The sequence below is a fragment of the Sarcophilus harrisii genome, chromosome X (assembly GCF_902635505.1).
Source record: "Sarcophilus harrisii chromosome X, mSarHar1.11, whole genome shotgun sequence".
NCBI lineage: Eukaryota > Metazoa > Chordata > Mammalia > Dasyuromorphia > Dasyuridae > Sarcophilus > Sarcophilus harrisii.
In genome coordinates this window covers 74,266,261-74,337,393 of record NC_045432.1, presented here as the reverse complement: position 1 = coordinate 74,337,393, position 71,133 = coordinate 74,266,261, and the positions used below count along the sequence as shown (strand labels likewise).

General features: G+C 45.5%; 2 protein-coding genes across 2 annotated transcripts; one reads left to right on the top strand and one right to left on the bottom strand.

Annotated features, from left to right (window-relative positions):
• Positions 1-31,960: 31,960 nt before the first annotated feature.
• On the top strand, positions 31,961-58,077 carry SLC6A14 (solute carrier family 6 member 14). The gene is made up of 14 exons (XM_031944507.1): positions 31,961-32,152; positions 32,887-33,052; positions 37,243-37,374; positions 39,105-39,266; positions 40,155-40,293; positions 42,373-42,505; positions 44,897-45,037; positions 46,589-46,817; positions 50,139-50,264; positions 52,081-52,199; positions 52,924-53,023; positions 53,315-53,424; positions 56,491-56,658; positions 57,625-58,077. The coding sequence occupies exons 1-14, from the start codon at positions 32,111-32,113 to the stop codon at positions 57,769-57,771; spliced, it is 1,914 nt and encodes a 637-aa protein (XP_031800367.1). The 5' UTR covers positions 31,961-32,110; the 3' UTR covers positions 57,772-58,077.
• Positions 58,078-63,969: 5,892 nt separating this feature from the next.
• On the bottom strand, positions 63,970-64,788 carry CT83 (cancer/testis antigen 83). Its single transcript, XM_031944524.1, has 2 exons — positions 64,623-64,788; positions 63,970-64,279 (listed from the first exon to the last, which is right to left on the bottom strand). The coding sequence occupies exons 1-2, from the start codon at positions 64,674-64,676 to the stop codon at positions 63,989-63,991; spliced, it is 345 nt and encodes a 114-aa protein (XP_031800384.1). The 5' UTR covers positions 64,677-64,788; the 3' UTR covers positions 63,970-63,988.
• Between the last annotated feature and the right edge of the window lie 6,345 nt (positions 64,789-71,133).

The following is a 71,133-nucleotide window of genomic DNA, read 5'->3' as shown; positions in this document are numbered from 1 at the left end:
TGAGCTCCAATCATACTCTACCCTTCAGTTTTTTTCCAGGCCGTTGCTCTTGCACCAGTTATACTCTCCTCCATTCCCCATCTTGCCCCCTTGGGGAATCGGTTCCACTCCGTGGTCCCTCGCCCCTTTGTCCTATTTGGGATCATATCCCTTTGAGCCCCAACTTTGTATTCCTCCCATCACCCACTGGTCACTCACCCATGGCGCTGAATGAAGCTGGAGAAAATTCCCAAACCGCACTGACTGGATCCAGGGCAAATTTACATTGTATCATCCCAACTCAGGCCCTGGCTCCGCCGAGACAACTTTTCCCCCCTTCCAATTGACTCCTTCTCCTACTCTCCAATAGTGACTCTTCTAAACCTTTTTATCCCTTCAAGAACCTCTGATAGCTCCCTTCCCCTCCCTGGTCTGGCCCACTCCCCCCTCAACTGAGAACCTTGACTCATATTTCACTGATAAAATTGAGGTCATTCACCTTGAGCTCTTTCTCCTCCCCTCCTCTTCATCTCACATCACTCGGACGCCTCCGGCCTTGTCTCGTAACGAGTTGGCCCTTCCTCTGGACGAGGCCAACCCTTTGACATGCACCCTTGATCCCATGCCTTCTCCCCTCCAACAGATCATCCCCTCTGTCAGCCCTAACTCAATCACTTATCTTCAATCTCTCCTTGGCCGATGGCTCCTCCCGCACTATCAACAAACACATCAGTGTCTTCCCAATCCTAAACAAAACTCTCACTTGATTCATGGCCCCTTGCGGTCTGCCCACATCCCTCCTGCCTTCTGTGACAGAATTGCTCACACCGGGGGTCTTCCTCTGTCTTGGAAAGTCTCGGCAAAGACATGGTCTCACTTCATCATTCAAGTGAGACTGCTCTTGCCAAACTGACGGGTGGGCCCTTTATTGCCACATTTGCCATCCTCATCTCTCCTAACCTCGCAGCAGCTTTTGGGACTCTCCATCGCCCTCTTCTCCTGGATACCTCTCTCCCGGTCTCCCTTAATATCAGTGCCTTCCCTCTGGGACTACCTCATTTGCCCCAGATAGAGCTCGTTTGTCAGCAGGGGATTATGGGGTCTCTCTAGCATCGGAAGCACTTTGTCTTTCACTCTTCTGCTCATCCCCTAAGCTCCGTCCAGAGTCTGGCCCATACTGGGTGCTGAACAAAAGCTTGTCGATTGCCCGACTGCATAAACTGGTATATGGTGCCTTGGGATACACCTGTAAGAAGGCTGGTCGTCTTTTCTGAGAATTCTTGGGCTCGCAATGGCCAAATAAGTGGTCCAAGGGGGGAAATTGGAGAAGCTCCACCCTAAAGGTTGAGGCTCTTTGTGATAGTGGAGATTACCCGATAGACAGCTGAGAGCGAGTCCCTTAAGGAGCCACAGAGGCAGAAGAAAAGGGACTAAGAAGGGAGACCAGACTTGGCCTCCTTCGCAGTTCTGTTTAGGAGCAGCCCACATCACTGTCTGGTTTAGTTGTCACGCTCATTCCTGCATTATCCCCAGGTCAGGAAGGGCCCAGTTCGAATCTGTCCTTCAAGGTCCTTTTGTTCCCAAAAGCTTTCCCCATTAGTGTGGACCTTCATCCCTTTCCCTACACAACAGACACTTCTAAGACTGTTTAACATTTAATTATTTACTGTCCTGATTATTCACCACTCACAGAAGGGGGGAAAAACTCTGAATAGAGGGTGCCCATTGTCCAGATTGTGCTGTGCCATTGAATGCACACCCAACCCATAAAACTTGGTTACTAGTGGGCATGGGCATATGCACACATACACATGTATTGGCTGGGACTGAATTGACAAAAGGTGAAACTCACTTTTCCAGGAGTGGAGACTGAGGCCCCCCAGATATTAAATGACTCACCCAGAACTAAGCAGGAAATAAGGGGCAGTCAGAATTGGAAACTAGGTCTTAACTGTCGATCATTCCTTTACCCTCCTTCCAGGTCTTACCTCACAGCCTCTCTCTTCTCCTTCCCTCTCTCCGCTGCCTCAGGTGCTCTAGAACATGGCTCCTTTGTGAGAGAGAAAGAAGGGGTATGGTTAGTATTCTAACCTTGGTGCCCCCAGGGATCCCAACAAAGAAATACAAAAAAGCCAGGGGTCCATTCTGTTCATTGGACAAGGTATTGCAGTCGAGCCTCCGAAGACTTGACTAAAACAAATTCATTTATTCAAAATACCCACTTGAATAAAATCCTTGAAATCTGGAGAGGACAAAACTCAAGCCGGGGAAGCACAATTTGTGATCATCCTGGCTAAATGACCAGGGGGAAGAATGACCAAGAAGGGACCCAGCACAGCTATTTCTTTCTGGACAACTACTTTTCATTTTTGGCACAAAGGATGGGACCTGGACAGATGACTTCAACAGGATGGAGAATTCCCTAAAACTCCCTCCATGAGGGTAAGCTGACCCATTCTCTACAAGGTAGGAGCTTAGAAAATTCCCTGGGAGGACTGAAAGGAACCCTGCCCGAGGTATATGCCTGTATATGACACTGTCAACATTCAAACCCGACTCCTTCAGGCCTTCAGTCTGGTTCTCAACCTATTCTACCTTCCAAGGAAGACTTCCTTTCAATAAAAATAGCTTGTGGATGGACTCAATATTCAGTTCCCTTTCACACTGATATCCTTACAATGAAAAAATAACTTAGTGATTCACTAGCATTTTCTATTTTGTAGAGAGACTACCGCTTCTCATTGGTCTTACTGAGGCTTCACATTACACCTAGTTGGTCAATAAAGTTCCACGGGCTCCCGAACTAAGAATTTGCCACACACGTGAGAAGGAAAAGGTGACTCAGTCCCTGGGGAGAGTGGAAAACAATCAAAAAAATGGCCTTCTTGCAGCATTGCTTTCTTTACAACTCATTTGGAAAGTGGAAGACTAAGAAGCTATGTAAGATGACCTTTAAGGTCCCCTCCCTATCTAAAGTGATGTTTTTATGAACCACTTTCAGCTTAATTAGTGGCTTCAAGAGGTCAAAGTTCAACTCCACCAAGAGAAGGGGATTTTACATTTTTATCTCAATTCCTAAAGATTTATCTTCTCTCCTCCTGCCTTCCCTGTCACCCTGAAAAAAGAGAGAAAACCAGAAATTTTATAACAAATAGACCAACATTAGCCACATCTGAAAAGGTGGTTTTTCATTCTCCACCACTCTGGCAGGAGGCAGGGAGCCAAGCCTCTTCACCGGTTCTTTAACAAATGACAAAAGCAGGCTTTTTTGCTTTTGTACAAACCTACACGAGTATTGCTTTTGCCTGATTGAGGACCAGGACCTCATTTGTACTCTCCACTTAATTCATTAGATTACCTTCGTAGGTCAATTGCGGACCAACGTCAGAAATCCCCCCACAGCTAAAACTGACCCACAGTAGAATGGGTTGTCTGGGGAGGCCTGACAAGGGCCAGACAAGCCCCGGTCAGAGGGAACATTCTCTGTCAGATGCTACAAGTTGGCCTTCTGGGGCCCATTCTAATCCTGAGAGCAGATAATTCAAGAGAAACTAAGCTGACTAAAACACTGCCCGTGGGATAGGCCAAAATGCCATGATTGAGTTACGTTAAGTTGGCCACGGTTTGAGAGTGGCAAAAGAAAGCTACCGGTGCTTAAGGGTGATCAATAGTTTGGAAGTTGCCGGTGCTGCCCTGGTGCCCATTTGTGCCCCAGACTATTTAGTCAGGCCAGGAGAGGATGCTCGATCCATAGATTTCCTTGGGTACAAGAGGGATGGAGATTCAATCTGATTACCAATCAAATGGTTGCCCTGCCCCTGTTGACTTTTTCCATATTTGAAGAACTGACTTTTTACATCGTGCAGCAATCGCTTCCCAAGAAGCATTTCCTCAAAATATACACAGATCAGTCGGTTACACTGTTCTTTGTCCAAGACAAAGAGATTAGAGAGAAAAGAGCCTCTGGGAGGCTCAGCCCAAGTCAAGAGCTAGGAGACGGAGTGACTTGTTGGAGGAACAGCAAAGGGGGCCGTACCCCTGGACTGAAGAGTACACGGAAGAGGAGTAAGGTGACCCCGAACAAGTCACTTCGCCCTGCTTACCTCAGTTTCCTCATGTGTAAAATGAGCTGAAGAAGGGAATGGTAAACCACTCTGGTATCTCTCCCAAGAAAACCCACCAAAAAACCCACTCACAGAGAGTGTGGAGAAAGGAGACTGGAAAAATGGGGGAGGACACTGTAGGGAAGCCAAACAGAAAGTTGTATACTTGAGCCTTTTTATCTAAAGTACATTCTGAAGTCAAAGGAAGGAGGAATCAAGTGGACCTGATGTGGCATTCTATCACCCTCCTGGACTTCAAACAGGTCATTTATTGTAACAGGATATTAAACAATCATCGGCTGACGTAGGATATGGAACAAGGCAGGCTATGGCACTGATGTACTTTAGCCTTACAAAATCAATACCATTGATTCTTTTGTTTATTTTTAGGTGTTACATTTTTAAGGAAGATATTTCTAAGTCAGGGATCTCAAGGAACACAAAGAAGGCAGAGAAGGGCCTCACAATCCTGACCCAGGAGTCCCTGTGAGATGACCCGAGCGCATCTGCCCCCAGACCAGGAAGGCCAGTACTTTTTTGTTCAGGTCTGGGAAGGGCTGCTTAAGAGGTAGGGTTCTGCTTGTTGGGTCTGCCCCCCAAATAGCCAATTAGGTAGAAGTCGCAGAGAAGCAGGTTTTCGTTTGCTGTTAAGAAAATCTTAACAAGCAGGCAATAATAACAAATGATAACAAGGATGAAGATGACAAAAAATTAACAGTAATGACAAATAAAGATAACAGCAAGAAAAAATAGGAAGCAAGAATAACAAGTAACAGCAAATAATAACAATAAATAATAAGTAACTGGCAAACACCAAATAATAAGCAATAATAACAGATTTAAATAACAAAAAAACTAATAATGACAAATAACTGATAACAGTCATAAATAAAAGTAAGCAAGAATAAAAAGTAACAGCAAATAATAACAATAATAACAAATAATTGACAATAAACAACACCAAATAATACGCAGTGATAACAGATTTAGTAATAATAAGCAATTACAGATAATTGAAAATAAAGAATGACAAATAACAATAAGAGCAACAAATAATAACAATAAACAACACATGATAAACAATGACAAATAAATAATAATAATAATAAGCAAGAATAACAAATAACAGTAAACAATAACAGATAACCGATAATAAAAAATGACAAACAACAAGAATAACAGTGAAAATAATACATAATCGATAATAAACAGTGACAAATAAATCACAACAACAAATAATAAGGAAGAATAACAAGTAATGATAAATAATTAATAACAATGAATAATAACAAATATTTTATAATAAGCAAAGACAAATAAATAATAAGCAAGAATAATAACGATAAACAACAAAATAATAAAACCGTGACAAATAATAATAAGCAAGAATAGCAAATAACAAAGAAGTGATAACAGTAAACAATAAGAGATAATTGATAATAAAAAATGACAAATAAACAACAAACAAGCAAGAATAACAACAATGAAAACACTACATAATTGATAATAGACCATGACAAATAAATCACAATAACAAAGAATAAGGAAGAATAACAAGTAATGACAAATAATTAATAACAATGAATAATAACAAATAACTGATAATAAACAAGGACAAATAATGATAAGCAAGAATAACAACAATAACAACAATAAACAACACATAATTGATAATAAGCAATGACAAATAACAGGTAATAAGCAAGAATAACAACAAATAATTAATAGTAATAAATAATAACAGATAATATGACAAATAACAACAATTACTAATAAGCAAGAATAACAAAGAATATCAAATAATCAATAATAATGGAATAATTGATAATAAACAATAGCAAATAATTAAAATAATTTAGCAGGCATTTACAGAGTGCTTTAAGGTTTGCAAAGAACTTTGCTATGTAAACTCCTTTGATCCTTATGACAACCCTAGGAGTTATTATTCACATTTTACAGATGAGGAAAATGAGGAAGACAGAGGTTAAGTGACTTGTCCAGACTCAAGCATCAAGTGAGGAAGTGTCTGAGGCTGCATTTGAATTCAGAAACATGCTGATTCGGAGTCCTCTGTGACACCAGGCGCCACTAGCTGCCTTACTAATAATAGGACACTATGTAATAATATACAAAATAACATAATAAGATAGAAACCCTATAATAACACTATATTGCTAGCTTTCATTGATAGCACTGAAAGTGAACTTCATGGGAAGACAGAAGAGCAAGTCTCTCTTTTTTTGAGACACAGATCTCAGAGCAGACTTGCAGGGAGTAGGTTGTTAAGTCATTTCAGTCACGTCCAACTTTCCACGATCCCATTTAGGCTTTTCTTGGTAGAGACACTGGAGTGGTTGGCCATTTCCTTCTTCAACTCATTTTACAGATGAGGAAACTGAGGCAAACGGGGTGAAGTAACTTGCTCAGGGTCACACAGCAAGCAAGTGTCTGAGTCAGGATTTGAACTTGGATCCTTCTGACTCCAGGCCTGGCACTCTACCCGATGAGCTGTTCTTCGCACAGGGCATGGTAAGTCCTGATATGAATATTTATGCCTGGAGCTATCCAGACATACCGTTTTAAAGATCTTGAGAAGACATTGTCACAAATTGCAGCAGCATCTCCAATTCAACATGTCTCAAAAGAGAATTCATCTTTTCCCACAAACCCTCTCCTCTTCTGAACTTCTGCATTCCTGTTGCGAGTACTACCATCCCCCAAGCCCTCAGGCTCCAAGCCTAGGGGGTCATCCTCATTCTTTACTTGCTCCTATATCCAATCTGTTAATCTGTTGCCCAGTCCTGCCGATCTGCTCTCTGTGACATTTCTCGCATAGAGATCGGCCCCTTCTCTTCATTCCTACTGCCCTTACCCTATTTGGCTGTGCCTGACTGACTTTGAAAAGTTATGCTGGCCAATTCGAGGGGCGTTACAGCTAGGTCTTCCTACATTAGAAAGTTTCAGATATTTAAAGAACCAATCACCGTGCGTTTATCCTTAGCAGAATTATGAATGGCCAATATCTTTCTCATGTTGAAGGTTCTTTCTCATGTTGAAAGTAAAGTCGATGGGAAGGCGGATAAGTTTTAAGATACCTTCTGCACCAATGGTGTTAAACTCAACAAAAATGGGGGCTGGTCATAAAAACATATGGATCCCTGTAGGTAGCATATTGACATCATTTAAAAATGTAATGTTATTTCTATTTTATTCCATTTTCTATTACTATATATATACACTATAGTATATATATTACTCTATATTTTCTATTTTCTATTACTATATATATTCTATTACTATATATATATACTATAGTAATACTATATAATACTATATTAATTATACTATACTATACATAATACTATATTAATTATTTCTATTACTATATAAATTCTTTCTCAGGTACATTGTGATATGGTTTGGGTCACACATATTCGCTATCTCTGCTCTATACAACAGTGGGTCACTGGGGAGAGCAGCTTTGCCCATGTGAAAAGGAGGCTTTAGAACTCCACGGGAGTCAACATCCGTCACATCTCTCAGTTTGAGGTTATGGGACTGTGGAGATGGTCTATTCACTTCCATCGCTGAAGGTCTGTCTTAGGTGGCTTGGGGACTGCTGGGTCCTCCCCAGATCTGGTAGAATGGACCTGCATGAGCTCTATCAGTATCTCTCTTCAGAGAGTACCTCTATAGGATCTGATACCAAAACCTAAATCAGATTTCTCAAAAGCTCATGGGCCGAAAAGGCTCCATTTTTCAGATGAGGTTCTATCTTTATCTTCACTTCCAGAATCCATCTTGTTGATATCTGGGCCAGGGAAGGAAGTAAAAGATCCAGGAGTAAGCCAGCGTCTGGTCTTTGGCTTAAGGGAATGATCCTCTTTCAACCTTGAAGGAGACAGGACTGAAGTGATCTATCCTTTTAGTCAAATCTCCATTAGGCAACTTTACCAACGGTCTCTGTTACAGGATGTGATTTGTTTTCTTCTGCAACAAGGCCTTTGTGGGGAGTACATCCGGCATCACTCAGCCTTGTCTGTTGCTCAAAACGCTTGATGCTCTCTTGTGTCTGCTTTGTAATAAGAAAATTCACAATGACATCTGTAACCCCGTCCTTCACCACCGGGACGTATAGTTGTCGCAAGCCAAGGGGGTCATGGTAGGAGAGTACCAATTAATTTCTCCTTTCTCAACCTTGGAAAGCTGAGCTATGATGACTGCCTTTTTCCATAGAACCTCCATGTTAGATGGAAAAAAAGTCACTGGCTGCATGGAATCCTCCAAAATCATTCTAAATGAAGGCCCGGCGATGGTGCATTCCAGTTGACGGGGACGTCTTGCCGAGAAGCCCATTTGGGTCACGCTCAAGGATGGCTACATCCGGCTTCAGGACCGCCATACTATTTCTCTAGATAGTAATCCAGCACTCAGATTCCCACAGTGAAAATCTGTTGGAATTGTACAGATTCTGCAGCTGGTGCTGAAAGACCAAGAGTCCCAAGCATATTCTATACAGAGATTCTATTGACTGCTGGGGGCAGGGGGGGTCCCTGGGGAAGGGGAAGCAAGAAAAGAGAAAGGGGGAAGCGATAAGGCACGGTTCTGAGGCTCTGGTACTGATATGACAGGAAGCTAAGACTAGCAAGACTCAAGCCAATCTCAATAGAAAGATTTAGAGCCCAAAAAGGAGCCCACATTTTAATGGAGGCGGCGGCATGTAAGTTGGTTTATACATGATCAAAGGGACCCAACCTCTGACACATTCTTAATATGTGACCCTAGGGAAGTCCTTTAACCAATCTCAGTGTTCTGGGAGACTTGCTAGGATCCAAAGGTGCAGAGAAGATGCTGACTTGCCTTGGGAGAGGGAGTTTCAGCGTCTGGGATACCAGCAACCCACAAGTCCAGTCCATCTCCCTTCATAGCGGATGGATGGTGAAAGTAAAGGAGAAGGCTACTGCAGCTGGGAAGACTGGAAAAGGCCATCTGCAGAATGTGAGATTTGAGCTAGGTCTCAAAAGAACCCAGGGAAGTGGGGATGTGGAGATAAGGAAGGAAAGTATTCTGGGCATGGGGAAAAGCCAGTGCAAAAGCCTGGAGTCAGGAAATGGGACATTATACACAGGAATTGGTAAAGATCTGAAGAGCTTTAATCACTGGACAAAGGAGTTGATATTTGTTCCCAGGGACAACAAGGAGTCACCATGGCCATTCGTGTGCATTAAGATCGCTCTGGTGGCTCAGGAGAGGATAGACTGGAGCAGAGAGAATAGCTTGAGGCAATGAAGCTACCCAGCAGCCCGTGGGGGTCATCTGGGGAAGAAATGATGAGGGACTGGCCCAGGCTGTTGACAGCATTAGTGCAGAGAAAGGGACCCATATGAGAAATGTAACCAAGGAAGAGGACCAAGGTGTGGCAACTGGTTAGATGTGGCAGGTGAGGTGTGAATCCAGAGTGCTAGGCTGCCCAGAAGAGCCTCTTGTACTTTATCAGGGCAGGCAGGCTTTCGTGAGTCAAGAGAGAGTTTAATCCCATTGGCCTCTGCTCTGGAGGCAGACCACATGTAGAGGCCTGTGGTGACTTCCAGACACAACAGAGGATGACGAACACTGCCAAGTGTTACCTGCCTTCCTCTGCTGCCTCTCTTCTGCCTCCTTCTCTCTACCCACATGCCACAGCCTGTTTGGGCCCTCATCCTCTGTCCCCTGGACCGTGACCATAGCGTTCTTCACTCCCATCCTCCATCTGGTCACCAAAGTGATCTTCCTATAGCACAAATCTCACCATGTCATCCCCATATTCCACAATCCAGTGGTTCCCTATTTCTACCTTCTGCCCCTTTTCTTGTACAGTCAGCACTTAGGACAGCTTCCGGCCCATATAGTAAGTACTTAATAAATGTCTAGGGGTCTTAGTTCTGTATCACATACAAGCTCCTCTATTCGACATTGACAAACTCTATACACCTTGGGCCTTCCCTCACTTACTATTCTTTGTGTACACTCGTCCTCTCCATGGACTCTACAATCCAGCCACAATGGCCTCCTTGCTCCTCCTCACACCTGAGCTTCCATCTCCTCTTCCTAGCCCATGATCACCTCAAGTACATATGCCCTCTGTGCTTTTTCCTAAGTAGCCCTGATTTCCTTCAAGATTCAGTTCAAGTATCATCTGGATACATCATCAAATTGTATCATGGGACTTTGTGTTCCCAATTGAAGCTATTTCCATTTCACTCTTGCTTTGTATGTTTCTCTCTCTCTCTCTCTCTCTCTCTCTCTCTCTCTCTCTGACTCTGTCTCTGACTCTGTCTCTGTTGTTTCCTCCATTAGAATCTAAGCTCCATTAGGGCAGGTACTGTTTCCTTACTGTTTGTATTCCCAAAACCTAACACAACGCCTGATTCATTGTAGAAGTTTAATAAATGTTTGCCGAATTGAATTGGGGGATACTGGGAGTGGGAGGAGGAGGGGAGACCTGGGAGCTACCTTCAAATACGTGAAAGGTGACGTTATGGAAGGATCAGTTTGGTTCCAATGAGTGTGATGAGCAGAAGTAGCAAAGAGGAAGACTCAGATCTGACCAAAAGAAGCTTGCCCACTTGGCCATGTCATTGATGCAAGGACTGTCTCAATAGATCATGGGTTCCCCTCCCTGGAGGTCTTCAAGGAAAGACTCCCTTGTTGGGGATGTTTAAGAGAGAGGATTCTTGGTCAGGTGTGGGGGGAACTCAGTGACTCTGAGCTCACTTCCGATTTTTTAATTTCAGACAATAACCAAGAATAAGTTTCTGAGCTTTCTGGGCACCAGGCAGCTAGGTAAGACAAGAAGAATTTGACAGGGTCAGGTGATCAACAGTGAAGGTAGAAGGGAGTTCCTACAGTAATGAAATCCTAGGTCCTGGACATGTTGGGGAATTCCCACTTACCTCAATTCCTGCTAAGAGTCATGAGCACTTTGCCAGCTATTTCAGAGATATGCATGGGTTATTACAACATGGGAGAAGCTTAGACACTATCTAGCCCAGCCAACTCATTTTACAAATGGGGAAACTGAGTCCCGGGGTAGAGATTTGTCCAGTCACCCAGTTTGCTGGCTGCCCTCTTTCTAACACAGATTTTTCACAGATGATTCTTTTTATTAAAGTTTTTATTTTTTATTTTTAAAACCTATGCACCGTTTTCAACATTCACCCCCGCAAAACCTTGTGTTCCAAATTCTTTTTTCCCTTTTTCCCCCCGCCCCCTCCTCCAGTCAGCAAAAAGTCCAATATACGTTAAAGGTGTGCAATTCTTCTATACACATTTCCACAACTATCGTACTACACAAGAAAAACCAGATCAAAAAGGAAAAAAAATGAGAAAGAAAACAAAATGCAAGCAAACAACAACAACAAAAAAAGCTGAAAATACAATGCTGTGATCCACACTCAGTTCCCATAGTCCTCTCTCTGGATTCAGATGGTTCTCTCCATCACAAGACCATTGGAACTGACCTGAATCACCTCCCTGTTGAAAAGAGCCACGTCTAAAAACGAAACAAAACAAAACAAAAACAAAACAAAAAAACAAAAAGAAAAAAGAAAAGAAAAGAGCCACATCTATCAGAATTGTTTCATGTATGATTCTGAAACTGGTTTACTAAATCTTTAACATCTCAGGACAATCCGTCCTTTCAGCCTGTGTCCAGTCCCTTTTTATCTTTGTAACGGATAAATCTATTTTCTTTAAAAGTCGGCTCAAGTTGCATCTTTCACAACAAGTCTGCTCTCATTTTCCCCAGCTGCTCATGGCAAGGGCTCCCAAATGACCCGGTAAATTTTGCTTCATAGATATTGGCGATCAACTTGATCTATAGACCCACCGTCTCCCCTGTTAAAACCAAAGCTCCCGATATAGGAAAGATCTGTGAGTTTATCAACATGGGGGTTTCCTGGTGTGGGAAACCCTTCCCACCAAGAACATATTGCAACCCAACTGTGATTTGGTGCTATATCCCAGGGAGTTGTCTAAACTTCAGAGAACTTCCATGTTTGTCTCATGGTCCCAGAGCAGCGGAAGACGGCATCCAAACCGAGGTCTTCCTCATCCAAGCCCATCTTTATCTCCTATGCTGTTCAATCATTACCACAACAACGCTCTTGACTCCTCTCTTCCTGCGGTCCAATTGGCTCAGAACCTCTGTAGGAATACCCTACCCCCCTGACCTCACAGACTTGTGATTACTCCCAGAAACAGGATGTCACTCTCCAAGGGGCAGTATGTTTAAATAATTACAAATGCAGCACATCCCAGATGCTCTCTGCTAATTTCATGTCACCGCCCTCTGATCAAAGAGGAGTAGACTGAAAGTGTGACTCACTCGTTTCATAACTGGCAAGTATCAGATTTGATCCAATTACTCATCTCCACCACAGTTTGGAGCCTTGTTTGGCAAGTTACAGTCTCACTAAGACGGTCTTCGCAAAGAGCCAAAATCAGGTATCCCTTTGGTAATAACAGGGCTCGGCTTAGGGGTTTGCAGATTTTTTTTGCTCACTTCCTCCCATGGTATTGGAAGAAAAGTGCTATTTGATCCATTCTCTCAAAGGGGGGTACTTAGACGTAGGTAAGTCATTCCGCTGAAGGCCCAGAGAGCAGTTTTAGCCTCCTTCTTTTTGAAAAGTTCACTTATTCCTTCTGTGTTTTTCAATCCCGTTATCTATGGATGTGTCCCTGACCCTGGAGCCCTCGGGATCTTCTGGAGCGTAGGATAGCGCCTCCTATACCGAGCCTGCTGCCTGGTATGTGCTTTGTAAATATTTGCTGACTGTTGCTTGATTGATGCAAGGAAACAGTCAAGCAGAACAGATAGATGCAATTCTTCTTATGGCTTAGATCCCCACCGCTCCACAGGGAAGAGAATTATAGTCCTCCCATTGATCCTCTGTCATCAGAAGTGATCACTGCCTTTTGGCGGAGCTCTGTTGCCTTGCTGCGGAGCCCCGAGTCGAGAAGGGAAAGGTGGGGAGTGAGTAGCATCTGGGATGGCATCAAAGGACTCTTTCAGCTCCACGCTTCTGAGCCCGAGTCTCAGACATGTCTTTTGTATGGAACAATCCCACTTTACTGTGTTCCTTTTCCATGTTGTGCTCCATCGTTCTCCAGGCAAAGGGCATCCACTTGGGGCCTAACAGTTGGAGGAAGCGTTGGACTTCACAGCGTCTCGACTCTGGCACGTTTCCTAAATGGGTCGTCCTGGCTCTGGGCCCTGCAGTCCTAGAATATGTCTTGGTTTCCTTTTGGCCTTCTGAAAGTGCAGGGCTTGGCCTGGCATTGGCTTGTTGACGATCTCAGTCCATATGGCCATTTGGCCCCCCGTTGATCTGAAGTTGGATCTTTAAGGTTATGTAGACAGAAGTAGCATGGTGGAGGGGAGGGCTAGGCTTGGAGGCAGTAGGCCTGAGGTTCAAGCTGAGCTTAGTCACCTCAACTCCTCACGTTGGCCAAGTCACGTAAACTCTCACTTAACCACTAAACATTTAACCTTCAGTTTTCCAATGGGCAGAGTCGGGATAATCCCACTGGGACCACCTCCATCCAAGGCAGTCATAAAGTGGGTTGAGATGATGGCTTTGGATGCTCTGTAACTGTAAAATACTCATTGATGAATGGCATCAGTATTTCTGGGACAGCTGTTACCCGGGACCTTCTCATACTGGGACCAAAGAAGGTCAAGAAAGAGAGGAAGGCAAGAATCTGTTCATCAATCCTCCATCGCTTTTACTGGCTGACTGAGCTGGCAATGGGCATCGGACCAACCAACGGTGAGAGACGTGACAACCAAAGGAAACTATCAGGAGAATGTGGTTATTCATTGGCAGCCCAGGCAGTGACATTAATGGGCCACCTAACAATTTCTGGGCTTGAGCTGGTCCCGAGTTCAAAAGCAGCCTCGTGTCCTTACTAACTTGGTGACTCGGATCAAATGACTTCATCTCTGCCTGCCTCTGTTTCCTCATCTTTCAAATGGGGATAATAATAGTATCTATACCCTACAGTACCCCCGTTGGGGTGAGGCTCAAATGAGATGATATCTAGAAAGTATTTTGTAAACTCTAAAGGGCTGTACAAATGCTCATCACAATCATCATCCCCAAGTCCCCCTACAAGCAATCCCTGGATATCAGTCAGGTCTGACTTTGAGTTAACTTAAGGGACTTGCCCCAGTTCTTTTTTTTCCAATGGTATTTTATGTTTCCAAATACATGTAAAGGGATTGGCTAAATGGCACAGTGGATAGAGTGTCATCCCTGAAACCAGGAGGACCCGAGTTCAAATCTGGCCTCGGACACTTACCACCCACTAGCTGTGTGACCCTCGTCAAGTCATCTAACCCCAATTGCCATGATAAAAATCAATAAAAACATACATAAAATAAATGCTTTGAATCCAAATAGATATCAAGATACTTTTCAATATTCACTTTTAAAACCTTATGTTCTAAATTTTTTCCCTTCCTTCCCTCTTCCCTCCTCCTCAAGACAACAAGAAATCTGATATAGGTTAAATACGTGCAGTTCTTGTAAACATATTTCCATATCTGTCATGTTGCACAAGAAAAATCAGATCAAAATGGAAAAAAAAAATGTGAGAAAGAAAAAAAATCAAGCAAACAAAGGTTTGAACACTGGGAAGGTAAAAACACTGTGCTTCGATCCACATTCAGTTTCTCTAATTCTCTTTTGGATTGCAGATGGCATTTGCCATCCCAAGTCCATTGGAACTGAACCACCACATTGTTAATAAAAAAAAAGAGCCAAGTCCATCACAGTTGCTCATCACATAATATTGTTGTTACTGTGTACAATGTTCTCTTGCCTCTGCTCACTTCATCTGTCCCTGTAAGTCTTTCCAGGCTTCTCTGAAATCAGCCCGCTCATCATTTCTTCTAAAACAATAATATTCCATTACATTCATAAACCCTAACTTATTCAGTCATTCCCCAACGGATGGGCGGCCACTTAAATTCAAATTGTTTGCCACTACAAAAGGGCTGCCACAAGCTTTTTTTTCCACATGTGGGTCCCTTTCCCTCCTTTAAGATCTCTTTGGGGCACAGGCCCAGTAGAGACATCGCTGGGTCAAAGGGTACACCCAGTTTGATAACCCTTTGGGCATAGTAAGTATCATATCTCCTGTGCGTCCCACAACCGTACCGGAATTATTAACTATATTTGACAGATCAGGAGACTGACGCTTACACAGATGCATCAACTTGCTGAACATAGTCCACATGGTATCAGAAGTGGGATCTGAGCCTTCCTGAAGCCAAGCCGAGCTCTCTGTATCCTAGATAACCAGACCTCCCAGGTCTGGTAAGAGAGTTTCCCTGCAGCCCATAGTTCCTGACTACTTCCAGGCTTAAGACCCTAGGCCCATTAGGAGCCGGCTTGGCCTGAACTCAGCAACTGGCATGATGGTACATATCTAAGAGTAACAGGTTCTGCGTCTCAGGACTCTCAATGGACTTCCTGGTCTGTAGCTCTTGATCTTAAAGATCCTGGAGGCCCATGGAGCTCACACCCACATTGTTCTCAAAGGGTTAGTTAGTAACGTTGGAAGAGCAACAGTGTTTTGGGACCCTTTAGTCATTCAAACTTTGGGGCCGGCCACACATCTGAAGTGGGGCTTCCGTCAAATATGGGCCTACATAATTAGGGCGCAGGATGAGCAGTGGGAGAAAGGAAGGACGGGAGCCATTAGACCTTCCCCCTTAAAATCCTATTGACAGTGTGCCCACTTGCCTTCCCCAGCAGACGTTTCTTTCCTGCTTGGGGTGTGTGTCGGGGGGGAAGGATCAGGTCTCCTCGTTTGGACTCCATGGTGTGTGTGAGAGGGTGATCAATAATTTGAAATACCTTGTTTTCCATTTCTTCTGTGGACTTCTCCATATTAGTAAAAGGGAGAGGTAAGGTCAGTCAGCATAGGGCGTCCCAACTGGAGTGATTGCCTCTCAACTGAATGAAACAAGCCGGCAATAGATGATTCCTGACAGGGCCAGCCAGGCAACACTGTCTCCTGCTTGGGCACAAGCTTCTCTCCACCTCCCCGAGCCTGTTGCCTGTTTCCCAGCATCCTAGAACCTCTGGCTAGAGGCCAACAGGGCCCACAGCTGCAGCTGGAGTACCTGCAGCTCTTTCTACAGCTGGAAGGCATTCTACGATTCTACCAGGTCAACCGACTGGGCCTTATCCACCTGATCCCTCAACCCTCTCTTGACTTCAGCCTTCTCATCCGTCACATGAAGGGGCTGAACTCGAGGGTCTTGATGGTCCCTCCCAGCTCCAGACAGATGTTCCTCTCATCATTTTCATTTCTAAGTGTTATGGGCCAGAGCTCTGAACTTGAAACAGAGCATTCTTACAAGGTTCTAAGTTGTGGAATTGATAGAGACAATAGTTATCTAATTAGCCCGGTTCAGTAGGATTGATCTGATCCCACAAGGAGACGTTCTGGGCCAGAACTGAAACAAGGCACTAAGTGGAATGAGGAGACAATGGTTAAATCTAGTTTAGCATTGATTTAATCCTACAGCAAATAATGGTTTCCTGGTGATGTAATGACTGGTGTGTGCTCAGTGTGGGGCATATAAGGAGAAGCTCTCAGGGCCAGAAAGGATAAACGCACTAGAAGCTGTCAGAGGCTGAGACAGATTCATTCCATCGTCCTCCTTTGTGGTAGCTAGAGGCTGAAGCACAAACCTTTGGATTCAGAGACATTTGGAGGGCAGAAAAGGAGGCAGGAGCTCAAACCCACAGAACCAAGGAGAGAGACAGGCCTCAAAGAAAGCTAACCGGGTCCCAGGAAAGGAGACAAGACTTGGAAAGAGACAATAAAGGATTTGGACTTTAACCCCTGGCTACATTTGGGGTGATGCTGAACTGCAACGAAGGCTGCTCCCAGAGACCCCAAGGAAACCTCAACAGAGAACACTACATTTTAGAGAGAACATTACATGTAATGACCCAGTCAGCAATGGAATTCAGTGTCACCTCTTACCTGAGATATTGCAATAGTGTCCTAATTGGCCTCCCTGCCTCCGGTACCTCCCTCTCTAATCCATTCTTCTGAGCCGCCAGAGGGATACTCCCAAAACGAGAGTGTCTCCCCTCCACACACAGCCCACTCCATCTCCAGGCAATCACATTCCCTTGTTCAGGGATCAGGGGCTTTCCGTTACCTCTAGGGAGAAAACCAAAGGCGTTAGCCCCACATAAAGGCCTGCAATTCTCTCCATCTTTCCTCTGCTTCTGGGATCCTTGAAAACGCTCCAGCTCAATTTAAGAGTCATCCTTTGCTCTCAGGTGCCACCCTCAGGCAGCAAGGCTCTCCCTGCTAATGGAACCTTGTATTTATGCTGCTGGGCCAGGTAAAGGCCTCCTTGAAGAGTGTCTATAATATATAATATAATAAACTCCTTTGGGCAAGCAGCTTCCTTTGAGTTGTTCTCCCTCAGTCCAATATCAGCTCCAGAAGGGCCGGGATTATATTCTTTCTGCTTGTATTTGTAGCCCCGGCCCTTAGCACAGCACCTGGCACATAGGAGGCACCCACCAAATGCTTCCCAACCTCACTTTCCTCAGAATCTCAGTATCCCCGGGGCCTAGCACAGTACCTGGCACACAGTCCAACAGAAATCAATAAATACAGATACATTTTTCTTGGTTTCATAGAATATTTTACAATTCCATTCAAAAATTAACATGGATGTTTAAAACATTCTGAGTCTCAAATTCTCTCCCTCCTGCCTGCCCCTTGAGAAGTCAAGCAATATATGGATGATGCAGGTGAAATCCAGCAGAATAGCACTTCCATATTAGCCACAATGCAAAAGAAAATGCACAAATGCGCACGAACAAGACAAATAAAGGAAGTGATAAAAGTATGTTTCGGGGAGGATTTCAGAGAGGCCTGGAGAGTCTCACAGGGAAAGTGAGGGAAGTGAGCAGAGCCAGGAGATGATCGTACACGGCAACAAGATTATACGATCATCAATTCTGATGGACTCGGCTCTCATCAATGATGGGGTGATTCAGACCAGTTCCAATGATCTTGTGATGGAGAGAGCCGTCTGCCCTAGAGCAAGGACTGTGGGGAACCGAGTGTGGTTCACCACAGAGTAGTTTCAACTCTTTTTGTTGTTGTTTGCTGGCGTTTTGTTTCCTTCCTCATTTTTTCCCTTTTGGATCTGAGTTTTCTTGTGCAGCGTGATATTTGTGGAAATATGTATAGAGGAATCACAAAAATTTAACAAATGTTGGATCACTTGCCGTCTAGGAGTGGGGGTGAGGGGAAGGGAAGGAAAGAAATAGGGAACACAAGGTTTGGCAAAGGCGAGTGTTGAAAATTATCCATGTATATGTTTTGAAAAGAAAAAGCTTTAACAAAAAAAATAAAAGTATGCTTCAGTCTATACTTGGAGTCTATCAACTCTCTGGATAGTATATTCCATTGCCATGACTGTGCGTAAAGTCATTTTTCCATCGGGCTGGACCCCCGCAAGCCCATTTGAAGTTTTCTTAGTAAAGATATCGAGGTGGTTTGTAATCTCCTTCTGCAACTTATTTTACAAATGAGGAAACTGAGGCAAACAGTTAAGTGAATTGCCTAAGCTCCCACAGCTAGAAAGTATCTGAGGCCAGATTTGAACTCAGGATGAGGAGTCATCCTGGCCCCAGGCCCAGCAGTCGATTCACTGTACTCTACCTAGCTGCCCATACAGTCTCTCTACTTCCTATATTAAAAAAAAATCTTCTATAACAGACCTTACCAGGTCCTATTGTGCCAACTCTCTGATGGTGGCGGGTGGTACCGGGTGGGGTTTCAGGGTACGTATGGTAATAGGTGTTTTGGAAGAGAGAGGAGTCTTGCCTTGTCGTTCAGCGTTTGGGGTTCAAATTATGACTCTTCTATTTACTTGCTGTATGACTATATGCAAATAATTTAATCTCTCGGAGCCTCCCCTGTGAAACCAGGATGAAAATAATGGTGTTTAAGAATGTACTGACAAGTTAACTCCTCTGTTTTGACCTTTTGTTCTACTGGAGGGGCATCTTCGGGAAATAATAGCTCTACACACATACATATGATGTGTCTATCTATCGAAAGAGCAACGATTACACATTTGTAAAAGTAACCGAACCGTCAGTCTAAAATGTTAATGGCAATAATATACCTGGAAAAGGAAACCCCTCCTTTTATGGGAAGGAGTGAGAAGGCGGCTGGGTGTAGGTAGGGGATGTCTTTTCCTGTTACACTGAGTTTCAACTTGCCATTGAAGGACTCCCAGAGGCCTCTCTACCTTCAGATTGTGAAAGGCCGGCTGCTCTCAGATATTTGTGTGGCCCTCTCAGATATCTATCAGCAAGATTTGCACAGATGAGGAATCACCTGGAAGCATTTGTATTCAGTCTTGTGAAATCAGTAATTGCATAGCTATCGATACAGGGAGACATGACAAACATGTTGGAGCTACTGGGTCTAGGCCAGTTGACTGTCCTGCTGCTCCCATGCCGTCCATCTTTTGCTGGAAGCTTGGCTTATTAGGTGTTATGTTTAGATTTGAAAAGTGCCCCGCGATCACTCATTGTGCATCCTTCTTAGCAAAACAAAAGGCAGATGAGGCAGGAGGAAGAACACTGGATCTGGAGACAGGGGACAGCATAGTTTTAAGTCCTGATTCTGCAGCTAACTAACAGGATGTTCTTGGGCAAGTCACTTTACTCCTCTGGCCCTCAGGACTGGGAGGGGATTGTACCCATAACCTCTGAGATCCCTTTCAGTACCAGATTTAGGGTCCTATGATCCCTGTAGAAATCTGGTCAAAGGCAGTAATAGGAACTTCTCAGTCTGTCAGTCAGTTACCGAATAATGGGCCAAGTGAAATGAGAACTTCTTAGCACTTCACATCTGCCTGCCCATCCCAGGATCACGTTAGAAGGACCTGGAATATCTGCACAAATGATCCCATTTAGGAAAGTTACCAAGATGGTGTCATTGACCAAGATACCGGGCTGGTTTGCCATTTTCTTCTCCAGCTGATTTTACAGATGAGGAAACTGAGGCAAGCAGGGTTAAGTGACTTGCCCAGGAGCGTACAGCTAGTAAGTCTCTGAACTCAAATTTGAAATCGGTTCTTTTTGATTGTATGCTTTGTACTCCGTCCATTGCACAATAGGTTCCCCAGTCAAAAATCATATATCTTCGATTCAAGTTACGGATCGGTCTTTCTTCTCAAAAAACAAAACGTTTCTCAAAAATGTTTCTCAATGAGCATATCTTGTCATTTTCCAAAATCAATCAACACGAACACTTCCTAGTTGTGTGACCCCGGGCAAGTCACTTAACTCCAACGGCCTCAGCCAAAAAAAATCAATCAACAAGCATTTCTTTTCTTTTTAAATACACTTAAAAGAAAACAAATTTTATTGAGATCTTTTGTATCTATGCCGCTTAAATTTCTCTCTTAATTCTTTCTCCTCTTCCACCTGTCTAGAAAGGCCTCCCTTATGGCAAAGATTTATTACGAAAGAGAGAAAGAGAAAAAAAATCAGCAAAATTGATCAACATCTTGACAAAATCAATCTGTGCAGTGTCCCCCAGTTACAGAAGCCCCTCCTGACCCTTCCTCCACCCCCAGCCTCTTCAAAGGAGTGGGGAGACCCCTCTTCTCATATCTTTTTGGGGAGACCAAGCTTTTTCACTGTCATTTCACAACTCTCATTTCCCATTGTTCTGTCTGTTGACATCGTCATCGTCATTGGGTATACAGTTTTCCTGACTCAGCTGACTTCACTGCGATTGTTTCTTACAGCATAGCCGTACCCACACCAGGCCAGAACCCCACTGGGTCCAGCCGGGCCTCTGATTCTAGTTCTTTGTTGTCACAAAAAGAGAAAAAACACTTTTTAAAAATCCAGTGCAACAGGCATTTATTAGATACCTCCTGCGTCTGAGGCTGGTGCTCAAGGCTAGGGATACAAAGTCAGAGCAGGGCTGTCTCCCTAAGAAATTGAATTCCACTGCTCAGGTGACCCCGAAGCCCGGGCTGGGGCTCCGCCATCAAACTCGCCCAGGTTTGTTGTTGTTCAATCATTTCAGCGTGTTTGCTCGTTGTAAGCTATTACCTGCTGCTGCCGAGTGAGTCCCTGGCCTCTGGACAATACAGAAGAGGCCTTGAAAGGAAAAGGTGCCTTGTTGCTGTTATTCAGTCACGTCCGACTCCTTGTGATCCCGTTTGGGTTCTCTTGCCAAAGATAGCAGAGCCCTTGGCCATCTCTTTCTCCAGCTCATTTTACACAGGAGGAAATTGAGACAAACAGGATATAGTGCCTCGCTCAGGGTCACACATCTGGGAAGTATTTGGGGTGAGATTTAAACTCCGGTTTCCCTGACGCTAGGACCGCTACTCTATTCATTGAGTCCACGGAGCCACCAGCTTAGGTGAATGTCCTTGTTAAAAAGTCGTGCTGGGGTGATATTTGTGGAAATACATGTAGAGGAACTGCACACGTTTCACATATAGTGGATCACTTGCCAACTGGGGGAGAAGGTGGGGGGGAAGGAAGGGGGAAAATTAGAACCCAAGGTTTGCAGGGGTGAGTGTATATATTTTGATTTAATTTAATTAAAAACAAGTGACACTGGGGTTCCCCTGAGGTTATGTAGTCCGGAGGCACTTCTGCTAACCTGTCCAGTCCTGCGCCGAGTCTTCCTCTCCGAGCTGGGCACACTCGCCCAGCCGGCAGCTAGTGCCCAGCTTGCCATTGTATGTCAGCTGTGGAAAGGGAAGGTTCCTATCTGGTCGGGGCAGGATTAATCGCAGTGTAAACTGGCTTTTAGATAAGCTAATATTTCACACTGAGTAAGAATTGTTTGATAGGAAGCCTGTGTGATAGGCCTGACTGGGAACGGTTCCCTTGCAGGTGACTCTTACCGGTGAAAGAAAAGCCAGGGATGTTGGCAACGGACTGGGCTTTCGAGAAGCTGCCAGGTCAGCTCTGATTGGAAGGAAACCGGACCCTCCGGGGGAGAGAAAAGCTCAGAAGAAGTAGCCAGAGAAGAGACTTTGCTAAAGAGATGCCGAGAGGAAACCCGGGAGGATAGTAGGTCCAGCTGGGTGGGGCTTGGGAAGCAAAGGAGAGAACAGCTCCAGGGTGGGGCAGACCGGGCCCCGCAGGTCAGCAAAGGAGGCCTGACGAACGCCCGGATTGGGCCAAAGGTGGGAGCCGGCCACCCGGGGACGGAGAGACCAGATCGGCAGCCTGCCCTCTGAGTCAGCTCAGCCAGCTCATTTTAAATAATGGGATTGTTTACCTGCAATCGACCTAATGTATCTTATAATTTGTAAGAAAGGAAATGTCCACACATGCTTATTGTTTTCCCCTGTAATTGGCTGACTCTGCGTGCCTTCTGCTGCCCTGGGAGCAGTGGAAGGGGCGGCCGCGGTCTAGAGGGCACGGTCTTTGCGGGCTTGGAGCTGGAGGGACGGGAGAGCTTCAGAGAGGCCGCCCCTCCTCCCCTGCCTTCCTAGGGGCCGCTTCTACTTCTGGGAATAGAGGTTTGCCCGCTGCAGACTGATTTCTAGGACCTGCCAATTGGATTGGGAGCTAACACCCTGCCATTCCATCTAGTACTCTGTAGCGCTGAGCCGATTTTGATCTCGGAGATTTGTAAAGTGGGAGGCAAAAAATAGCGCAGCGGAGAGCTCGCCCGCTGGGGCGTCGGGAGGACTGGGGTTCGGAAACACCCCATATTAGCCATGTCAGCATTCATTGTGCTGAGCCTCCATACCCTCACGTGTGAAGATGAGACAATAAAAGCTAAACACTGAGCAGTTGTAATTACTGATTGCCATCTCCCCTTTCTCTGTCTCCAGATAGGGGACTATGGGTACAGAGTACCACACACAATGAAGGCAGGGACCATTTCATCTTTGTTTCTGTTCCCCGGGGAAGCCGGCGTGGAACATCACGGGCATTTAATAAAAGATCCTTGGATGGAACTGAATAGATTTTGGCTTGATACAGGGGAAAGGTCGCGGCTGTATCCAGAAATGACAAATGGGAAAACCATAAGTCTCTCGAAGAAACAAAATGCAATGAAATGGGGACCATGATATCCAGAGTGTCTCCCTCTTGTAGGCTCAAATAAAGTAATGTAAGGAAAGCACCTTATCCCCGTCATTTTCACCATCATCGCCACCTCCGGCCATTAACATGGCCGATGTTATTCTTGGACTATATTAAGCTCCCTACGTCTGCGATCCCATTTGGTCCTGAAAACACCTAAGGCTAAGGTTCCGGGGATTCTGATCCTAATTTAGAGGTGAGGAATCGGAGCCTCAGACCGGTTATGTCACTTGTAGTTCAGTCATTTCCACACTGTCCGTGACCCCATGGGGGGTTTTCATGACCAGGGTCCTGCTGTGCTTCACTATTTCCTTCTCCGACTCGTTTTAGAGATGAGGAAACTGAGGCAAACAAGGTGAAGTGACATACCCAGGGTCACACAGCTAAGTGTCTGAGACCAGATTTGAACTCGGGAAGAGGAGTCCGCCTGACTCTAAGCCCAGCTCTCTATCCACCGTGGCGCCCCCTAGTCGCCTCATCTGCCCAGGGTCCTAAAACCAGAAAGTGGCAGAAGTTAACTTCCATACTGACCTTTCCAGAGGGAGTCTCTGTGATCAGCAAAAGCTGTTGGGGACAAAAGGCGTTGCAACAGCATGTGATCTTTTGGAATGATTTCCTGAATTTTTTCAACAACATCTTACAAGCAAGACTTTTAAACCCAGTTTCCTCCTTTATTCCAGACACCAAAGACACAAACAAGTGAGTCAGGTTATAATCCCACTGTAGCCTTTCCCAGCTGGCATTGCATAATCTCCAGCTACCCAGGGTGCCCGGCCTCTCCCGACAACAACAACCTGTCCACTGAGAAAGGAAGATCAGGCAGCCGGAGTGACTGTGGTAGTAGAGAAGCTTTGTGGCTGCCCACCGGGACCTACCCCAAGGCCTGCCCCCAGATGGCAGCTCCCTCATTTTTTAGACACTCCTAGTTTCTGAACTCTTGTTTTCTGAACTGTTTCCACCGAAGGCTAGTAGGTGGGCAGGCCGGCAAGCCCCAAGTGGATGAGCCCAGAACTCCTCCTTCCTCGGTGTCCCCAAGCGTGTGGCCTGAGATAGGGAGCAGGTAGGTCACGGAAGGGAGGATATGGCTTGCTTGGCACTTGACAGAAGGATTGCGGGGGGGGGGGGGGGGTAGGGGTTGGGAGCGGGGGGGGGGAGAAATTTAAAGAAGTAAGAGCAGAGGCTTTCCTAGGCCCCAGAGGTGGCCGGGAACCTAACTCAACTCCATTTCACAGGAGAAAAAACTGAAACTCACACAGGGAAAGGGACTTGCCCAGGATCGCTCTGCTATCCAGTAACAGAGATAAGAATAGTTCTCGATTTTCCAGCTTCTGTTGCTTTTCCTACTTCACTGAGATGATTCCCTGATTCTTCAAATGCAAAAGCCGGAGGAAACCGGAGAGATCAACCGACAACCCCATTCCCATTTTGCAAATGAGGAAACTGAGGTAGAGAAAGAGGAAGAGTCTTGTTCTAAGATGTTTCTGCTCGTAAACTTCGGCGTCGGCTATCGAACGCAGACCCTCTGGCTCTAAAGCCAATAACAGCAGCTTCTCCGCGGACTGTCATTGCTTGCGGAGGACACTACGAAATCCTTTTTGTGGGAGATGCTGCCCGGTGTCATTGTCATCCATGACAGATGCTCTTTTGAAACCTTTTATCAGCTGCTTATTTCCCCCAACGTGACCGTGGAGCCAGAAGTAACCCGGAAACTTTCCGTACAGTGCCAGATTTGATCAGCAAGCACTGATTAAGCAGCTAATGCGTAGCGTACGGCAAGGTAGTCCATCCCCTCGGCATTTAGGGGAGGAACAACAGATCTGGGAAATAAATACTAAGCAATTAGAGGCAAGTCCCCAGAGGTCTCTAGTTGGAGATGTTAGGGGAAGAGAGCTAAGGATTCCAAGGGACAGAGGGAAAGGCAGCAAGCTTTCCAGGCCTGGGCTATGGCCTAGGCAAGAGCACGGAGGCAAGAGATGGACCACCTCGTAAAGGGAACAGCCATCAGTCCAAAGTTACCACGGAACCAAAAGATATGCCCTAGTACTTTCTAAGTCCTGCCCAGTATCGATGAAACCGGGCCATTGCCATGACTTTTGCTTACTCCAATAGGCTTTTGTGTTTCAGGTCGGCCAGTGTCGTGTCCCCTTTTTAATTGGGTGACTGACAACTTTTCCACTTGCCTTCTGATAATGCAGAAAGGGTAATTTGATAACAGATTTGAAAAGGTCCCCTCCAAATCGCGTGTGCCCACATTGACAGCCCACGAAAGCACTTAGGGATCGTAAAATCAGAGGCCTGTATGGAAAAGGGACTTCCAAGGCCAACTATTTCCCCTCCATCTCCCAGTTACGGATGAGGAAATCGGTAGCAGAGAGGGCAAGAAGTTAGCCAAGTCCTTGGCGGAAGACAAATGCCACTGCTTGGTTTCTCAGTCCAGCCTGCCATCCCCATCTCCCAGATGCCACATGCACGCTCAGGATTGGAAGTCTTGTCCACAGACTTATAACTCTTGGTATTGTCCCCTTTACACCGCATCTAGCTCCTCGATGTTACTCTGATTCGTTTGAGGAAGACGTTTAAAAATATACGGGAGACATCGCCAGCGTAAACCCGAGCACTCCCAAACAAGTGGTTCCATCTTCCCAGAGGATTCCCAGAGGCAGGGTTCAGGAGATATAACTAAAAGTCGCCTTTGACTTTTGGGATAAACCCCAAGGCAATCAAATGTTCTGCCACATGAGCCTATAGCTGGACATTTAAAAGACTGCATTGTCTTTCTGTCTCTTTAATGTACCATCAAGTCAGCTCCGATCTCACATCGCCATCCTACAGCCCGGATTAAGTCCCATCCTGACTTCATTCAAAGTTGGCCAACGTTAGACATACAGTTAATGTTGTTTCTTTTTGTCGTTCTTGTTTATGGGCCCGGTGACTGAGGTGACCTAAATGATTATGAATTCAGTGTTCACTTATCTTTAGAACGGAGGGACTGAAATCTAGGATCTACAAGCAACTGATAAGTGGATATCAAAAGCACATCAACTTCAGGAGACCTCTTGCAGGTGACTCTTTTCTGCTTTGCAAACCATTGGGAAACTGACCCCGAAGGACATGGTTGAGGGATGCGGGGATACACACGGGCTTCTCCAGCCTCCTCGAGGCCTTTCCCAGGTCCCAGACCAGGCTCCATAGGCTTAGGAGGAGCAGCCAAGGCATCTGCGGCCATTACTCCTGTTAAGTCGATAACTAGCCTGGGAGATCTGGCAGCAGAGCCCTGCAAAACCTCAGAAATGCCAAATGTCCAGGATTTTCCAGGATGTCCTCTTTCTTCATCATTCGAATCCTTCTTTTCCTCCTAACAAGGAGCTGGCTTTTCCTTCCCTTTCCCCTTATTTTTTCTTGCCTTCTTTGGCCCAATCCCTAGGGGCTTATAAGGCTGCAGATCGTGTTGTGGGCACTATAAAATCACATAGTCACGTGGAATTAGGAAACCACATGAAAGATGGCAGAAATGTGGTTTTTCCCTTGTGTTCTGATTCTTCTTTCACAACATGACTAATGTGGAAATATATTTCATATGATTTTACATGTAGAACCTCTATCAGATTGACTGCCATCTCGGGGAGAAGGGAGAGGGGGATGGAAAAAAATGGAAATCAAAATCTTATAAAAATAAATGTCAAAAACAAAAAAAGAAATTTTAAAAAGAAGGGGTAGAAAGAGCTTTGGCTCATCCAACCATTGTGGAGAGTATTTAGAACTCTGCCCAAAGGGCTCTCAAACTGTGCATCCCCTTTGATCCGGCAATGTTTCTACTGGACTCATATCCCAAAGACATCTTAAAGGAGGGAAAGGGACCCACCCGTGCAAAAATGTCTGTGGCAGCCCTCTTTGTAGCGGCCAGAAACTGGAAACCGAGTGGATGTCGATCGGCTGGAAAATAAATTATCATATATAAATGTTATGGAATATTATTGTCCTATAAGAAATGATCAGCAGAATGATTTCAGAAAAGTTAGGAAAGATTTAAAAAAACATGCCAAGTGAAGTGAGCAGAACCAAGAGAACACTACACAGAAACGAGATTATGTGATGCTCAACTGTGATGGACGCGGCTCTTTTCAACAATGAGGTGATTCGGGTCAATGCCGATAGACTTGGGATGGAAAATGTCATCGAAAGAGAGAACTAGGGGGACCGAATGTGGATCAAAGCAGAGGATTTTCACCCTTTATTGGTTTTTGTTTGTTTGCTTTTTCCCTCTCGTGTTTTTTTCCCCTTTGGATCCGATTTTTCTTTCACAGTGTGACACATGGAAATATGTTTCAAAATAGCATTCAACCTAAAAGAATTTAACCTATATCATATTGTTTGCTGTCTGGGGAAATGGGGAGGTCAGGGAGGGAGAAAAAAATCGGGAACACGAGGTTTTACAAAACTGAATGTCGAAAACTGTCTTTCCATCTACACCCAGAGAGAGGACTGTGGGAACTGAGCGCGGACCACAACATAACATCCTCACTCTATTTGATGTTGTTCATTTGCATTTTGTTTTCTTATTCATTTTCTTTCTTTTTTGATCTGATTTTCTTTGTACAGCAAGATAAGTGTAGAAATATGTTTACATATAATGGATCTAACATATATTTTAACATATGTAACATGTATTGGATTGATTGCCATTTAGGGAAGGGGGTGGAGGGGGAAGGAGGGGGAAATTTGTAGGGCAAGGTTTTGCAAGGGTCAGTGTTGAAATATGTTGCTTATGTTTTGAAAATTTTTAAAAAAATTTAATTATTTATTTTTAATTATTTGACTATTTAATTAAATTAATTAATTTAATAAAAAGAAAACTCCCTTTCCGTGTATTTAGAAAAATAAAACACTATTTAAAAAAGAGCTTTGGCCTTCTGATCATTCTTAACCCCGACACTGTACAGTTTGGGGAAATCTTTGGCCCGTTGTCTCTAAGCCTTAATTTCCTCATCTGTAAATGGAGTTGCACAAGATGACTTCTGTAGTCCCTTCTTAGTGACCCCTCAGGTCTCCTGAGCTCTAAATCTCTGGTTCATTCTATCTGGAATGATCTTTTAGAGGCAGAAGGCCTCTTACAGGGAATCCTTTTCTTTAATGCTCCAAGGTCTCTTGATTTCATCAGGGCGGATGCCCTCTTTGCTGTCAGTGACTTGAGGGATGATCTGCAGGAACCGCTGAGGTTGCCAGATTTATCCCCCTTCAGGCCAAGTGGACACAGCCTCTCCATTTTGGGTCATCAGGTGACCAAAGGAGGCGTCATGAGCTTGCCTGCTGTCTAGTTTGCGGGGACCAAGCAAGCCAGAGGCTGAGCTTGACTGGCACGGCCTCCCCAAAGCCGGCCTGACCTTTATACTGTGGGTCAGAAGAGAGCTTTTGGAGCCTCGGCCAGTAAACACATACCCACTAAGTGCTCACTCCGGGCTAGACCTTAGGGTAAGCTCCCAGGAAAGGCAAAGACGGGTCCCCGCTCCTGGTGACATTCTAGAGGGAGAAGCGGCATGGCAATAGAGGGGCACGTGCATGATACAGAGTAGATTGAAAGTCACCCCCGGCCGCCAGGAGGGAAATGAGCCAGGAGGGTCTCCTGCGGATGGTGGAATCTGCCTCTTGAAGGCTGCCAGGGAAATTAAAGGCAGCGGGAGAACCTCCTGGGCCGGGGGACAGCTAGCGCAAAGGCACAGACGAGCCATGGATGGAGTCTTGTGTGGAAGGAGCCGCAGAGAGGCCGGCGTTTCTGGATCACCAAAGTATAAGAAGCCCGGAAAAGTGGGAGTAGGGCCGCTTGTGAAGAGCTTGAAGGGCCAGAGGACTTTCCATCTAACCCGGGAGGTAATAGGGAGTCGATGGGGCCGGGAGAGAGGAAAGTGGCCAAGCCAGACCTGTGTTTTAGAAAAAGCACTTCGGTAGCCCAGATCAGACTGGATTAGAAGGGAGACACATGAGGCAAAGAGCCAACTAAGGGACTGTTGTAATAGTCCAGGCAGGAGGTGACGAGGGCCTGAACTCGAGAGGAGGCAGTGGGAGTGGGAAAAAAAGGGCTGGATCCCAGAGAGATTGTGGAGGTGGAAACTACAAGATTTGCCAAGGGATTCATTATGCCGGGTGTCAGTGAAGACCTGAGGGTGACCCTGACCATTTCCTCTAAGGCCTCTCTAGCTACTATCAGCATGTAGGTGCTTGGGGATCATTTTCCCAAATCACCTCTCGAGGATGCCAAAGACCCCATCTGTAATCATTGGTACTGAGGGCTGGCAGCAGGACTCACCGTGACGAGCAGCCGCCACCCCGAGGGTGGGAGAGCTCAACTTGGCAGCCGTGTCTCGTCCATCGGGCAAGACGTACGTTCCGAGGGATTTCCAGGTGGGAAAAAGGAAGAGCCCCTGGAGGACTGACTTGCCAGCCTCCGGTTAACCTAGCTGAGGGCAAGGGAAAGAGTTGCTTGGGATGGGCCGAATGTGCATCACCGGAGGGAAAGTCCACGTGAGGAGATCAGGCCGGACCAGGGTTCTAAGGGCTTTCATCTGCTCACTGGAAAGAACCTCCACTTCGATGAGATCGGGAACCCTGGAACATTAAGAGTCTACTTTCCAGGGCAGAAATAACCTCTGGTCCAACAGAGTCTCCTGTGCAAAATCCACTCAACTCTAGTCCCTGATGGTTGGATGTGCGTCTCCCTCCTCCCTGGCCCAGTCATTTCAGCTGTTAAAAGTAACAGGGGATGTGCCGGGAGAGATTCGCGGGGGGGACAAGGAAGCTGGCATATTGGCGGGTATCTTAGGAGCAGTCAAACCTCTTGATAGTTGCTGTGCCCATGTCCCTGCTTAGGGTCTGCCCGGCCCTGTCCGGCCCAGGCTTAAGGTGCCAGCTCCCCTTTCTGTTTAGCTCGGTTCCTAAGAGCTAAATGTGGAAGAGCTGCCACAAAACATGACTTCACCATTACCACACGGACTTAATCTCAATAAGAAGGGAGGAGATCGGCGGTAACTAGTAGCTACGCCGGGCGTTTGTCTCTTTCGCTTCATGAACAGAATCACAAATACCAGCTGCCCTCGGACGCCGGGTGAATTTTCCACCTTGAAACTCAGTTAGGGCGACTTGGGCTTTAGTCAGACTTATGGGAGAACACGGACTCTCGTCACCCGACGTCCTCCATCCTTGCCTCCCTGGGATCCCCCAGAGGCGACCCGGTATTCACCGCCCAGCTTTGCGGGAGCTGAGTGAGCCGAGATCATACGGGGCACATGGAAGGCTTCCTTCTGTCGGCTCCTGGGCTACATGGAGCGGGTTCCTCCCCTCCCCGTCCCAAAGCTTGACACTAGTGAAAAGCAGCCCAATGGAGGGGACGGGGCCAGACCCTGGTCCCGCTCCGTCCCGGGGCTCTACTTGGGGACAAGTTACCTGGCGCCCCTGGCACTGGCCCAGGAGGAGATGGCCGGAAGTGCAGGGACCTCCTCCTTTCTCCCCCTCCTCAGTCACCTGCTCCTTCTAATCTCTCCTGTTCCTGCCCTCGCTCAACAGGGAAAGGGTTAAGTGAGCAGGGAAACCACCTTCCAGTGGAGCTGCTGGAAGGCCAGTAATCTGGGGGGGGGGGGTCGGAAGCCAGGCCTGCAGCCAGACCTGCCCCCCCTCACCTGGCCCGCAGCTGGGGCTTCCGGGGGGAAAGATGCTGGAAAGATGGGCCGGTGCCCATTTCCTCCCCTGCCCTGAGCCCCTGAGCCCCTGAGCCCCTGAGCCCCCGAGCCCCTGAGCGGGGCCGTTTCCCCCGGTGTCCCTTGCTCCCTGGGCTGGCTCTGGGTAAGCAGGAGTAGGAGCTGGGTTCGGTTTCAGGTTTCCCTCACCCCGCTCCATAATCTGCTTTCCCTTTGGCCTCTTGGAAGTCACACAAAGGATGCCTGTGGAGAGCTCGCAGGTACTGAGCTCTCACCTGGGGAGGGAGGGAGGGAGGCCCGCGGCCCGAGCCGGGCGGGCGGCTCATCACCTCCCCGCGGGCTCCAGCTGCAAAGCAGCTGATGTGGCCAGGGGTGGGGGTGGGGGGTCCCGGGCGACAGGGGTCCCGGAGGGGGATCCCGGGGGGGGGGCGGGGGGCCCGGGGCGAAGGGCGGTGGGCGGGGAGCCAGCGCTGGGGGGAGAGCCGGGAGTGGGGACCTGCGCAGGGGGGACTGGAAGCCGTCGCCAGGGCCAGGGGACTGGAGGGGGCGAGCGGTGCGTTAGAGAGCTGTCTGCTCAGGACAGTACCGGGTGTTCCGGACAGCCAGAGCAGAACTAATGGGGAGGGGGCGGAGGGGCGGGGGGGGGGCAGACGGGAGGGAGGGGGGGCGGCCCAGCACCGGCCCAGGGCACCGGGAGGCAGCGCAGGTGACGAGGGGCGTGGCGGTGGCCGGGCTCGCAGAGGGGCTCCGAGGAGACCCCCCCCCGGCCCGCCCCCCCCCAGTCCCGGCCCGCCCCGTCCCCCCCAGTCCCGCCCCCCAGTCCCGACCCGACACGTAAGGGCCGACGGTGCGCAGGAAGTCCCCCGGGCCAGGCCAAAGGCGGGCTCCGGTCGGTGCCCTGGCCGTGATTGACAGCAGGTGCCCGGGCCTGAGTGGGGGTGGAGGGGAGGGGGGCGGAGGGAGGCAGGACTTGGGGGCGGGAGGGCAGCTCGGCCTTCATAAATGGTCCCTCCCCCGGGGAAGGTGCATCAGCCTGCCAGGTAGGGACTGGGACCCGGCACCTGCCAAGGCGCTGCCCAGCCCAGCCCAGCCCAGCCCAGCCCAGCCCGGCGGCCTCCGAGGCCAGGACAGCTCAGAGAGGGAGACGCCACCGGGAAGCGAGCACAGCATGGACAAGTTCCGCTCCTTTTTGCGTCGCGGGGGGAAAGAGGTAGGGGCTGGACGAGCGGCCCGGGGGCGCGCCCGGGGCTCCAAGCCCGAGCCAGCTCGTGGCTCTGCACCTCCCTCCCCGTCCCTCCGTCCCCCCCCTCCCTGCCGCTTCTGCCTTCGTTTACCCTCCGCACTCCGCCGCTCCCTGCCAGCCCCTCCTCCCATAGGGACAGAGGCCTGGGGGCTTCCGAGGCTCACGTGCGCTCGGGATCGAAGGGGGAGACCTGAGAGGGGACGCGAAAGCCCCCGCATCCTCCCCTCGTACTTGGGGGGCGGCGGGGAGGGGGGGGCTTCCGCGGCAGGTGGCCGCTCTCTGGTCCCTGCCATCCTTCGGCTCGCCCTCCTCTGGGCAGGGGAGGAAGAAGGGCTTTGTTGCCTCCTCCCCATCCCGGGGCCGGGGTGGGGGCTCCCTTGAAGCTCCCACCTGCCCGAGGTTTCCGGGAGCCCGGGGGGCTGACTCGGCCCTTTCCCCTGGGGGGACTTTGACGGGCGGCCCGGGGCTCCGCATTTCCTCCTCCCTGGGGTGGGGATGGGGCCGAAGCGCAGGGGCCCTTCAGGTGGCCGAGGGGAGCCTGGCCCGGGGCCAGGGCCGCTGGCTAAGAGGCTCCGACGCCCCCGAACGGGCGGGCCCGGGCCCTCGGGGCTTCGGCCGCCGCTCTCTGGCCTGGGGAAGGGAAGCCCGGGGCTTCCAGGGGGCTCCGGGTGACCCGAGGTGTCTCTTGTCTCGTCCCTCAGAAAGTGACGGCTTCGGCGGAGAACTTCCACGTGGGGGAAAACGATGAGAACCAGGAACGGGGAAACTGGTCCCAGAAATCCGACTACCTTCTCTCCATGGTTGGCTACGCCGTGGGCCTGGGCAATGTCTGGAGATTCCCTTATTTGACTTACCAGAACGGAGGAGGTATTTCCCCATTTACCTGTAAAGGATCTGGCCGCAGGGGGATGGAGTTGGGGGGGGGGCAGGGAAGTGGGAGTCCCTGGAAAGCAGGCGCCCTGGATGGCCTAGTCCCGGCCAACTGGCTGCGCGGTGGGGCCGGGGGTGGGAGAAGTTTCTGGGGAAAGCTTCTGCACTTCCTGGACGAGCAGTGAGTCGTGGAAAAGCTTCCTCCGGCCGCTCCGCCGCCGCAGCTCAGAACTTAGCTCTGAGGAAGTGGCTTGAACTGGAGCTTTGAGTTACATTTTCCTAGAGGGAAAGGTGGGAGGAGGAGCCTTTGAAAATGCTCCTTTGGGTCCCTGGGAGCCTGTGGGAAGAAGGCCACGGGATCATCCCTGTGCAAGTCAAAGAGACTTGAACTGGGGAATCCGTGTTTCTTGGGAGAAAGTCAGGGATTAAATGACCCGGAGCAGGAAGGGACCTCGGCTTCCCTTCCTCTGCCACAGTGGGAAACTGAGGCTCAGAGAGGTGAAGGGATGTGTCTGAGAGTGCACAAATGGGAAGCGTCCGAATCAGGCTCTTCCCCAAGCTTCATTCAAGGCCAGGGTGTGTATTTCATTTTTGAAAGATGGCATTATTTATAGCTGGTAGGCCGTTGAAGCAAAGTCGATTAGAAGGGGTGGGGGTGTGTGTGTGTGTGTGTGTGTGTGTGTGTGTGTGTGTGTGTGTGTTTGTGGGGAGGGGGGGAAATCCTGATTTAACACACAGAGGGAAACCAGAAGACATTGCACAATGCCTCGGGACTGTCGAAACAACTTTTCACTTACACCCTATTTTATTTGCTTGCTAATTACAGGTTCCAATAAAAGTGCAGAGGTGACGTGCCCTTGTATTTCATAACTCCCACCCAGTCCCAATGAAACTGGGCCATTGTCATGACTTTTGCTTACCACAATAGGATTTTGTGCTTGAGCTCTTTCACTGTCGTGGCCCCTTTTTAATGGGGTGAATGACAACGTTTATCCTTGCCTTGAGACGAGGAAGAGAGAGGCTGGGCTAGGAGCCCATGCTCCGGTGCTGGTCCCAGAAATCCCTCTTGCAGCTTCAAGCTCATTCAGTCATGTGTGTGATTTGGCTTGAAGATGAGTCAGGAGCCACGACTTTGTTTGGCTACAATGGCTCATAGAGCAACTGTTTGGGATGAGGGGGAGACACACACGCTGGGCAACCTGCCAACCCCTTCTGGTTGGGTGGCCGGGAGCCTCGGAGTGAGAAACTTCTTCCAGGATGGCCCCGCAACATGCTCCCCAGTTGTAGTCTTAATTTTAAGTCCTTCTAGCTAATTGAAACCAATTGCAAGAGGGGTTTTAAATCTCTAGGGAATAGCAGCCGGGAGTTTAGCACCCTGCCACAGGTGCTTTCCTCTTCTTTCTGACCAGAATAAAGAAAAGAGATCTGGGCTTTGTGGATTCAAAGTCAACTCTAACAGTTGGGGCTGCCACAGAAAACCTTCTCCATCAGGTATTTGCAAGCCTAGTTGGCCCCCAAGTCTATCTGGCTCTGAGATTCTGGAAACAGGAGAAATCACCTAGTCTCTCAAACATCTCTCCTCTTTCATTGATCTTTTTTGGGGGCCAATTCACCCATCAGTGTTACTTGCAACAGGGGGTATTTAAGTTAAGAAAAAGAGCTGAGACTCTAATATGGGAAACATCCAGAGGTCGGTAGCAGGACATTAGTTAGGGTTGAAAAGTTATGGATGGCACTTGAGGTTCTTTGAATACTGTTTGAGCGCAACGGTCTCTCTAGCCCAGAGCAGCCATTTTATCCTGTACTTTGTGTTTTAGGAAGGTGGACTCATCACATCAGGAGTCAGAGATCAGGATTTTTGCCATTAGTCTAGTTAGAGGAAAAGAACAATCGTTGTTTGCTCTTTCTTAAAAAAAAATCAATTTTATTTTAGTTTTGATTTTTTTTCTATTTTCTATTAAGTAAAAGTATTCTAACCTCAGAATAGAAATAAAGGACAAAACAGGACCCGATAAAAAGAGATTTGACCGAGTTTGCAGGTGTTCATGAACTGCCGGAGTCCTCCAGGTGCTAAGGACATGGGCCCCAAAACAAAAGATGGCTCTATCTTCACGTTTGTTCCTGTGATTCCTTTTGAACTGCTTTTCTGGGTATATTATCCATCGTCGGGACTGTTCAGTCAGACAGATCGGGTTCGTGTGTGTGCTGTTCTTTTGATCTGATTTCTCAAGGCTCTGGCCCTTCTTAGATCTCATATCTCTTTAATTTTTTCCTGTTGACTTTTTATTATAGCACAACAACACGCCGTCACATCGACACGGCACATATTGTTCAGCCGTTCCCTAACCGGTGGACGGGGAGCTTGTTTTCAGGGTTATATGTGGGGAGGGCTTTGCTGCTCTGACAAATAGTGGGGCTCAGAACATTTTGAGTGCAGACAACTTTTCATCGCTTGTTAATCATTTCCAAAGGATATAATCACAGTGGTGGGACATTAGGCTCCCGGGTCTAGCGGGGCAAGCATTTCTGTAATTCTTACTGTGTAGCGATTTCCAGCAGCAGTTTATCAGCCCACTCGCTCCCCCCAAAGCCACGTCAGCACTGGCTCTCGGCGTTTCTTTCTCTCCCTTTGCCAATCTGATGGGCGTAAGGTGGAATCTTTGAACATTTTTTTTTCACATGGTTGTTCGGAGGGGTTTTTGTTTTTTAAAGAACTACCTAGAGCCGGTAGATCGTCTTCCTTAGAAAATCCTTAAGCTAATTTTTCAAACTTGCCTTCATCATGGGGTTTAGAACACTCTACCTCAATTGGCTAGCATCCTCTCAAGGAATCGATGAAATGAGAAGGTAACAGTCCACCGAGTACTGGGCTGGGATGGGGAGGCAAGAAATCCTGGATTCACATCTTCACTCTGACTTTACTCCGGGTAATTCAGTGAAATTCAGTCAGGGAATAAGCATCTAATGAGCACCTAGTCTCTACCAGGCGCTGTGCCAAATTCTGGGGCTAAAGAAAGTGGCAAAAGGCAGTTGCTTGGGCTCAAAGATGGGAAGGATGATTCCTTTAGCACTGAAATTTCATAATAATTCAAAATAGCTCTTTTCTTTCCCCTCCCAATGTTGTGGCTTCGGATTGACAGCAGATATCCCATCATACACCGGTATGATGATTTGGATCACTCATAGTGCTGCTTTCCACTCTACCATCCACCAGAACCAGTGACAGATAATAAGGCTGAGGTGATTGACATCCTGAGGGGACCTCACCTTCAAAGTGAATCTAAGGAGTCTTCAGGCTTTTCCTGTTCCCTGATGGAAAAGTTGGAGTTTGGAGCTCCTTGACACATGTAAAGTTAGAGTCCTCACTCTGGTCAGTAGGGGAAAGAGTTGGGGTGTGAAGAAATGGTCTATATTACAAAAGCCTCATCTTTGCCTCTAGTTTCATTTCTTCCATCAGTGTTTTTATAAGAATATTAAGCTGAGAAGTCAGTCAATTTTCTTCAACCTACTGTCTGGTAAGGGAAAGCTAAGACTTCTTTTTGATCGCATCTTTTGCTAGGGCAAAAAAAGATGATGCTTAATAGGGATAAATGTAAGTCTTAAACCTCAGCTCCCAAATCCACTTTCCAAGTACAGATTGGGGGCAGGGCTGGGATTTTGTCTGAAAAAGACCTGGAGATTTTGGTGGACTGCAAGCTCCATATTAACGGACCAAGAACAGAAGGAAAGAGGAAGCAAAGATGCTTTGATTATTCACAGGCACGTGATTCTATCCCTAAGCAATCTAGACGAGCCCATGATCATTTCTTTAATAATCAGGGAAAGACCTGAAGTTCTTGTGCATATAGCAAGAAGATCCTAGCTACCAGGGGGGGGAAAGAACTTTATCATTCTTTCCATCACAGATCCGGTTTTTTTTCCTGCTGAGATGAACCTCATTTCTAGGCACCAATCCCTGCAATGGGAAGCAATGTTGACTGGCTGCTTGATGTCTCACTCAAACTAGAATCCCAATTCTGCATTAGCAATCCCCCCTAATGGAAGGAAGCTTTTAACAAACACCTGTCTTCTCTTTTAGAAATCGACCATCTCGTTCCAAAGGAAACTTGGCTTGGAAAAAAAGTCCATCCCCAGTGCCTTAGTGAGAGAAGGCAAACGTGATTTTGTTTTCTTTTCCCCTCTGAAAGGTGCCTTCCTCATCCCCTACGCGATCATGTTGGCGCTGGCCGGCTTGCCTTTGTTCTTTCTGGAGTGCTCACTGGGACAGTTTGCCAGCTTGGGGCCAGTTTCGGTTTGGAGGGTTCTGCCACTTTTTCAAGGTAGGTTTTAAAGCTATTTCTTTTGCCAGCCTCCTCCCTGACCTCTCACGCCCCTCTTGCAGCCTCTCCACTCCCCGGTCTTACAGCTTTCCAGACTCTGGCTCTCATGGGACTTCACGGGCCTTCGTGCTTCTCCCTGGCACATCTGAGCCTATCGGGGCCATGTGGGCAGAAACTCTAGCTTCCTCTTCCTATCTCCTCCAGCCTAGAGCTGGCCTCATTAATGTGGAAGGGCCGTGGCAAGGCTGCAAGTAGATAATTCATGCAAAAGCACCCTTGGAAAACTATCAAGAGATCTATCAATTTAAGGTCACCTTATTGAAGGCTAGAGTTTCTCGGGCAGGGCTCAGGGTCAACCAACTAGATAATATATCATAGGGACTATATCATATCAGTCGTCAGTTGCCTTTCTCCTCTCTCCGGATTGCTCTGAGGCGCAGTCCAGAACCTAATTGTTTGGAGGACGAATGACAAAGCTGCCTTTAACTTTTACTAGCATCTCTTCCCATCTCCTTTCCAAGGCCTGATTCAAAAGAACGTGGCGGCCTTGTGCGGCACGTATTGGACGGGCCCAAGAGAACAGGGCACCACTGTGCAACGGGGGCATTTCCTGGCTCCACACTCAACTCAGAGTGGCCTCCTCTGAGGAGATCAGATATACTATGGCTATGGGATGGCTCCCAGAAGGTATCTGGGGTAACTGGAGTGCTCCATAGAAAATACCATTTGAGAAAGCTAAAGGAGCCAATAGCTCAGTGCACGTTAGAAAAACTGCCACAAAATATGTATACAAGAATCGCACATGTTTACCATATATTGGATTGCTTGCTCTCTAAGGAAAGGGGATGGGCTAAAGGAAGGAGAAACTTTGGAACACAAGGTTTGGCAAGGGTGACCGTTGAAAATTATCTTTGCATATATTTTGAAAATAAAAAGCTATTATTAAAAAAAAAAAAGAAAACAAAAACTGCCACAGGAAGAGACATTGTGAACTTTTTCATCTTGTTTGGGGGAAGCATCAAAGCTAAGGAAGTGTCAAATTTCTATTTCTCCTGATTTGCTAATTTTTTTTTAAATGTAGTTTTTGAAATGACACGTGGTAGATTTTAAGTGATTTTGAGTCTGATGTATTTCAAGTCCTTCTGGCAGAAAGTTTTCTAAACCTTAAAACGCTGTATAAATGGGAGCCGCAGCTCTTATTTTCATTAGGGGCTGCCCATGAAAGTAGATAATCAGATACTGGCATATCTGGGATCTTTGAATCCCTTCCCCCCCAAGGATAAGAATAAGTTGACATTAACAAAATGTCATCCTGGTTCTACTAGCAATAAGAGCATAACATGCAAGATGGTTAGCCTGGATTGGGAGCCAGATTCAAGTCAGGAAGGCCTGGGTCCCTATTTCACCTTTGACACTCAACATATGTCCATGGGAAAAGATTATTTTTAGTCCCCACCTCTCTGGGGTGACTGTTAATGTTGAGAAAAGGCTCTGTAAACTTGGGCATTATTACAGAAACGTTGCTTCTTGTTACTGTTATTTTGGTCTGGGCCAAGAGCCTTCCATTAAACTTGCCTCCCCAGCCTTTGTTTCAAACAGATCTCTTATTCTCTGGCTTGAATCACAGCAGGGATCGGCGGAGGGAAATGGCTTTCCTCATCAAATAAACCATTTCCCTTTCCCTACTTCCTCTGCTTTGTGCTCATTGTGAATTTCCCTCTCTCTTCTAGGTGTGGGAATCACCATGATCTTGATCTCAATATTCGTAACCATCTATTACAACGTCATCATTGCCTACAGTCTCTACTATTTATTTGCTTCATTTCAAAGAGTCCTGCCCTGGTCCGAATGCTTCCACTGGGCAGATAAGAACTGCAGCAGAACGCCCATAGGTAAAGTACCCTCTTGACCACGCTTGGGCTGGGAAGACTTACACTGTCCCGTAGCAGTTGTTCAGAAGAAACCTGAAGGCCAAAGTTCTTTCCTTGTCAATTAAGGGGGAACAGTTTGATTTGGTTTGGTTTTTGGTGAGGGTTAGTGAAATCCAAGTAAGACAAATGACGTGAGCGAGAACATGGGCCGTGGCAGCGGCGTGTCTAACTCTGGGTATTGCCGGTGTGAGTGAGTGAATCCCAGGCTGACCAATGGGAGGCCTCCCTTAACAGCCATGGAGAAAGACAAAAGGAAGATGGGAGAAGGGGAACAGAGTGAGAAGAGGAGAAGAGAAAGGGAAAGAGTGGAATAAGGTTAAGAAGAGGGAGAGAAGCAGGAAGAGAGGAGAGCCAGAGTAAATCCTTCAGCCGGACACTGCCTGAAACAAAGTAATTCCGGAGAGAGCTCAGGACTTTGTGAACATTTCAGGGAATACAGTTGCAAGCAGAGGCTCCCCCACCCCTTATGCTGTGCTGCTCATAACAGATGTAGCTAATTCTCAGTTGAAGGAAGCAAAGTATCGTGTTGTTGCAATTTCAGCTTTGTAGCATTCTAACGAGACTTGCTCCTGTGAATCTTGGGATATGGGGATGATTGCCCCTTGTCTTCTCTCTAGGGTAAGAGGGGGGAGACTTATGGGGCTAATTCTGCTTTTCATTCCACTGGGAGGATGCTGTTTTTTCCTGCTCAGAAGTGAGCAGTTGGAAGGATACTTTAAATGTCAGAAACACGAAACCCCAAAAACACACACACACACACACACACACACACACACACACACACACACGAATTCAAGAAAACCATCTACCCTTTCTCAGAGCTGATCATGGGTATCTTTTTCTCTTCAGTAACTCACTGTAACGTGATTTCGAACATGGGGGACATTGTCCAAATGAACTATTCGTGGGTACTTGACAACAATCTGACCTGCATCAACGGCACTCAGGTGGAGCAGCCAGGGCAGCTTCCCAGCGAGCAGTATTGGGAGTAAGTATCCCGGGTATTCTGGTGCCGAGCAAGTGGCCGGCACAATGCTAGCGAGCCCAGACCAAACAGAGTCTCCTCTCCTTCTCATCTTGCTCTTGTCAAAAGTTAAAGACATGAAATCAGACCGCTTTCCATTCCCATTAGACTACTAAGCTCTTTAAGGACAAAGGCTACTTTCATGCTTGCCTTTGTCCAGCACACAAAAGTCTTCTAATAAGTGTTTGTTGAGTTGAGATGACTGGAGCTGATTTTACTCCCCACACAGCATGGGAGCCAGATTTCCAGGCGGGGGACCGCGCTTTTGCCCCTCCACAACACTGAAAGTTAGTTGAGCTGAGAACATGTGGTCTCACTCCTTCTGCAGGAAAATAAACAAAGGAACCAAACACAGAGTGAGAATAATCCATTAAACTAGGAAGCTCTAGTTGGGTCACCGGATTCACCCCTCCCTGCCCTGCGAAGGGAGATTTCCCCTTGGCTGCTTCCCATCCTCCTCCCTTCTCTAGAAGTGGTCCCCTTGATATCTAAGGTCCCCTGATCCCATGACCTAGCATTTCTGGGATGTCTAGGATCCCAGGAGCTAGGATTTCTAACTCCTTACCAAGGCAGGGCCTTCCCATCCTGAAGTTTAAGCTTCCCCGCCCCCTCCCTTCCCTTGCTTTAATGGCACTTGTCCAAGCACCGGGATTGTTCCTTGTGGCTCTGGCCAAGCCCAAGTATTACCTTCCCTAAGGAAGTGGCCATCTGCAAAGTTGGATTCTCATCACTTTGTTCTTTCCACAAGGATCCATTACAAAGTCGGTTGTGTGTTTAACAGCGTACACACCGAGTTATTTAGTTCTCCAGCTAGAAGGTGCTACAGAGTGTTTGGGTGGTAGAAAGGTCAGGAGAGGTCGAGAAAGTCTCTGTGCTACACGGTCTGTGAAGCCCCTCCACAATATACCTGGTAAATGGTGGTCCCGGCCCATGTGTGAACGCTGTCATGGGGAGCAAGGAGAAGTAGAAAATGGGCTGGTTTAGGAATCAAAACTGCTCTGGTACTACCTCAGTGATCTTGGGCAAGTAAGTCATTCATCCTCGGTCTTCATTTTCCTCCTCGGCAATGATGGCCAAAGTCCCTTCCAGCTTGAAGATCTAGAACCCTTTGACTTCCAGTGATGGTGTTTGCCCAGGTGATCCAGTCTTTGCTTTGATTGCCAGGAGACTAAAATCTGCATTTCTGCCACTTCCAACGTGGCTCTGAATTGGGCTTTTTTCAGTCACCCAGGATACTTTACACCCTGTCTGTGCTACAATTCCAAGACTTAAAGCTCTATTCTCCCTGACTTGAGTCACCTGGTTAGGCGATTAGGAACAGACCCCAGAAGCGATCCTGCCAAGGAGAAACCTCCTGTTCCCGGCAGCCGGGTCACAGTAGGGGGGCATGTTTGTGTACAAACTTTAGAACTGCCTGGAGCAGGTGAACTCTCAAAATACGATGAAATCAGAAACATGAAATAAAATTCAAATGGGCTCTTCTTCTTTTGTAACCTGGGAAACTATTGCAGAGTTCGAACAATACCCCTGCTCCAGAGAATACGGTCCTGAGTAGGTTTCTGCAATGCTAACTGAAGGATTTTATTCAATACCTCTCCTTCCTGAGGTTCTAAGCTCTGTTCGATCAACGCTGGGTTTGGTTCTGGTAGACGATGAATGGCTTTTGTCACTGGAAAAAAGGGTTACTTATTGACTTCCATGATCCTCCTGGGATGCAGATGGATTAATCCGGATAATAGCTAATAATATCCAATTGTATTCACGAGTTCCCAGGCATTGTGCTAAGGGCTTTCCGATGACCATTTTATTTGATCCTCCCAACGACCCCGGGAGGGAGGCTGGCGCTATTTTACCGATGAGGAAACTACCAGAGAGAGCTTAAGTGACTTACCCAGGCAAGTTCAGCATCCGGAGCCAGATTTGAACTTGGGTTTTCCTGATTCCAGGCCTGGTGCTCTATCTGCTACTTCCCCAAAGCTTTTCTGTGGAGAAAAGACTACCCAAGTGGGCTCCACGCTCATAAATGGACTTTTGTGTTTTCAGCAAAGTGGCACTCCAGCGTTCCACTGACATGGATGAGACGGGGGAGATTGTGTGGTACCTGGCACTCTGCCTTCTTCTGGCCTGGCTTATAGTAGGAGCAGCACTGTTTAAAGGAATCAAATCTTCAGGAAAGGTAATCTGAATGAATGAATGAGGAAACATTTGTGAAGGGCTTACCATAATAGCAAGCTCTGCAATGAATGCTGGGAATGAAAGTACTAAAGCAAAGCAGTTCTCATCCGGGAGGAGCTTCCTTCCCAATAGGGGCTGAGGGGAAGCCACGCAGCCAGGACAATGGTGGGCAGGGAAGGTCCCGGCAGCTGTTGACTGGGCTGCTTTGCCAGTTTCGTTTCATGTGCGTTTGGATATACTGTCAAGTCATTTCAATATAGAAAAAAAAAGTGTTTACCTTTAATCCTTTAACTGGAAAATCCAGCCCTGAATGATTGAGTTCACAAAGTTGCTCAGCAATGAAGAGTAAAACTGCCACAAGGTGAGGCTTTGACTGTCTTATCTGCAGGCCCGGTGGGAAGCGGGACCCTGGGATTAAGCGTCTTAGAGTCTTGGGACTGAGAAATCGGGCACTGGCCCACAGCCAGGAGACTTCTATGGGATAACAGAGTCGGCCTTTCCCCCGGGCCTCAGCAGGCTTAGTGACAAGACTGGCAGTCAGTGGTCCAAGCCGGGTCTGTGAGTGCCCTGTTTCACTCAGGGCATCCCAGGCTCCAGCTTGAAATCCCTTTGCCCCAATGTCTTCCATGCCTGTTTCTGGGATCAGTCCCATAATTCCTGAATCCATCTCTGGAAGGCCTTGGGAAAGACGAACTGGGAAGCTTTCTAGAATGACAGCTCTGAAGCCTCCCTTCCCCCACCAAAGCAAAAAGGCTCTTGCTCTAAGAGATCACACTACATTTTCCTTGAACTCCACCACTGGCACCTAAGGTTTCCTAAAGTGAGGTGATTACCACAGGCCTTCTTCCTCATAGAGGCTCACACCATTCGGGGCAGCAAATGGGATTCCACCTTGGGTCTGTCTACACTTCACATGCTAGAGTAGAGCAAGTTAGGCCCAGGTCCATCCCGGTAACATGCCTGCTCCATGCTCTGGGAAACATTTTGGCAGCGCCCACATAGCCGGGGGCAACTTCACGGTATTGACTTTGCCACTGACTGTTTGGAAAACGCAGTGCCTCATTTCCTTGTGCTGCCGATGCTGACAACATCCTGCGGATACTGCCTCACCCGAATTTGGAGAGCCCTTCAGCGGGCTTGCTGAAGCCATCGCTGGGAGGATGTTCTAAACAAAAGGCCACATGGGCCTACAGTGCATAGAGCACCGGCCCTGAAGTCAGGAGGACCTGAGTTCAAATCTAGCCTTAGGCACTTAACACTTCCTGGCTGTGTGACCCTGGGCAAGTCACTTAACCCTAATTGCCTCGGCAAAAAAAAAAAATAATAATAATTAGAAATTTGAAGAGCTCACATTTATAAAAGATCCCAGTCAGAGTGACTTCCTGTTCACCCAAGTCTCACACTGGGTTGCTGACTGTTGGACGCACATTAGCAGTAGGGGTCCAATAGGCATTTTGGATTGTTCGTCGAGAACAGGAGGATACATTTCAAAGAACTTTTATTTTCTCGTTGGGAGCTAAGTGCTAAAAATAGAGCTAGGGATGGCGACTAGATCTGTGACTTCATTTGGGATAGGGAGCTTCCAGGGAAAGCAGTTCCTTCTACTGATGCAAGTTGGCAAGTTCTTTGCAACTCAAAGAGCTACCTAGACCAATACAAAGTGAAATGACTTACTTGGGGTCACGTGGTCAGTAATAGTTCAGAAGCACAATTCGAACCCGGCTCCAAAGCTGACTCTAGCTTCCATGCCGCGCTGTTTTTCATAAATGGCACTCTACGGCATATACCGACCGGGAAGGGCAGACTTAATTTAGTTTCCCCAGAAGAACATATTTATACAAGTCTTAGATATCTCTTGGTAAGATTATTATGGCTGCCAGGCTTACAACTCCCAGCAGAACTCAGGGAATGTTCTCATAAGATGGTTTTGTTTGTTTGGTTGGTTTTTTAAATGGCTCCTTAGAGAAAAGTCCCAAAGGGGAATTAGTCAAAACAGAAAACGATAGGATCTCTGGGTCTCTTGGAAGATTTCTCTATTGCTCTGAGCTTACTGATTTCACTTTGTCCTGGGTAGCCATTTTCCTTTAAGTGCAATCCCAGAGCTTTGTTGTGGTTGTTATTTGATAGTTTTTGATTATTCTCTGTGTCCCCATTTGGGGTTTTCTTGGCAGAGATCCTGGGGTAGTTTTTCATCTCTTTCTCCAGGTGAGTTAACAGTTGAAGAAACTGAGTCAGCAAGTACAATGAAGTGACTTGTCCGGGGTCACACAGTTAGGTAGTATCTGAGGTCAAATTGGAACTCTGATCTTTCTGAGTCTGGCGCTCTATCCACTGCAGTGCCACCACAGCTGATGACGACCACCATTCCTGATCCCTTTCTTTTTCTTGGCAGGTGGTCTATTTCACCGCCTTGTTCCCCTATGTTGTCTTGTTCATCCTGTTGGTGCGAGGCGCAACACTCGAGGGTGCCTTCAAAGGAATTTCCTACTACATCGGGCAGCAGTCGAATTTCACCAAACTGAAGGAAGCAGAGGTAAGAAGAGCCCATCGAGCTTTCAAGCCGATCGGGTGAGATGATCGACCCGGTAAACCTTACACAGTGCAAAGAAGCCTGGGTTCAGATTCAGAGAGAGTGGATTCATGGGAAATTAAGTCTCAGACTTACTTGTCTAAAGTCAGGGAGTAAGCATGAGAGACAAGAACTGAATTTATGACCTTTCAGACCAATATAAAGGGTAGCCATCATCATGCTCATCAGGACCACCGGCATCATTTATGATTGTCTCAGTAAGACCACATGGAACCATGAGAGCCACCTTTTAATAGTGTCATGTGGCGCCTCTAGTGTAGACTAAGAGCTAGGTGAGTTTCTAAATGTTTCTGTGAAACTAGAATGCTTCTTTTAACCATACGCTTCTCTCTTGAACAACATAATGGTGATCTCTGTGAGAATGAAATCCCCCTCCCCAACTTTTAACAACAAACTTTAAAAAAAGTTTTTTTTTTAATTTTTATTCATTCATTTATTTGTTTGTTTGTTTGTTTTGCTGAGGCTATTGGGGTTAAGTGACTTGCCAGGGTCAACAAACTGTAAAAATAACTAAACATAGCTCACCAAAAAGCTAGAGTTTTGTTTACAAAGTATTTTATATCCATCATCTTAGTTTTTGCTCGTAATGACCTTGTGAGGGTAGGGGCTATTTTTATCACCGGGGCCTATACCAGGAATGGAGAGATAGCATCAAAGGCCGGATTGCACAAGAGCCCAGTGTATAGTGTGTGTGTCAGGAACCCCTTTCTTCCTGGTCTCCAGCTTCCCCTACCTGCTTCCTTTTTCTTGTCTAATTCCATCTTCCCAACACGGGCAGGCAAGGACGAGGAAGATACATTCTTTCCTTCATTTTTTCCTTCTCGTAAGGCCTTAGCTAAAAATCATGACAGGATGAAAAGAAATAGCAGGCTGTATTCTGGGGGATGCTAATTCCATTCATACCCTGGAAATTAGAAATAAATAGAAATAGTTATTATCAGTCGGGGGAGGGAGGAAATGACAAGCTCAAATGAGATGAATAAATATTTGTGGAATTAAATTGCGATGCTCTCCCTCGCAGGCGTCAGCCCTCAAACATCCCCCTTCCCCCGTTGTTGATATTTGTGATACCGGTTTTTGTTAGGGGCAGAATTCGATCCCAAAGGCCAACCTTAAGGATAAGGTTGGAGTAGGGTTGGTCTGAAATTCCTACCTTTCCATTAAGAAGCAAAGTTGTTATTTCCTCCCGAAAGGCATTATTAAAATGCAAACATCTTACCTGGGAGGCGATACCAACCACATTAACTATTAACACACATTAACATGGCCTAATTTCTGAATTATTTCTACGACCCTGAGGGTCTGGAACATGTGAAAGGTCAAATGTGTTAATGGAGCGAGAAGGGGTTGGAAGTCTGGCTGATAGGCTGCTGCCCAGGGAGGGGCAGGGGGTGCTGGCCAGTGTGAAGACCCCAGGTACCTTTATGATGGATCTACTGCATGAAAAGAGCCATTCTTATGGGTCCCCTTTCATTCAATTTCTTTTCCTCATAGGTCTGGAAAGATGCTGCTACCCAGATATTCTACTCCCTCTCTGTGGCCTGGGGAGGCTTGGTTGCTCTCTCCTCCTACAATAAGTTTAATAACAACTGCTACTCTGATGCCATTGTGGTTTGTCTGACAAATTGCTTAACCAGTATATTTGCTGGGTTTGCTATTTTTTCCATATTGGGACATATGGCTCACATATCTGGAAAAGAGGTCTCTCAGGTTGTAAAATCAGGTAGGAAATCATCTGTTTTCACAACTACAGGTAATCTGGTGTTTATTCCATGAATTCCCTGTGTAGCTTTGGGAAACATAGATTTGCTTCAGATATCGAGCGCTCGGGGTGATTCTGGGCTCTCGAGGCTTCTGTCTTTAGAGCATAAGCTTTGGCAGCTCGTATCAGGCTTTGGGTATGGTCCTGACAACAGGCTGCATCAGGCATCGGGAGCCCAACCGAGAGGTATACGATCAGCAGTACTCGGGTTGAACGTGAGAAAGTGGATGGCCATGGGAGAAAATGACACCTCATGAGCCAAATGCATTGCATAGGATGAAAAAGTAGAAACGGTCTATGAGGAACTCCAGCAGGACCTACAGACTATGTCAATCCATTCCTTGGTACCCAAGGACTCTGGGGCTAAGGTGGCCAAAGGGGAGGATGGCCGGGCTGTGAGAGAAAATACAGTTTGAGATTAATAAATCAGAGCGCCCCCAAACCTGGAGACTTCTCAGAAGTTCCAGGCCTATAATCTTCAAGAGTCCATAGGTGCCAGATACGGCAACTAGTATACTGAAACTGACAAGTGACTGGATTTGGCAATGGATGCCAATCGGGTGACATTTCAGAATCAGATCGCTGACTTTTATTCGGAGGGCCAAAATCAAAACCGAATTGGAAGGAAGCTGAAAACAGAGATGGGTTTGTATGCTGTTGCAGCATCTCTAGCCCGGATAGCTTCATTCAATAAGCTATCAGCTATCAACTCTTTTTTTTTCTTTTTTTTTCTATAGAGGCAATTAGGGTTAAGTGGCTTGCCCAGGGTCACACAGCTAGGAAGTCTTAAGTGTCTGAGACTAGATTTGAACTCAGGTCTTCCTGACTTCAGGGCTGGTGCTCTATCCACTGTGCCACCTAGCTGCCCCCATCAGCTGTCGTCGACTCTTAAAAAATCAGAAATGCTCCAAAGTAAAAGCCCTGTTTCGATCACCATTTATTCAATAGGTTTGACAATGCAAAACAGTCACAATAACAATAAAATCTAAGGAGCCTCCAAGCTGCCTTAGCAAGTAAACACTCACTCTTCTTGCCAAGTAGGACATGGAAGCCAAGGGTGACTCTGGAGGCTCATTTGCAACACAAAAGAGAAGGAGGCAGAAGATTCTGAATCACTTGCCTTATATAAGAGGGAAGGGGAATTAAAAATTAGTCTGCCCAGAATTTGGCAAACGATCCAGCTAAAATCCAATCTTCCATAGAACGCTTCTACATGAAGCTGGATGTGAAGTAGAACAAATCTGATTCCATATTCATAGACTCCTGTCTCGAATAGTCATATTGACAAGGGGAGTAGAATTGCAGCATTCCTCATACCTGAGGTAATAGTTGAGGAAGTACCCAAGTTGGAGTAATCCAATAAATGCTCTCGGGCTACATTTGTAGTCTTATTTAAGCTTTGAAAACACCTCCTGCCATAGGACTGGAAGTTAAAATTGCCTTCTTTGAATATGCTCTGAAAGCCGTAAATCCCAGGTTACAAAATAGATTAATCAGGAACGATTATTTGCCTTGTTGAAGGATTTAGGAACAGGCTCAGTTCCAGGGTTCCTTTAAAATATTCACTCATTTGACAGAACAGGAGAGAGGAACTAAGACTATCCCACTGTAGAGTTTGAGTGGATCTTAGAAAGCTCTAGCAGCCGTGGCAGCTAGGTAGTGTGGCGGATAGGGTGATGACCCTGGAGTCAGGAGGACCCGAGTTGGAATCTGGCCTTAGATACTTATTAGCTGGGTGACTCTGGGCAAGTCACTTCACCCAGATTGGCTTAGTTTCTTCATCTGTAAAATGAGTTAGAAAAGGAAAATGGCAGTATCATTGCCAAAAAAAAAAAAAAAAAAAAAAAAGACAAAACCCCAAATGAGAGCGAGACTAACTGATTAAACAAGAAAAGCAGCTGTGGTTTGTAGTGCAAAGGGAGCTGAGTTTGAAATTAAGAGTGCTGGCTCTGTCACATTTTCTGGGACTTCACAATGATTTGATGATTTTAAAGGCCCCCTCCTGTTGTAAAATCTGTGATTCCTTTTCAATAAATGAGTTTGTTTCATAGATTAGGAAACTGAGGTCCAGGGAAAGAGATGATGGTAATGAGGATGATAGCAATAACTACAGTGTCACAAAGACCTGTTATTCTAGTTTCAATGTTGCAATCGAGGAAGCTAAATTTCAGGGCGATTGTGTGATTTGCCAAAAATGGTATGGTTCCTAAATCCAAATCAAACTGCCCAAAGTCCCTGAGCTTTGGCAAGGTGGCAACCTGAGACTAGATCCTGGAGTACCTGACTCCAGAGCTGTGGAAGGTGGAAAGAACTTAAAAGTCTTAGAAGCTTGATGCTTATAATTTGCATGATCCCAAACAAATCTGTTCAACTGATCCAACAATTAACATTGATTAAACACCTACTGTGTGCTAAGCAGTATGCTAAGCACTCAGGATACAAGAAGAGGAAAAAAACAGTCCCCTGCTCTTGAAGGGCTTACTTTCTATTGGAGGTTGAGGGACAACATACAAACATCGGTAAAATAAGTTGTAAATGGAATCAAGAGGAAATAATGAATAGAGAAAAAGCACCAGAATTAAAAAGAGTTGGGGAAGGCTTCACGTAGAAGGAAGGATTTTAGTTGGGACTTAAAGAAAGCAAAACTCAGTCTCTTTATCTGTAAAATGTGTTCAGACTACAGGGCCTCTGAGGTCCCTTCCAAATCTAAATCTATTCTTGATTCCTGGCAACTGAAGTTCAAATCAGAAGTGAAGATAAATTATCTCTGAATCTGTAGTGCACCATTAAAGTGAAAATGGAATTCAGTTTATAAGATTTTCCTTTGTTTACAATTTTGCTGAAGTCCCCTGCTGTGCAGAGGGACATTGTGGACCTAGGGACTCATGGGGAAAATTTAGAGAAAAGGTTAAATAGTGAGGAGCTGGTCCCTCAGCTTGGTCTTTTTCTGATCCTGGAATTACCTTGGAATGTGTCAATGTTTGTAAGGTGAGATGAGAGACCACATTAAAGTATTTCAAAGTGTTTTCAGAGATAACTATTGAAATATCTAAGACGGCTCAAGGAAAGCAGAATATTTCCATTTTCATATCATGGAATAAATTAATCAATTTTAATATCACTGTTGATAAAGAATACATATAGCCGAGGAATATGATAACCAAATGGTCTAGTATCATATTTAGAAAAATAAGGAAGTGTGTATAAGTTTTTTATTTGGTTTTTGTGCTTTTATTTTGTTTTTAATCGAGATAACCCGAATTATCCTAATTTTTTTCCTAGGTTTTGATTTGGCATTCATTGCCTATCCAGAAGCTCTAGCGCAGCTGCCAGTTGCCCCATTTTGGTCTATATTATTTTTCTTTATGCTTTTGACTTTGGGCCTTGACTCTCAGTTTGCTTCAATAGGTAAGTAATTTGGGGGGGGGGTGATATTTCAAAAGAAAATTTCTCAGAGTTGAGGCCATTTTTACTTCAAAACAGTCTCCTTTAGACTGTCTTCTCCACACTAGTCTTCCTTAAAACACAACTTTTCTTGTGCCTATCCCGTCCTTTGTTCAAAACCCTTCAATGGCTCTCTGTTGTCTATAAGAGAAAGCTCAGATTCTCGGGTCTGTTTTCTGCAACCTTGCATCAATCAACCACCTGGTCCTACTTCGATTTCCATTGCTTCCCAGCATGCATCTTTATTCAGTACTTTAACTTTCCCATTCATTCATTTGATTTTAAAGTTATTAGGATCTTTTGTTTTTGTGACTTACTTTCTTGGCATACACCTTCACTCAGTACTTTGACTTTCCCATTCATTCGTTTGATTTTAAAGCTATTAGGATCTTTTGTTTTTATATGACTTACTTTCATTGCAAAGATATCCCTCCCTACTTCCCTCACCAGTCATCTTTTGTAACAAAGAAAGAAAGGAAGGAAGAAAAAACCCAATTTAACAAAACTAAGCCATGTGTCAAGTCATTCTAGCAATACATGTGACATAACATATCCGTGGTCCTCGCCTTTGCAAAGAAAGGAAGGGGATGCATTTTCTCAGCTTTTTTCCAAGTCTGAGCTTCTTAGAAGTTAGCTCTGACAGGGCAGAGATACTGTCTTTGTAAACTTTGCTTCTCCCAAAAGGTGAGTCACAGTGCTTTTACTGCAGCTAGTGCTCAATAAATGTCTGACCACGATAATGTTAAAGAATAATTTTTAAGGCAGCTGGATGGCACAGTGAGTGGATAGAGCACCGGCCCTGAAGTCAGGAAGATCTGAGTTCAAATCCAGCCTCAGACCCTTACCACTTCCTAGCTGTGTGACCCCAGGCAAGTCACTTAACCCCAATTGCCTCAGCAAAAAAGAAAAGAATGATTTTTTAAAAGAACGTTATATAAATATAATACCCAAGTAGAGGCAGGCCACACACACATACACACAAACTGTTATACGAAATATTATTATGACTGACAATTGCTCACATTGAGGAAAGGACTCCTGTTTTACACCAAACATGACACGAGGGGGTCACAGTATCAATAAGGAAACACCTAGGACGGCCCTCCATTGTACAGAACGAAGACCCTTGAAGAGATTAAGGTTTTCCTCCGAAACAGAGACAAATCTGACTTCAGTCCTTTTAACACTCACTTTCAACACCCATAAGTGCCTCCGTTTGGTCCTACTGGGCTAACTGCAGAAGGTATGGTGGACACAGTCTATGGCAAGGAAGGAAGGTTCCAGGGGCTAATCGGGACAAGAAGACCACATAATTGGAGGGAAGAGAAAGAGGCGCCGAGCTCCATTTACAGTCCATTTAAGAGCAGGGGGAACTTTTATTCTAAGATGTTTTATCTTTTGGCAACCGACCCCCCAGGGTTTTCATTTTGTACCCCTAGTCTACTTTTTGTGGTTACTTAGCAGAATATAAGAAGGCAAGGGAGAAATTGGAGAGAACCTTCCTATCTCTTCTTCAGTGGCCTACAGAACAGGGAATTCTGGCCAGAAACTCTGAGTAGTGACAGGCGAAAAGAAGGCCAGTTCCTAGGGACTGCAAGAGGGGATAAGGGGCCCAAGAACAAGAAGCATCCCTAGAGATTTCATTGACCCTGTGCCCCAAAGCCATATAGATGCTCGATAACTACCTGGGGGGAGATTCGCTTCATTTGAACTCCAACAACCATAACTAGAACTTACTAATCACTAAATTGACATTTAAATTATCGTTTTTCCTCTACAGAAACAATTACAACCACCATTCAAGATTTATTTCCCCAAGTGATGAAGAGATTGAGAGCTCCCATAACTTTGGGATGCTGCTTGCTTTTGTTTTTACTAGGTCTGGTCTGTGTAACTCAGGTAGAACATTTACTTTTTTCATAGCAATTATGTTTTACATTTCTTCCGAAACAAATGGTTCAAATAAACAAGCCCGGGAATTATGATAAGCTATCGGACTTGAGCAAACGTATGCATGTATCCGATCTCTATTGGATGATGATGGTGATGTGGTATAATTGCCAAGATACTGAGGACATGGCTCAAATCCCACTTCTGTCGCTAACCTTTGTGACATTGGGCAAGTCATTGGATCTGTCTAGGCCCTGATTTCTTTCTCTCTCAGTTTTGGTGACCTCCAAGTTCCCGTCCAACTCAGGATCTCTTCTCACAGAACTTTGGGTGTTCGGTCGGGTCCTACTCTCCACGATACAGTGGCTTATAGTGCCTCTGGGGTTTTCTTGGTCATTTCTCTCTCCAGTACCATCCCCAAATAGCTATATCTTAAAGAACTACCTGGCAATTTCTAAAAGAACCACTGTGGGTGCCCCCTCTTCTTATTGAGAGATTCAGGGAAGAGTAAGAGTAGCCTGTTGGGTTCCATGCTGCTTTGCTACTTTAGCAGAGGCACCCTGCACTCTCATTGGAAAACCTTCCCTTTTCACATTTCTTGGGTGGAATGGAATGCTATAGAACCTATTTAAATGCAATGAGTACATGGCCTTCTGAGAACCTTACAAAACTGTATTACACAATTCTGTTTGCTCTCGCGTATCTCGAAATGATCAGTGGTTTTCTCGGCTAGGCTGGAATCTACTGGGTTAATCTCATTGACCATTTCTGTGCCGGATGGGGCATTCTGATCGCAGCCATACTGGAAATCATCGGGATCGTATGGATTTATGGTAAGCCATCTGTGAACTTGATGCCCAAAGCATTATCGGAAAGGCTATCCCCATGATGTTTCATTTCCGTGGCTTCCTTTTTTTTTTTTTAATCACTTTTCACTACTGTGATTTGGAAGTCAATTGAGTTGCCCACTCCATGAAGTAGACATACTTCGAGACGTGTGCATCCCTGCTGTTGTAAAAGACTAAAATAATTCAGGCCGGCCAAGAGAACCAGAGATTGAGTTCCTGTTGGAGGCGCGCCGGACTGCTGGCTACAACCCATTCTCTGTTGGGTTTTTCCATTAGGTGGGAACAGATTCATCGAGGACATAGAAATGATGATTGGAGCAAAGAAGTGGATATTCTGGCTGTGGTGGAGAACCTGCTGGTTTTTCATTACTCCTCTTCTTTTGATGGTAAGTAATAGCCTGAAACAGATATGGGAGCAAAGAACATATACATGTATTTTACATTTCAGTAATTTCTTTACAAATAATCAGACAACAGGGTACAGATAAAAAGCAATAAGAAACAACACGTTCATTTATTTTCATGTATAGCTACTTGTGGGGGCGAGGGGAACAATCACGATAAAGGAACTTAATGCCCAGGGTCACGCTGTTAGTATCTGGGGCTGGATTTGAATTCACTTTTTCTTGACCCCAGGCCAGTGCTCTATTCACTGCACTGACAAGCTGCTCCATTGCTTTGCTCGTGAGGAGTCCGATATGATACATGTAGTAGTCCCCCGAAGAGCTGGCGATTTCCTTCACGGGAGGTGGGCTACATGGCCACTCAGCCAATTGAACTAATATTGATTAGGCCTCACTACTTTGCACCTATGGGCATCTAGGTTTAGGTTCCGTGGGAACACGCAACAATGGACTCATAGTCCTTGTATCGAAAGAGTTTTCAAACTATACACTCCTAAGATATTAAAAACAATTCAGGTATCGACAAGGAGTGAATGACAGCTGGGCTGGACACAGGAACCTTAGATTTGGAGATGGACAACATTCAGTGCTATCTATATGACATTGAGCTAAGTGATCAAAATGTAAAGATGTAAAATTTCATCTCACCCTTCAAGCTAGGATCCTCTGCTTCTAACCAGGTTATCTTGGCCAAGTCATTTCCCCTTTCTGGCCCTCAGTTTCTTTCTCTGGAAAATCCGGGAGGGAGAAGTTGGATTTTTAGGGAGCTAAAACTATCCTACAGTGGGTGCTCATTGCTGTGCGACTAGCAGAAAAAGTGTGTCTTCGGATTTCTTCATTTGTAAGAAGATCTCCATAACATCAGTCCGCTTTGCTAGGCTATAAGGAGGATTAGTTAGCTCGAAGGTATGCAGGGATTTCCTTCCTTGGGTATAGAAAAATGGAAATAGGGCAAGTCTCATTTTCCACTAGTATAGCTTCTATCTAGGTAACATTTGAGATTTAGCATGGGAACAGTTGAGTCTTCTTACGAACTGAATTTGTATTTTAGTAGTTTGAGTCATTCCCAAGGAAAATGGACTTGAATCCAGGAGGCACTGTGACGTTCTATCGCAAAGAGTGCCGGGCTCCGAGTCAGCATAGACTGGGGTCAGATTCTATCTCTAGACCCGGTTGCGTGAGTCCGGCCAAGTTGCTTAACCCTTATGAACCTCCGCTTCATAAATAGGGGGATTAAAAATAACTCACCTCCATAAGGTGGTTGTTAAGATCAAATATGATAATGGTTATAAAGCTTTGCGCCCACCTCAAAGGACCATAAACATGGCAGCTATTATCCGATTTATTCAAGAACCCCTGAAAAAGCCTTTTGGGTTCCTTTGATCACTCTGGCAGCATTCTGCATTAAGCCAGCCCAGTTGCTGTCAACACATGCATTTTACGGACACACTGTAAACCTTTCATTTGAGCTGTTTTTGTAGCTACCCGGGCTTTACGAGAAGCCACAGTCTGGTTCCTGGAAAGCTCGACACCCAGTTACAGCTCTGAAAAATGTCCCGAACCGGGCAAATGTCCATCGGGAAGGAGATCTACTGTGGAACTGAATTAATTGGGAAATGTAATTGTTCCGTGATTAAATAGCTAAGAGGGCCGATTATAGATAATTGTTTGCCAGCTACTTTGGCTTGGCAGAGTGAGAGCCATCCTTGAAAGAAAGAAGACTCGGTCGATTCTTGTTATTCTTCTGACACAGGCAATTATCTGTGGCTCCAAGTTGTCCGTAAGTTGCTGATCTCCATAGGCAGAGAGAGTACTCCACGCTGGGAGTGCCATATGTGGATGGAATCACAGGCCCAGCCCCTGAAAATAAAATGATTGCATATATTGCAGGAAACTTATGATCATTCCTACCTTTGTTAGTTGTATCCAACTATATAAGCCTTTACATTTAAAATTAAATAAGTACTTTTGTGAGGCTTGGGAAAATACTGGCTCCAGTGTCATGGCCAGATAGGTATCCTGAATATGGAAAAAATGAATAGACTTTCAATGATTTTACTGGCAAAGTTGCATTGAGTTCCAAAAGCAAACTTGTAGAGCTCGACTTCACTTGATAGAGATGTGACGTTTAGTGGGGGTCCACGTAATAGATTCTGTCAAAGGAAAATAGATGAGGTGAAGAAGCATCCAACTCAGATGTCACCATTCACGACACATTTTGAAATCCCTAGTTTGAATTACCCTTTAACTTCGAAGAACCTTCATTCATTTTGAAGCTCTTTGGACGCAGCCTTATCAGGGGTTTTCCTTTTCAGCCCTTCGTTTTCTCTAAGGCAACATATACCCGAATCTCATTTCTTCTTCCTACTCCCATTTCAAAAGGTTTGGCCTCCAGCAGTGGCCAATGGAGTTTCCCCCATATGTGTTCCATATCTTACTCTGTCACTGTGGAATTATTTGGATTTATATGTCCCAGAATTCCCCAAAATAAAAAAAATGCCATGTAAGCCTTTCCCCCAGCCCATTGCCATAATATCCATTTTGAAAATGACTTTACTTTTTTTTTTTTTTTTTGAGAGGCAGTTGGGGTAAAGGGACTTGTCTAAGGTCACACAGCTAGTAAGTGTCACGTGTCAGAGTCACATTTGAATTTAGTCCTCCTGACTCCAGACCTGGTGCATTATCCACTGTGCCACCTGGCTCCCCCAACTTTACTTTGAAACACTTAAACTGGCCAGTATTGTATTGCTTGAAAATCATACAGCATACCCATCTACTTAGAGATATGGAGACCTTGTCCAAATGGTTATTTTTGGAAATCAATAATAAAAACATTCCTTTAGTTCGGCCACATACTATTTTTATCTTCCGTCTTGGAATTTTTTTTTAAAGTTCCGCCAACAGCTTCTTAAAATGCCCAACTAATTTCCTAGACTTCTTTTACATTTAAATGGCTGGGGTGTTTTTTTTATTGAATTTTATTGAATTGTATTTTTAAAGGCCCAAGTGGACGTTTAACTTTTGATTTCCTCAATTTCATCCTAACAGACCATTTTCATCTGGTCCCTCGTGACATTTCAGGAACCGGAGTATGCCAAAATCCCATACCCTACTTGGGCACTTGCTCTAGGCTGGTGCATGATTATTTTCTGCATCATTTGGATCCCTATTATAGCAATAGTGAAAATAGTGAAAGCCAAAGGCAGCTTCCTCCAGGTGAGTTCCAGGATCGGGTAGGGAGGGGGGGGGGGCAAGCCTTCGTTTATAAGGTGGCGATAATAAAATAATCTCAGTCATCCCCCAGTCAGTCAACAAACGCTTATTAAGTGCTTAAGGGTTTGGCACTCTGCTGAGCACTGGGGATACAAGGCAAGGAAAAAGACAATCATTGCCCTCAAGAAACTCACGATCTAATGGGAGGGCCAATGTGCAAAAAGCTATGTATGGACAAGTTTTAGATGGTTAAACGGGGGTAGTCTCCGAGGAAAAGTACTAAAATTAGCAGAAGGAGAACAGCCTTATGCCCGCATGTCCAGGGACACTCCCCATGTACAGGTCAACTGCTTGTGTCCTATGGGAGATGAAAACAAACTTCCATCTTTCCACTCACTATACTATGATTGGAACCATCTTGTTCTCTTTGTCCCCTTGCAAAAATGTAAAGAGACTATGCTTGGTTAGACCGAACTTCCCGTGATCACTCTAGATGTGAGCAGATCCCCTAGAAATACCATCGTCCAGGTCCTGACCTCTAGGGTTGGGCCTGGACCAGAGAGGTCAGTGGGAATCTGAGGGGGATGTGTGAGATGAAGAGTGGTTAGTTCCATAACATTCTTTTCCTCATCGTCCCTTGGCGCCAGGCACTGGAACATTATTCTGGTTTATGAAATAATTTACATAATCAGATTTTCTCCTTCAGTTAACATAATTTCATTAACAGTAATTAAATTAAAATATAATTTCATTCTCAGTGGAATAGGCATTATCAATAATAAGGATAATCAATTTTCATGCAGAAAATAAGATTTCTGCTTAACCATTTGTGAATCTGTACATTCCGTTCTCGTCTTTGTTTAGCAACGATCAACTTAAAAGCTTTCTTAAAAATGAAAATCTCGTCTCCCCGTTAGATCCCGCGACACTTAACGTTCTCACGCCAAACTTTTGTTTTTCACCTTCTAGCGTCTTAAAAGTTGCTGCAGACCGGCTTCCAACTGGGGTCCCTACTTAGAGCGGCATCGTGGTGAGAGATACAGCGGTATGATAGACCCCCAAAAAGAGCCTGACCACGAAATACCGACTGTCAGTGGCAATACAAAACCAGAATAAGATCCACTTGGAATGTAGATCGAAGGCGATATTTTTTTAGAATGGAGAGAAAGCGAAAAGCCATAGTATTTATTTATATGCTCATCGAGTAAAAAGATGTATATACCACATGTATAATTTAGTTATGACATTTTCTTGCCATGTAAGCAGGAGTTGAACATAATGGAATGAATCTGCAGATTTAGCATCTAGCTGAATTTCCATCAGTTTATTTCTCCACATCTGTCTCACTTCATGCACACACCTGTCTACATTGCACAATGATTTTTTTTGTAATAAATTATTCTTGTAATGCTTTTCTAATAATTGAAGTTTATTTTTGATTCAGTTCTTTAGCTGGCAAAAGATTGTCTTTTCTATTGCAATGTTTTTGAATCACGTGTTTATATTTTCTTAGTACAGTGTATGATTTTGAATAAAATGAGAAAATAAACTAGGATAATAAAGGCACGTAGAAACAAGTTTCTCTCAGAAATTATGTACGTCTAGGGATGAAACTAAATGAGATGACGGAAATTGGGGATATAAAATGTAAGTTTAAAATAATACTTTCAAGCATTGGCTATTTCTTAGATGATCATCACAAAATTGGTAACGGGGCTACATTTTTATAAGGGATAAAAAAGGAAAGAGGATTCTTCATCTAGCAGATGATGGACCAAGAGAATCCAGAATCTCTGATTTCTATGTTCCCCACTTGTTCCCACTATGTTCTCCTCTAATGTCATCTTCCCATTCAAGGTGTGGTGTGACACACATAGACACACACGTATCTAGACACACACATAGGTACACATATGCATGTGCGCACACATGTGTATATGAAATATTTATTTTTGGTTGTGGTGGGTACATGGGGGAAAATGGTAACCTAACTGGTTTTCTTACAAAGCTTTATGCGTAGGAAATCTATTCTCCATTTCCTGTAGTCAAACCTAGTGGTCAGTGCTCTTTAAATAATCATGTACTTCGGACAGGTTAATCTGCACTCATTTTGTCCTGACCCAAATAGGTTACGACTCAATATACCTTACAGATTGATGATCTATTAACCATAGGCCCTCTAAACCGGCCATCGGGAATGCAGTCTTATGACTCAGTGTTGCTATTGTTATGAAGTCCTGATCTCTTGACCTAACCATTACACCCTGTCAAAAGTGATGAAAAAGTAAGAGATGGGACAAAACAGGCGTGTATGAGGTTTCTAACTCCTTAGATGAGCTGACACGAGCCCTTTGTAAGATGGCTACTAAGTCACTTCTAATGCAGCGTTTATCCAACCTAGTCACAACATCTTGAAGCCTGAAATAATGTACAATTCAAATTTAAAGATCATCCTACTAAGCACTACACAACTGATAAATGCTGATCCAGGGAAGGGTCTGGTGTTTTGAGATATCCCTGGGATATAGAAGAGGGAGGGATGGAAAAGTGTGGGGCAATTAAATATCAATTAATAAATTAATTTTAATGGATTAAATATTTAACTAATGTCTAACGTAACCAACTTCATTGAGTTATATGTTAAGTCAATTGATTTTGTTAATTAAATATCAAACTAATTAATTCATTAATTAAATATCAAACTAATTCATCAATTGTCAAACTAACTCATTAATTAAATAGCAAACTAATTTGCTAACTGGCCAGCAAATTAATTCATCTGTTAATTAGATGGCAAATTAACTAATTTGTTAATTAAACAGAAAATTGTTCAATTTGATAATTTAAAAATTTTTAATTAATTTTGTTAATTAAATAAAAATTAATTAATTTGTTAATTAATTATCAAACTGATCAATTTCGTAAATCAAGCAACAAATCAATTGACTCTGTTAGGTATTAAATTAGCTACGTTAGTTAAATGGCCAAATAACTTTGTGAATAAACTAATCAATTTGATAAATCAATTTTATTTAAATGATTTTGTTGACTAGGTATTAAATTGTTAATTAACTGCTAGATAAATTTTATTAGTTAAGTATCGGGGTAATTAGTTTTGTTAATTAAAACTTCGGCTAATTTTGTTAATTGAGTGCTAAAGTAATTAATTTTGTTAATTAAAATCCACCCAATTCTGGCAATTAAAATTAATTTAATTAGTCTTGTTAATTGACTATTAATTAATTTTGTTAATTAACAATTAATTAGGTCTGTTAATCAAGCGACAAATTATTTCGTGTTGTTAATTAAAATTTAATTCAATTCTTAACTGAGTATTAAATTAGTTTTTCTAGTTAAGCATCAAAGTAATTAATTCTGTTAATTAAACACTTGACTAGTTTTGTTAGTTGAGGTTCAAATTAAGTAACTTTTATTAAATTAATTAATTTTTTCAATATGCACTAAATTAATTAACTTTGTTAATTATGCTATAAATTAATCCATTTTGTTAATTATTAAGTACTAGATTAATTAATTTTGTTAATCAAGTATTAGATTAATTTTGTTAATTGGATATTCAAATAGATTCGCCAATTAGATAATCAATTACTTAGCTTTATTGAGCTCAATATTAAATTAATTAATTTTGCTGATTAACTATTACATTATTTAAATTTTGTTAAATAACTAATTAGTTCCGACAAGTAACCATCTAGTTGGTTTTGTAGATGTTTACTTAATTAGGTTTGTTAATTAAATGGCAAACTAATCCAGTCTGTTGATTAAATGTTATTTAATTATGGTAATCATTTAATTAAATTTGTTAATTTAAGGTTTATTTAGATATGGTAATGAGGTGTTTGGTTAAAGGTTTTGCTAAATTAATTAATTTTGTCAATTAAATATTAAATAATTGATTCCATTGATTTAATATTCGATTTTGTTAATCATTTAATTAATTTTGCTAATATGAAGATTTCATGACCAAGTATAAGGTTAATTAATTCGTTGACTGAATGTTAAATTAATTTTGTTAATTAAATTAAATTTATTTCCATAACTATTAAATTAGTTAATTTTGATAATTAAATATTAAATCAATTTTGATAATCAAATATTAAATCAATTAATTTTGATAATCAAATAGCAAACTAATCGGGTTTCTCAAAATTAATTTTGTTAGTTAAGTTAAATGGCAAATTAACTGACTTAAATTAAATATAAAATTAATTGATGTTGTTGGTAAAAGTAAATATTTACTTACTTTTAATCAATTAATTTTAATTGATTATTGCTTAAATATTTTCTATTAGAAAACTGCCTAATATATTTATATATACAAGATTTAATAATTCGGAGGGACATGCTGCTAACCTCAATTTTTTCCCTCAAAACTTTTCCCCAAGTGTTGAGGTCAACACTTCATAGGTTTCCATGAAACAACATGGGAAAGAAAGTTCTAAATCGTTGGCAGTGCCCATACTATATCACTCTTAAACTGCTGGTTCTTGCTTGGTGTTTATTCAGAGTGTTGTTTAAAAAAAATTTTTTGGGAAAAATTCTAATTAGATGTTAATTAAATTAATTAAAATTAGATATTCAATTACCTAGTTTTATTAAGTCCAATATTAAATTAATTTATTTTGCTGATTAACTATTACATTGTTTAAATTTTGTTAAGTAACTAATTAGTTCCGGCAATCGACCATCTAGTTGATTTTGTAGATTAATATTTAATTAATTAGTTTTGTTGATTAAATGGCAAACTAATTGGCTCTTGATTAAATGTTATTTAATTATGGCGATCATTTAATTAAGTTTGTTAATTGAATGTTTATTTAGATATGGTAATTAGTTGCCTGATTAAAGTTTTGATAATTGAGTCCAATATTAAATTAATTAATTTTGTTGATTAACTATTACGTTGTTTAAATTTTGTTAAATAACTAATTAGTTCTGGCAATCGACCATCTAGTTGATTTTGTAGATTAATATTTAATTAATTAGTTTTGTTAATTAAATGGCAAACTAATTGGCTCTTGATTAAATGCTATTTAATTATGGTGCTCATTTAATTAAGTTTGTTAATTGAATATTTATTTAGATGTGGTAATTAGTTGCCTGATTAAACTTTTGATAATTGAGTCCAATATTAAATTAATTAATTTTGTTGATTAACTATCACATTGTTTAAATTTTGTTAAATAACTAATTAGTTCTGACAGATTAAATTGTCAGAATTTAATCATTAATTAATTAATCAATTAATACACCCCAAATTCCTTGTACTATCTACCTGGATCTCATGGTTTTCTAGTGATGCCCCTCTCTGTATTTGGCTAGGGCATCAGGGAAGAGGTCTGTATTCTGTCAGGCCTGTATCTGAAATATTTTTTACCTCAGGTAAGAACCATCTCAGCTTGCAATCCTCAAAACTTCCAAGAATCCGAGCTTGAAGGTCAACATGGGTTCTTGATTTAGAAACAAAGCAGATTATTAGAGTTAGGAATAATTTATCTGTCAGATCTATGGAGAAGAGAAAAAAATCATGCCCAAACGAGATAGAGATCGTTAAACACAAATCGTCAACGATCAACTATGCCCAAAGAAAACTCCGACTGTGCCTACCCTTTGATCCGGCAATATTACGATATCCCAAAGATCATTAAAAAAGGGAAAAGTATCTTACGCCTATATGCCGAACAAGCTGTGGTCCATAAATGGAATACTGTGTGCCATAAGAAATAAATAGGTAGATCGCAGAAAAACCTGGACTTAAACATGAATTAATGCCAAGGCAAGTGAGCAGAATCCGAGCATTATACACAGCAATAGCAACACCATTCTGTGATCAGCTATAATTTACTTAGCCTCTTCTTCCCGATATAATGAACCGAGACAATTCTGAAACACTCATGATGGAAGATGCTATCTGCATCCCGAGAAAGCATATTTCTTTTACATTTTTGTATGTGAATTTCCCCTTTTGTTCTGTTTCTTCTTTCTCAACATGACTAATGTGGAAATGTTTCCACGAAGGCACATGTATAACCTGTAGCAGATTGCTTGCCCTTCTGGGAGGATGGAGGGAAACAGGAGAAAGGTTTGCAATTTACAATCTTAAATAAATGAATGTTGGAAATTATCTTTACATATTAGAAAAAACAAAATACTATTTACAAATAAAATAACCCGTGCTAGACATCTTGGGGTTTTAGTGTGTAAAGATCTTTTAAGCACAAACCCAGCATGATGGAGTGAATAAAATACCAGACTCAAAGTCGGGGACTTAAGTCAAATGTGAGCTGGCATTTATTAACTGCGTGATCGGGAACAGGTCAGCACCTAAGCCTGTTTCTTTATCTATAATCCGGTAGAATATCTGTCCTGCCTACCCCTTGGTGGTTACGACCAAAGTACCTCATAAATCTTAAAAGTCCTAAGCATATGTATCATCATCAGGTGTTAACCCAAAGCCGCTGGATTCAGTTTTTTGCATGCTCCAATTCTTCGTTATCAAATATCACTCTAAGCGGTAGGACGTTGGCAAGAGTTTGAATAGCTTTTTGTCGTTAATGGGATTTGTCCCGAGTACTACTTCCGACTTTACTACTGAGATGCTCCCCCTTTTCCCTGCCCACCTTTATCCCTGATCTTCCCCTCAGAACGTTCAAAGGATTGTCTCAACTCTTTGTATTTCCAATTCCTACCTTATAATAAGTACTTAATAAATGTTTTTTTTTTTTCATTTGTTTCTTCCAGTGCGCTTTAATGATATTGGGATGTGAGAATCTTGATAAAAAGTGTTTATGTTCCTCGGGCATATCTTCCTATTAGTCTTCTAAATAGTACGTATGTATGTATGTTGTGTATGGCAAGGGGAAGGAAAAGATAAGCAACATTTATACCCATTTAAAGAACATCACAACCCCGGTTCCTTAAAATTATTCCCAACTACAGTGGCAGGTCATTACCAACAAAGAATTTGTTAAAATGTATTAGCAGTCGCTATCCTTAATAGACCCTGAGGTCTGCGTCTCTACCTGTCTTAAGGGTCAAAGGATTCTTTTTCTCAATAAATAAGAGCTAGCATTTTTATATATCACATTACAAATATTTCTTTTGATCCTTTTAACAACTCTGAAAGGCCTATAGGGGTTATCGGTCCCATTTTAGATATTAGGAAACCGAGGGAGGCAGAAATTAAATGACTTGCCCAGGGTTACCCAGTGAGGAAACCTCAAGTCTAACCACTGACCCACCTAAGCTGTCGCTTTTCTACCCAAGATACCAAGAAAAACACAAACAACAATGTGGCGCCTGACCATCAGATTTATTGTTGGTTTCCACTAACACCGTCGTCATCTGGATCTTTCTCACAAATCTGCTGGTATTCCATCTCGCCACTCAATCCCTGAGAGACCAGGAACTGTTCCAGTTCGGCCAGCTTGTACTCGACCACCCTGAGGTTTAACAGGATTCTCTTCTGCATGGCGATGGAGTGTGGGTAGTCATTGAGGATCTCCTTGGAGAGGTTGCGCACGGATAACCCATTTTCTACGTTGTCTCTTAAATTAGCGTCTTCTTCATCTTCATCTTCGGGTCTTGCTTCCGGGATCCTTCTCTGGAAGAGAGAAAAATCGCGCATTTGTGGTTTACCGGGTTCCAAACAGCCAACGGGACGCATTTTAATTGGCTATTCTCGACAATCCCAAACCTTCCCCAGCCTTTAAGTCGAGCTTCCCCTGCTCCCGTGACCGGCTGTGGCTTCAGATCTATCTCTGGGCATGGGTACGAAAGGGAACGATTGAAAAAGTTTCCAGAAAAAGGAACTTACAAAACTCCCCAAACCCCAAACTAAATACATTTGAAAAGGCTATGGCTAAGGGGAGGCCTTCCTGCCCGGGCGGAGGCTAGAATTGGGGCATTTATTGAATATCTCCCCTTGGGTATCCTTGAGGTATGACCTGAGCATCCTGGAGACGACGGTACCATGGAGAATAGTCAGCCTTGATAAGCATACTGGAAGAGCTGAACACGGGGAAGCGGGAAGGGCAACTGAGAGGGAGGGCGGGAGGAGAAACTGGAGCGTTGGTGGGAGGAGGAGAGATAGTAAAGGGAAGGGCAACAATGGGTGGGAGGGGCAGGAGGATACCCCTGGGGGCAAACCCCTGGGGAGGGGCAGGATGAGAGGAAAATGGGGAAGGGGTAACAGTGGGGAGGAGGAGGGCCAAGGTGGGCCTCAGGGATGGGGGCCCGGTCCCTACCCCCCCTCTGTATATAAAAGGAAAATTTAGGGAAAGTTTCCCCCTTTCCATGGGGGAAAGCTGGGGGAGGGACAGTGCTCTGGTGTAATTTGTGGTTTTCCCTTTCCCCTCACCCCCCCTCATTCCTTTTCCCTCTTACCCCCTTCTTTCCCTTCCCTTTTTACCCTTCCCCTTCTCTTCCCCCCCTTCTTCCCCTTCCCCTTTTCCCTCTCATTCCCTTTCCCCTTTCTCTTTTCCTTCCCTTCCCTCTTTATTCCCTCTCCTCCCCCTCTTCTCTCTTTCCTCTTGTCCCTTTCCATTCCTCCCCCTCTTCTTTTTCCTCCCCTCCCCCTCTTCTCTCTTTCCTTCCCCCCTTCCCCCCTCTTCCTCTCCCTCCCCTTTCTTTTTTCCCTCTTTCCCTCCTGACCCCTCTCCCCCTTCTTTTCCCCCTTTCTTTCCTCCCCTTCCCTCCCCCCTTCCTCTTCCCCTCCCCCCCCTTTCTCCGCTTCCTTCCCTCCCCTTGTTCCTCTTCCTTCCCCCTCCCCCTTTCCTCTTTTCCCCTCCCCCCCTTCCTCTCCTCTCTCCTTCCCCTCCCCTTCTTTCTCTTTCCCTCCCCCCCCCTTCCTCTTTTTTCCCCCCCTCCTTTCTTTCCCTCCCCCTTCCTTCCTTTCCTTCCTCCCCCTTCCTCTTCTCTCCCTCCCCTTTTTCCCCTCCTTCCCCTCCCCCTTCCTCCCTTCCCTTTTCCCCTTCCTTTCTCTTTCCCCCCCTTGTTCCCTCTCCCCTCCTCTCTCCTTCCCCTCCCCTTTCTCTCTCTCCCTTCCCCCCCTTCCTCTCCTCTCTCCTTCCCCTCCCCCCTTCCTCTCCTCTCCTTCCCTCCCTTCCTCTCCCTTTTTCCTCCCTTCCTTCCTTCCTTCCCTCCTTCCTCTCCTTCCCTTTTCCCCTTCCCTTCCCTCCTCCTTCCCTCCCCCCACTCTCTCCTTCCCCCCCCTTCCCTTTTCTTTCCCTCCCCCTTTTTCTCTCCTTCCCCTCCCCCTTCCTCTCCTCTCTCCTTTCCCCCCCCCCTCTTTTTTTCCTCCCCTTCCTTTCTTTTCCCCCCCTTTCTTCCCCTTCCCTCCCCTTTCCCCTTTTCCCCCCCTCCCCCTTTTCCCTCCCTTTTCCCCCTCCCTCTTCCCTCCCCTTTTTTCTCCTCTCTCTTCCCCCCCTTCCCTCTTTTCTCCTTTTTTTTCCTTTTCCCTTCCCTCCTTCCTCTCCTTCCCCCCCTCCCCCTTCCCTTTCCCTTCCCCCTCCCCTTTCTCCTCTCCTTCCCTCCCTCTCTTCCTTCCTCCCCTTCCCTCTCTCCTTCCCCTCCCCCCTTCCTCTCCTCTCTCCTTCCCCTCCCCCTTCCTCTCCTCTCTCCTTCCTCCCTTCCTCTCCCTCCCCTTCCCTCCCCTTCTCTCCTTTCCCCCCCTTCCCTCTCCCCTCTCCTTCCCTCCCCCCTCCTCTCCCTTTCCCTCCCCCCCTTCCCCCCCTTTCCTCCCCTTTCCCCCTTCCCCTCCCCCTCCCCCCCTTCCCCTCCCCTTCTCCTTCCCCCCTTCCCCTCCCCCTTCCCTCCTCTTCTTCCCTTCCCTCCCCCCCTCTCCCCTCCTTTCCCCTTTTCTCCTTTCCCTTTTCCCCTCCCCTTTCTCCTTCTCCCTTCCCCTCCCCTTCCTTCCCTTCTCCTTCCCCTCCCCCTCCTTCTTCCTTCCCTCCCCTTTTCCTTCCTTCCCCTCCCCCCTTTTCTCTCCCCCTTTCCCCCTTTCTCCTTCCTTCCCTCCCCTTCCTCTTCCTCTCCTTTCCCCTTCCTCTCCTCTCTTTCCTCCCCTTCCCTCCCTTTCTTCCTTCCCTTCCCCTCCCCTTTTTTCCTTCCCCCCCTTCCTCTCCCTCTTCCCCCCCCCTTCTCTTTCCCCTACCTTCCTCCCCTCCCCCCCCCTTCCCCCCCTCCCTTTTCCCCCTTCCCTTCTTTCCCCCCCTCCCCCTTTCTCTTCCCTTTCCCCCCCTTTTTTCCCCCCCCCTCCCTTCCTCTTCTCTCCTTTTTCCCCCTCCCCTTCCTTTCCCCTCCCCTTCCCCCCCTCCCCCCCACCCTCCCTTTTTCCCCCTCCCCCTTTCCCCCCCCTTTCTTCCCTTTCCCTTTCCCTCCCCCCCTCCCCCCCCCCTTCCCTTTAACCCCCCCTTTTTTCCCCCCCCTTTCTTCTCCTTCCCCTCCCTTCCTTTCTCTCCCCCCTCCCCCCTTCCTCCCCCTCCCTCCCCTTTCCCTCTCCTTTTTCCTCTTTCCTTATTTTTTTCTTCCCCCTTTGGTCCTTTTTTCTTTCCCCTCGGGTCCCCCCCCCTTCCCTTTCCTCCCAGGCCCCCCTTTCCCCTCTTCTTCCCCTTTCCCTCCTCCCTTTCCTTTTTCCCCCCAAACTCTTTTTTCCCCTCCCCGGGGTCCCCCTTTCCTTCTTCCCCCCTTCTCTTTTTCCCTCCTCCCCTTTCCCCCCCTTCCTCCTCTTTTAAAATCCCCCTTTCCTCTCTTTCCCCTTCTCCCCCTCTTTTTCCCTCCTTTCCCTTTCCCCTTTCCCCTCCTCTCTCTTTTTCCCTCCTCCCCCTTTCCCCTCTTCTTCCCCTCTTTCTGTTTTCCTCCCCTCCCTTCCCTTAACTCTTTTCCCTTTCCCTTTCTTTCCCCCCAAAAGGCTCCCCAACCTTATTAAAGTGGGCAAAAGCCAAAGGATCAAGTACGGCCCCGTCCGGAAAGCCCCCCTAACTTGCTCTAAATTTAGGGCCAGGTGGGGTCCCGGGGCCCCAAAAGCGGCTTCCGCTCAAACAGCCCGGGGCCGGTCCCATCCGGGCCCTTGGGCCCTTCTGGGAAATTTTCCCAGCTCAAAAAATTTAGGCCCAAAGGGGACGGGCTTTGGGGGAAAAAGCAAATGCCCCCAGGTTTTAATGATGGGCCCAAGGGGGGCCCCCTTAGGGCCCTAACGGGTTGCCCCCTCAACTTTGGGCCCTGGCTTTAATGGCCCGAAATAAAGGGTGAGGGGAAAACATCGTGTCTTCCCGCCGCCCAAGTCCAAAGGAAACCAACAGGGTCCCCAGCAGGGCTTCCCCAGCTCAATAATAAGAGCCCAAAGGGGGGTCAACTGGGGTCCCCAAACACAAAGTTCCCCAGACAATAAAGTGGGCCCAAGGGTTGAGATCCCTAAACAGGAAGTGCCCCCCAAGACTCTAATAAGATGGCCGGGTGCCCAAGGGGGATCCCCAGCTGGGGGGTCCATAATCATGGAAGTCCCCCCAAAGCTCTAAATTATAATAGGCCGGGGCCAAGGGGTCCCTTATGGGGGGGTCCAAAAAAACCCCCCAGTGTCTTTTAAGAACTTCGGGTACCCAGATGGGGCCCGGGTGCCCCAAAAAAAGATGGCACAATCCAAGAGGATACCAACTATGGGGGGTCCATAATCATGGAATGCCCCCAACTGTGCTCTAAATTATGATAGCCCAGGTGCCAGGGATACCCAGCTATGGGGGTCCATAACAGGAGTGCCCCCCCAACTTTTTAAATTTAATGGCCCAGTGCCAAGGGGAAATTTGGCCATGGGGGTCCAAAACACGAGTGTCTCCCAGATTTAATAATAATAGCCCAATGCCAAGGGGGTGCTAAGTTGGGGGTCCACAAACATGCATGTCTCCCCAGATTCTTATTAAAAGATGGGCAAAAGGAAAGGATACCCTATGGGGGGTTAAACTGGAAATGCCCCCTCAACTAGTGCTCTAAATTATAGATAGGCCCAGGTGCCAAGGGGATACCCAGCTATGGGGGGTCCAAAAAAGTGCCCCAACTCTTAATAAAGATAGGCCCTAGGGGAAGGGCCCCCAAAGGGGATACCCAGCTATGGGGGGTCCATAATCATGCTGCTTCCCAACTCTTAAAATATATGGCCCAAGTGCCAAGGGGTGTGCCTTGGGGTCCAAAACAGGTGTCTCCAGACTTAATAAAAACCCATGGCCCAATAAGGGTGCCAAGAGGATACCAAGCTATGGGGGTCCATAATCATGGAAGTGCCCCCCAACTAGTGCTCTAAATTATAGATAGGCCCAGGTGCCAAGGGGATACCCAGCCATGGGGGGTCCACAAACATGCGAGTGTCTCCCCAGATTCTTAATAAAAGATGGGCACAAGTGCCAAGAGGATACCAAGCTATGGGGGGTCCATAATCATGGAAGTGCCCCCACAGTCCTAAATTATAGTAGGGGCCCTTTTGAAAGGGATACCCAGTATGGGGGTCCAAAACATGCAGTGTCTCCCAGACTCTTTAAAACAGATAGCCCAGGTGCCAAGGGGAACCCAGTTTCCATAATCATGCGAGTGTCTTCCCAGACTCTTAATAATATATAGGCCCAAGTGCCAAGGGGGTGCTAAGCTATGGGGGGTCCAAAACACACGAGTGTCTCTCCAGACTCTTAATAACAGATAGGCCCACGTGCCAAGGGGATAGGCCCACGTGCCAAGAGGATACCAGCTATGGGGGGTCCATAATCATGGAAGTGCCCCTCAACTAGAGCTCTAAATTATAGATAGGCCCAGGTGCCAAGGGGATACCCAGCCATGGGGGGTCCACAAACATGCGAGTGTCTCCCAGATTCTTAATAAAAGATGGGCACAAGTGCCAAGAGGATACCAAGCTATGGGGGGTCCATAATCATGGAAGTGCCCCCCAACTAGTGCTCTAAATTATAGATAGGCCCAGGTGCCAAGGGGATACCCAGCTATGGGGGGTCCAAAACACACGAGTGTCTCTCCAGACTCTTAATAATAGATAGGCCCAAGTGCCAAGGGGGTGCTAAGCTATGGGGGGTCCACAAACATGCAGTGTCTCCCCAGACTCTTATTAAAAGATGGGCAAAAGTGCCAAAAGGATACCAAGCTATCGGGGGTCCGTAATCCTGGAAATGCCCCCTCAACTACTGCTCTAAATTATAGATAGGCCCAGGTGCCAAGGGGATACCCAGCTATGGGGGGTCCACAAACATGCGAGTGTCTTCCCAGACTCTTAATAACAGATAGGCCCAGGTGCCAAGGGGATAGGCCCACGTGCCAAGGGGATACCCAGCTATGGGGGGTCCATAATCATGCGAGTGTCTTCCCAGACTCTTAATAATATATAGGCCCAAGTGCCAAGGGGGTGCTAAGCTATGGGGGGTCCACAAACATGCAAATGTCTCCCCAGATTCTTAATAAAAGATGGGCCCAAGGGTTAAGAGGATACCAAACTATGGGGGGGTCCATAATCATGGAAATGCCCCCTCAACTAGTGCTCTAAACTATAGATAGGCCGGTGCCAAGGGATACCCAGCTATGGGGGGTCCACAAACATCCGAGTGTCTCCCCAGACTCTTAATAAAGATGGGCACAAGTCCAAGGATACCAAGCTTAGGTCCTAATCTGGAATCCCCCCAACTAGTCTCTAAATTATAGATAGGCCCGGTCCAAGGGATACCCAGCTTGGGGGGTCCAAAACATGATGTCTCCCCAGACTCTTAAAGATACCCAGGTGCCAAGGGTCCCAGCTATGGGGGTCCAAAACATCAGTGTCTTCCCCAGACTCAATAAATATAGGCCCAAGTCCAAAAGGGGTTGCTAAGCTATGGGGGTCCAAAACACAAGTGTCTCCCAGATTCTTAAAAAAGATGGGCCAAAAGTGCCAGAAGGATCCAAGCATGGGTCCCATAATCATATGCCCCCCCCAATGTTAAATTATAGATAGGCCCAGGTGAGGGATCAACTATGGGGTCCCAAACGGGGTGTCTCCCCAGATCTTAAAAAGATGCCCAGGTGAGGGGATCCCAGCATGGGGGTCCAAATCATGAAGTGCCCCCCCCAAAGGGGCTAAGTTGGGGTCCAAAAAAGGAATTTAATAAAATAGGCCCAGTGCCAAGGGGAAATCCAAGCTATGGGGTCCATAATCATGGAAGTGCCCCCCAACTAGTGCTCTAAATTATAGGGCCCAGGTGAGGGATACCCAGCATGGGGTCACAAACAGCAGTGTCTCCCGATTTAATAAAGATGGCCAAGTGCCAAGAGGTCAAGCTATGGGGTCCTAATCATGGAAGTGCCCCACTATCTCTAAATTATAGATAGCCCAGGTTGCAGGGATCCCAAGCTATGGGGTCCAAAAACAGAAGTGTCTCTCAGACTCTTAATAAAGATAGGCCCAGGTGCAAGGGTCAAGCTATGGGGTCCACAAAC

Excerpts from the sequence above, each read along its gene's own strand:
- SLC6A14 (XM_031944507.1), top strand. The coding sequence starts at position 32,111 with ATGGACAAGTTCCGCTCCTTTTTGCGTCGCGGGGGGAAAGAG. Across the intron at positions 39,267-40,154 it reads CTGCAGCAGAACGCCCATAG|TAACTCACTGTAACGTGATT; the intron begins GTAAAGTACCCT and ends TTTTCTCTTCAG. Across the intron at positions 53,024-53,314 it reads CGGGATCGTATGGATTTATG|GTGGGAACAGATTCATCGAG; the intron begins GTAAGCCATCTG and ends TTTTTCCATTAG.
- CT83 (XM_031944524.1), bottom strand. The coding sequence starts at position 64,676 with ATGCTTATCAAGGCTGACTATTCTCCATGGTACCGTCGTCTCCAGGAT. Across the intron at positions 64,280-64,622 it reads GTCGTCTCCAGGATGCTCAG|AGAAGGATCCCGGAAGCAAG; the intron begins GTCATACCTCAA and ends TCTCTCTTCCAG.